At 29.0% G+C, this 72089-nt stretch overlaps 3 protein-coding genes and 1 long non-coding RNA gene across 4 annotated transcripts in view; 1 reads left to right on the top strand and 3 right to left on the bottom strand.

The window, feature by feature from the left end:
- Nucleotides 1–10299: 10299 nt before the first annotated feature.
- Nucleotides 10300–10767, bottom strand: LOC136081361 (uncharacterized). The gene has a single exon (XM_065798672.1). It carries the CDS (start codon nucleotides 10765–10767, stop codon nucleotides 10300–10302), a length of 468 nt encoding a protein of 155 aa, XP_065654744.1.
- Nucleotides 10768–26505: 15738 nt separating this feature from the next.
- On the bottom strand, nucleotides 26506–56474 carry LOC136081806 (uncharacterized). The gene is made up of 5 exons (XR_010639133.1): nucleotides 56335–56474; nucleotides 52792–52937; nucleotides 30704–30875; nucleotides 26742–27643; nucleotides 26506–26671 (listed from the first exon to the last, which is right to left on the bottom strand). It is a non-coding gene; the product is annotated as an uncharacterized LOC136081806 (long non-coding RNA).
- On the top strand, nucleotides 56199–63378 carry LOC136081805 (uncharacterized). Its single transcript, XM_065799996.1, has 2 exons — nucleotides 56199–56506; nucleotides 62170–63378. Exons 1-2 carry the CDS (start codon nucleotides 56326–56328, stop codon nucleotides 63330–63332), a joined length of 1344 nt encoding a protein of 447 aa, XP_065656068.1. The 5' UTR covers nucleotides 56199–56325; the 3' UTR covers nucleotides 63333–63378.
- Nucleotides 63379–69488: 6110 nt separating this feature from the next.
- The window catches only part of LOC100212672 (activin receptor type-1C), a 16612-nt gene continuing 14011 nt past the window's right edge, over nucleotides 69489–72089 (bottom strand). Inside the window, exons 7-8 of the mRNA XM_065799991.1 lie at nucleotides 70088–70218; nucleotides 69489–70004 (exon numbers count right to left, since the gene is read on the bottom strand). Coding sequence (XP_065656063.1) covers nucleotides 69870–70004; nucleotides 70088–70218 — 266 coding nt within the window. The 3' untranslated portion in view covers nucleotides 69489–69869. The remainder of the gene's footprint in view (nucleotides 70005–70087; nucleotides 70219–72089) is intronic.

Raw genomic sequence — 72089 nt, 5'->3', positions numbered from 1 at the left:
TCTAAATCGTTTTCACTAAAACTTAAGCTTTTATAATTTAAAAATCCTGGTTTAAATGTTTTAGCAATATCATCTACAATGACTATATCATTATTTATATGAACTCTCTCTGGAGTTAAAAAACTTTTGGGTAAATTTTTGATCATTTTATTATAAAAAAGGGTTCATTTAAAATTTCTTCAATTTCCAATATGGGCATGTTATATTTTTCTTTTAAACTATGCCAATTGGCTAATAGCTGAGCATAGAGTTGTGGAAGTTGTTTAATCTGTGTAGGATTAGGTTTAAAAATGTGGATGTTTTGGTTAGCGTTTCTATGCGAGAATAATATATATATATCATCGCATCTTTCCATGGTCCATTAGTATTTTCATTGCGAATTTTGCTTATCCATTGCAATTGGATAGCTCTAAGTTTGTTCGTTAGGTTACTTAAACCTGCGCCGCCGTGTTTTACTTTTTGTTGCGTTTTTATTTTGTTTAGTCTGCATATATTACTACCCTCAAAAAAATTATTAATCTTTCTTTCCATTTTATTTAAAAATACTTTGCTTGGAATGGGAACAACAAAAGCTAAATGTAATATTTGCGGGATAATCAATGAGTTTATTATGGTTTTTTTACCTTCTAAGGATAGTTTAAATTTTTCCCACTTTCGAAGAGTGCTTTCCATTTTATCAAAGCGCTCTTTCCAGTGGGTTTCATAAGAAAATTTGCCGTTATTTGAGAAAACAATTTCCAAGCTTTTAAAGCTATTTTCTTGCCAATTAAAATTTAAATGTTTGTCTTTGTCTTCAAAAACGTTTTTTCCTAACCATATGCCTTGGCACTTGGCTGGATTTATTTTAGCTCCTGTTGCTTTTTTATTTAATTTTAAAGCTTCTCCTACTTCTCTAATTGAATCGTCTCCAGTTAGTAAAAAATTAGTGTCATCAGCGTATTGCTGTATTTTTGTTTCATTTCCTTCAACAGTTATACCTTTAATTTTTTCGCTTTGTCTAACAAAAGTTGAAAAGATTTCTGCCTGAATTATGTATAATATCATTGACAAAGGACAACCTTGTCTAATACCTCTTAAAATATTGAACTTTTCTGATAATAAACCGTTTATTTTAATTTTTGCGAAAACTTTGTTATAGATTGTTTTAATAAAAAATATAAAACTTTTTCTGAATCCAAAGTGTTTCAAACTTTGAAACAAAAAATCTCTATCTACCCTACCAAAAGCTTTTACCTGATCTATAGAAACTATGCAAGCATCTAATTGGCGCGTTTTAGCAATGCTTATAATATCCCTTGTGTAACTAAGATTATAATTTATCGTTCTGTTTTTAATACATGCTGTTTGGTTAGTATGTATTATATTCGGTAATATACTTCTCAGTCTATTTGCTAAAAATTTTGTTAGAATTTTGTAATCTACATTTATGAGTGATATAGGTCTCCAATTTCCTATATCATTGTTGTTACCTTTTTTAAAAATGCATGTTATTAAGGCTTCTTTTTGGGAATCTGTCATTTCTTCGGTAAACAAAACACTATTTAAAGTATCAGTTAAATCTTTTTTAATTATTTCGAAAAAGTTTTTATAGAACTCTATGGTCAACCCGTCGGAGCCAGGAGACTTGTTATTTTTCATTTGTCTCAAAGCTTGTTTCATTTCGCATTCAGAAATTTCTTTTTCTAGAATTTTATTTTCTTCTTCAGTCGCTTTCGGAACTTTAGCATTTAAAAACAAAAAATGTGGAGAAGGTTTTTTCATTTTGTTTTTTTGTGTAATTTTCTATAAAACTTTTCAAATTCAGCCAAAATTTCTTTTTGCTCTGTTTTCACCTCCCCGTCACTACCATTTATTTGTGTGGCGTATTGTTTTGCAAGTTTTTGTTTTTCTAGTCCGAAAAAAAATTTTGAACATTTTTCACCTTCTAATCGCCATTGAATTCTCGCTTTTATCGCCGCCCCTTCTGCTTTTTCTTTTTCAATGTGCTCAATTTTTATTTTTACATCATCATACAATTTTTTCATGATATTATTTAGATGCATTTTTTAATATTTTTAAAAGCTTAAATTCTCTTTTATTCCTTTTTTGTTTTATTTTCTTACTAAACTTTTTCGAAATTTCTTTTATTTTTTCTTTACCGGCTTCCCACCAGTCTTTAATATTTTTGTATTTATTTTTTTGCTGTGTCCATTCGTTCCAGCTTGCTTCTATGAGATTTCGATATTTTTCATTTTCTAAATGTTTGTTGTTTAAAATCCATATTTATGATCTTATATTAATTTTTGTTGTATTTAAAATCATTACTTGAGCGTTATAGTGATCAGTTAAAATAGTTGGTTCAAAATTTGTTTTAATATATTGCCTAGCTTTTTTGCTAACATAGAAGCGGTCTAGTCTCGAATGAGACACACCGTTAGTGGTTGCGAAAGTACCCTGTAAACACACGACGTCTTAAAGACGTCTAAAAAACGTCTTTTAGACGTCTAGACGTTTAAAAGACGTTTTTTAGACGTCTTTAAGACGTCGTGTGTTTACTGGGTATATTCATTTTTATAGGGATTAAAAATTCTCAAAATTCTCTATTTCTAAAAGATTTAATGAAGTTTTTAAAGTTTTGTTTGACGAACATTCTCTTCTAAACATCGCGGGGTATCTATCTTTTTCTGACAAGGTTACGTTAAAATCACCCCCATAATAATTTGAAAGTTGTTAAAACCTTTTTTACTAAATTCATTAATTAAATCATTATAAAACGTTATTCTTAATTTTTGAAAATTTCCACCACCGCAAGGTCCGTAAACGTTAATTACCAAATAATTTATGCCATTAATATTTAAAGTAGGGAGTTTAGGCAATATTTATAGCAAATGTAAATACTTTTTATATTAAATGCATTATATTCCTTAATATATTTCCTTTTCAAAATGGTTTCAACCACCTCTGTAGCTTATTTAGTTCCAAAGATATACGTGTTTTAATATTTTCAATTCATAGACTTTTTATGAAATATTTTCTTAAAGTATCTCGTTCAATTTTTGGCACCGAAAAAAAAAACTTTTTTATCTTTTTTTTTTTTTTGCGTAAAAAGTTGCGTAAACTAACTTATAATAAAATTTTATTAGAAAATAAATTGTAAATCTAAATTATTTGAACAATTCATAAGTAGAATTTTTTGGGGGGTTAACGCAGACGTACCATGAAGTAGTCAAATAACTGTATAATATGTTTGAATATGTTTTAAACCTTTTTGACACAAAATAAATTTTCAAATGTTTTAATTTATAATACGTTGAGCGTAACAAAACTTTGATGATAAATATTAACTTAAATTAATTTTTTTTTTTTTAATAAATTATCAATTTATATAAATTATCAATTTCTTTTATATAAATTTCTTATATATAAATCAATTTCTTATATATAAATTATCAATTTCTTAAGGGGTAAACAGATTCTATCTGTTGACCAGCCTTGCACCCCTTCTTCATCTATTAGGCTGGCGCAGATGTATTTTTAATACATTGTTTCCAGTTTAGGATGTTGAATGCTGGATCTTCTTGACTCAATGCATGGGTTTGCTTGTGTCACTGTTTTTACGACTAGGCAACTCATTCTATTATCTCCTTATGAGGGTACAGCTCTAAAACTCAGTTTTATGGTTCTGAGGCCGGCTGGTAGTCAGGTTTCCCGAACTCTGTGGTAGCTCTCAGAGAGGCTGATTCCATCAACAGCTGAAAAATATCAAAGTATTAACAGTGCCATGTTGCACATGGATGGTGTCCCTGTTTGTACTTTTGGTGTGCATTGCGGAGGCCACATTTGGAGCCCTTTGTTACGGCTTAGGGTTTATTAGTAGTAATGAGGCAATTGCTTGGGCTATTAAACGGTGTTCTGAGTACTATCTATGCTTTGAGTCAAGTTCTTCAAACTAATTTAAAAATGAATAAAGTACCAAAAACTATAAAACACAAAAAACCATCATCATCACCAAGTTCTCTAAACCTATCATTCACTAATATTCGTGGTCTTCGAAGTAACTTTTCTTCTGTTGAGTCTTATCTCTTGCAAAGTTCACCAGACCTACTTGCTCTTTGTGAGACTAATTTGAGTTCAGCTGTCTCATCTTGTGATCTTAGTGTTGATGGTTATCTTCCTCTGATTCGTAAAGACTCCAATAGTCACATGCTTGGCCTGGGCATTTACATTCGTAAGAATTCACCTGTTTGTCGTGAAACTAGGTTTGAATCCACAGACTATTCTTTCATGTACTTTCGTTTAGCACCACTTCACTCTATTGCCTTTCTCTTTGTTCTATATCGCTCTCCTTCATCTCAAGACTGCACTCTTTTTGATGTTATTTCTGATCATATTGACCAAGCCCTCTCTCTTTATCCATCAGCTAATATAGTTGTTGTCGGTGACTTTAATGCTCACCACTCTGAATGGCTTGGCTCTAGTGTCAGTGACTCTGCAGGCATTAAAGCCCACAACTTTTGCCTTTCTCAATCCCTAACTCAAATAGTCAACTTTCCAACTCGCTTGCCGGACAACCCTAATCATTTACCTTCTCTACTTGACTTATGTCTTGTTTCTGATCCTAGTCAGTGCTCAGTTTCTCCACATTCACCCTTAGGTGCTTCTGATCACAGTTTGATCTCTTTAAAACTAATATCTCATTCTTCTTCATCACCTGAATCCCCCTATTATCGAACCTCTTACAACTACAGTAAAGCTGACTGGGATTCTTTCCGTGATTTTCTTCGTGATGGCCCTTGGGTAGAAATCTTTCAACTTCCTGTCGACAAATGTGCTTCTTACATAACTTCGTGGATTCAGGCTGGCATGGAATCTTTTATTCCCTCTCGACGATTCCAGGTCAAGCCTCACTCTCCTCCATAGTTTTCCTCACACTGTGCTGCTGCGATTGCCAATCGAAACCGTTACTTCCATATTTATCAGCAAAACAATTCTCCAGAAAACAGACGTCTGTTTATTACTGCTAGAAACAACTGTAAAAAGGTTTTGTCTAACACCAAAACCCGCTATTCTCAGGTCATGAAATCTCGTATCTCATCTCAAAAATTAGGCTCTCGTGACTTCTGGAGAATCTTTAATAATATCAATAATAAGGGCAAATCTATAATTCCACCTCTCTTGTATGGTTGAGACTTTGTCACCTCACCTAAAGACAAAGCCGAATTGTTTGCTAAAATCTTTTCATCAATATCATCTCTTGATTCCACTAATTGCGTTCTACCTGATATTGCCAACAAACAGGTTGATCCATTGCTTGACATTCATATCACTCCAGCATCTGTATCTAAAGTGATCTCCTGCCTAGACTCTTCTACAGCTTGTGGCCCAGACAACATACCTGTTATTGTCTTGCAGAAGTGTTCTCCAGAGCTGTCGTCTATACTCTCAAAACTATTCAACAAGTGCTTATCAGAGTCTTGTTTTCCAGCCTGCTGGAAAGCCGCATCTATTATCCCTATCTTCAAAAATTCTGGGGAGCGATCTGATTCGTCTAACTACCGTCCCATAAGTCTTCTTCCTATCATAAGCAAGGTTTTTGAATCTTTAATTAACAAACACTTAATTTCTCATCTTGAATCTAATAACTTACTTTCTGACCATCAATATGGATTTCGATCTTCTTGTTCTACAGCTGATTTGCTAACAGTAATAACTGACAGGTTTTATCGTGCATTAGATAAAGGTGGAGAGGTTAAGGCCATTGCTCTTGACATTTCAAAAGCTTTTGATAAAGTTTGGCATGCTGGTCTTCTCCATAAGCTTTCTTCTTATGGTGTATCCGGCAACATCTTTAAGATCATTGAATCCTTCCTTTCCAATCGTAGCATAAAAGTTGTCCTCGATGGACAACACTCTTCTTCTTATTCTGTAACTTCAGGGGTTCCTCAAGGTTCTATCCTTGGCCCTATACTCTTTTTAATTTACATTAACGATCTTCCAGATATTCTCACATCTAAGGTGGCATTGTTTGCTGATGATACTACCATTTATTCTTGTCGTGATAAGAAACCAACACCCTCTGATTGCCTGGAGGGGGCATTTGAGCTTGAAAAGGATCTCACTTCTGCTATAGCATGGGGCTCACAGTGGCTGGTGAACTTTAATTCAGATAAAACTCAATTTTTTTCAGCCAATCGTTATCGCAATAATTTAGATCTTCCTATATTTATGAACGGTGATGTACTCGATGAATCACCTACTCTTCATCTTCTAGGATTAACTCTTACTTCCAATATTTCTTGGAAACCATATATCAAATCGGTTGCAAAATTAGCATCTGCTAAGGTTGCATCTCTTGATCGAGCTCGCCACTTTCTTAATCTGGATTCTATTCTCTATCTCTATAAATCTCAAATTCGGCCTTGTATGGAATACTGTTGCCATATCTGGGGCGGATCTTCTAATGATGTCCTTTCTCTTTTAGACAAGGTGCAAAAACGGATTGTAAACATAGTTGGACCTGCTCTTGCAGCCAACCTCCAACCATTATCACATCGTCGTAATGTTGCTTCTCTTTCTCTTTTCTACAAATACTATAATGGGCACTGCTCTAAAGAGCTAGCGTCTCTTGTGCCATCTACTAAAATTCATTCTCGTGTTACTCGTCATTCAATTAAGTGTCATCCTTTTTCTGTGACTGTTCATAAGTGCTCCAAAAACGCTTATTCGTCTAGTTTTTTTCCTCGAACATCAGCTCTTTGGAATTCGCTTCCTTTATCTTGCTTTCCTGATTCATATAATTTGCAATCTTTTAAATTGTCCGTCAATCGTTATCTTGCTCTACAACCTTCATCTTTTCTCTTACAGTAACTTCCAACTTTATTTAGTGGCTGCTTGCAGCCTTGTTGGAAGCGAAGATGTTTAAAAAAAAAAAAAAAAAAAAAAAAAAATTGAACAACGTGGACCCAAATAAAACACGCCGAAAACGTCAAAATACGTACAAAATAAAAATAAATCTAAAATTTATTTTTACACAAACAAATAAAGAAATTAGTCAAAGACTTGTTAATAATTTCAGTATTGTTATAGATTCAAAAAAAGATTTAACCACTTATAGTCTACTGATTCGAATAATTTATTGTTTTCAGCACCTATCATAATATAAAAAATGTTATATTTTTTAATGGGGTTAGGGTTTTTAACTTTTTAAAAATTTTGAAAACAATGAATGAAAAACTCGTTGAATTGTTCTATTTCATTGCGTTTGGCTTTATTTGATTGTGTACTCTCGAGTCCTTAACTCAAGGGGGGGGGGGGCGTTGTTTATTGTTGGGAAACTTTGCCACCCACACTAAGCTTATTAAGACCCCTCCGGTTATTAATTTTTACTTGTTTTAACAAAAAAATTATATCTAAAAACTAAAAAAAAATCAGTGAAAATCAGCTTTAAAAATCAAAAAATACATACTAGTTACTGATAAGTAATAAAACTTTCAGTGTAAATTCTGACTCTCCCCTCCCCCGGTTCATTAAATCTTGACTAAACCCCCCATCCACTTTTATTACCCCCCTCTTGTATTAAGAAATTGAGATTACATAGATTAACAGACACATGGAAATACTTATACGGATTATCTTATCTATCTATTTGTCTTAAACTTTTTAATAGATGTTTTAAATCGTTTTGTCTTTGAAATAAATTATCGCACTATTAATGTACCCAAATTTGACTACATGTTGCAAATTATTTGAACTCAGAAAAATATTATAATTATCGAATTTCAATTTAAACTTCAGAGTAGGCTGTGTGTGTATTGTTAGCAAACAATTTTATACTTAATTTGCCTTGGCTATTCCGTTCATAAATTAGACAAAATTGTCTAACTGACTTAACGAAGTGCACCAACGAGAAGGTAAGCCATTGGACTTTGCACTCCATCCGTGAGCTGTCATGTTGCCTAAGGTTAGCCTTCCATTTCTGGATTCTTTCCTTTACTTGATAGGCAGTTCATGTAAAAGTAATAGTAAATTAGCCTAAGGTTAGCCCTCCATTTCTGGATTCTTTCCTTTACTTGATAGGCAGTTAATGTAAAAGTAATAGTATTTTTGCATAAGCTTTTTTTTTTTTTTTTAATAATAAAAATGTGCAGTTAAGCTGCAAATAAACAACAACAACTAAACAAAATTGGTACAGATAAACATATCAGATATGATTCATACTATTTGTAAAGATAAAAACCACTGAACTCAAATGCAGTAAAAACAAACTATTGGAACATAACAATAAAAGAAATAAGATTAATATATACTGTAACATAATTCTAAATTTATATTAAATAAAATTACCTCGCAACCCTAGCTACAAAGAATAAGATCACCTTTTTCAAAATCAATCAATAAAGGAAATGACCATACTTCATCAGGTTCGTTATCATACTTAACAAGGTATGTAGTTCTTCTACCGTTTAATTGATCAATTTGAACCACTTGCGCACGTTCTCAAGATACTTTAAGAGCATCTTCTTCTCTAACACGATGTTGTATAGAAAAACCTACAAAATCAGATGGATTGTTAATAAATTTTGATAAGGAGTGCTTTTTTTGTTGCTCTATTAGTTTGTTTAGTCTTGCATCCTGAATTTTTGCCATTAATTCTTTTTTTTTGTTTTCAACAGCTGCATCACGTATTGTACGAGGCTTTAAATTATTACTTATATTATTACTTAAAGATTGTTTGTTTGGTGTTAAATTTGCTTGAATAACAATAAGAAGATTTTGATATAATTCCTCTGAAGACAAGTTTATTCTTTTGCTTCCTTCTACTTTTGTTTTACAAAAATGTTTTTTGTCACACTCAACACATAAGATTATGCGATAAAAATTAAGTTGAGCAAGGAGTACTTTTGATTTCAATGGCTCTTCTATATTAGAAACTGTTTTCTCTGCTTCCTCTAATGATATCCATGTTCTTACATTTAAATTTATCAAATCATTACAAGCTGCAACCTTTTTATGTTGTAGTTTAATTTCTTCTCGATTTTTTTCTTCTTGCTTTGCTAGAAGGTGCATAGCTTTATCTTTTTTAAGAGCTTCTTTTCTTTCATCATATTTGCTTTTCATTAATGTTACTTTAGTTCTTGAATATTCAAGCAATTGTTTTCTTTCTTCATCTGATTTACTATTAAGCCATTCTAATCTTTGGTTCTAAGACCACATTGTCAAAGCCTGGATAGTTTGAACATTTGCATTGGGTTTTGTGCGAACCATTAAATCCAAAATGGCAAAGTCGCTTTCTGATGCTTTATTAGTGACAGGGACATTAGAAGCAGCTTCACTACGTGGCTTTAAATTAAAGCCACGGAGTTAAATATTCCTTTAGAGTCATTACCTAAGAAAATTGGTTTTTCATATTTTTGTTTAAATAAAGTTGCTAATCCACGTGTATAAATTGCTCCAGGTGAGAAAAAAACATCTCCTTCCCACTCCTTTTATAATAAACTAATATTATCATTATTCAAATGTATTTCCTGAATTTAAAAAATATCATGTGGCTTATTTTTTAAATAATTGATAACTGTTCTTCGCTTACTTCCGTTGCTCAAACCATTTACGTTTGAGGTGTGAAACTTTAAATGCTCCATTTAATTTTTTATTTTTTTACCTTATTTTTATTATTATTACTTTTTTTTTTTTTAAATAAAACTTTGCATCTTTCCCAGATCAGGAAAAAGCTTTTGAACGATACCTCAATAACATATTAGTAAAAGCAAAGATAAAAAACCAAATAAACCATAACAAAAATATAAAAATAATGCAATAATCATACCCATACCGAAAACTGTTTTTCTTTCCAAAAAAGTCTTTATTTACGTTTGCCATTTCTGTTTTTCGCCTCTTCGCTCTTTTGTTATCGGTTTTTCTTTAGCAGGCGTCTCCGGGTGTTCTCTTTTTCTATCGTTTTCGACCACAGCCATATCTACAACCAAATCATCATCAAAATTGCTCTCGCTTGAAATTTCTCCGTCTTCTTTCTTACCGATCTTCATTTGCTCTTTTTTTTTCTGTGATTTCGTTTTTCACTACTGTAAAGCGATCTTAATCAATGACTAGATTTTCAACCAGATGATGCTTTTTTTTTATTCGTTCCATGTTTCTTGCTTCATCAAAAGCTGATTGATACTCTTTTTATGTTTTTTTTATTTTAACGGGTGATGCGGAAGTTATCGGACAAAATAAAAACGTCAATAACTTATTTATAAATAAAAAAACAAACTACTATTATATTTTTTTTAAATAAAGCATTTATCTTTTAATAAAAATATATTATTTTTTATATGAAAAAACATCACCATCTGCAATTGATCTCAATTTTGCTCTGACGCCTTTCATATGCCACTGTAAAAAGTTTAAATCAATTTCTTGTAGTTTTAGTTTAATGCGATCAATCAAAACTTGCTCTGTTGAAACTTGCCAATCTCCCTCGTAAACCTTCTGTGCCAAATGTCCCCAAAAATTTTCAATTGGTCGTGCTTGAGGCACATTTGGGGGATTGGATTCTTTATCAACATAATAGACATATTGGTCCATCCAATTTAGAGAATCTTTAGAATAATGAGAACTTGCTAAATCTGGCCAAAATAAATAGTTAAAGTCTCCATGATACTTGTGAATAAATGGAAGAAGTCGTTTTTCGAAACATTCATTAATATAGATTGATGAATTGATTGCTACAGCCTTGGAAGTGCGAACTAATGGCTCGGACATACCACGGTCAGATATGGCTATCCACATTAATAATTTTTTTGGAAATTTCTCTTTTCCTATAAAATAAACACTTTCTGGGCATTTCTTTTTGTTGTTTGTGTAGTATCCAGAATTTCAAGGCATCTTGTCCCCTGCGAAAAAAAAGTATTTTTCGTCATCGATGACTAGAAGCGATTTTGTGTTATAGAGTTGGTTAACTAGTTTCCTGCATCTTTTCTTTGCCTTTATTTGTTGTTCTATAGTGAATTTTGGAGTCTTTTCACGTTTTCTATATTTAATATTCATTTTTTTTAACTGACCAATTGTCGATTGATTTACACCGAATTTAATACCTATTTTTCTCTGACTGATCCCTTTTTGATTGTTGACAAGTCTCGTTAATTCGGCTTTCTTTTCTCTAGCCCAGGATGTCGGACGACCAGGGTGCTTTCTATCAGAAAACGATTGAACAGTTTCAAGTCTTTTTAGGTTATCATATATTGTACTTCGAGCAAATCCTTCCTTTTCAAAATGATTTACGATTTTTTTTTTTTTAATATTAGGTTTATTTACAAAAAACATTTTTAGTCGCTTTTGAAAAGATTCTCGTTCAGCTGCATTTAACCTCATTTTACCACAAAAACTGATTATTAAGCTCAAATAATAACCAGATTTTGTGATAAAATCAAAGATAAGCCACAAAAACTAATTATTATGCTCAAATAATTAAATTAGGATTTGTCCGATAAATTCCGCATCACCCGTTATTCTTTACATCTTCTGGTAAAGCCAGATTACTTTTCTCTAAAAAATCAAAAGTAGTTTTATTTTTTGAATAAACAAAATTAGTTACCTTTCCCCTTGATAACATTGTATTTGAGGACAGAGGTGCTGGTGCAGTAAATTGAAACGTTGGTTGCTTGTTGTCTTCGATTTTTTGCTTTCCTACTATTGGAGTATTTACTAATGATTTTATTTCTTTTTTTTCGTTAAGTGTAGGTAATGAAGAAAGACATCTTTCTCTAGGTACGTGCATGATACCACATTGTCTGCATAAAAACTCTTTACCTGCAAAGTGCAGTAATATTTTTGCTCCTTTAATTTCGATGTGATGCGAAAGCTCCTTTTCTAACACTTTTAATTTCAAACGAAAAAGTCTCGTATCGTCTTTTACTGTTTGATCAAAACTGTGTGTTGTGTGTGTGATCGATGATACACTTTCAACATATGGGTTTAACATTTCAACTGTTTCATAATCATTTATAGTCGGATCACATCAGTGCAATCAAAAAACCATGCTGTTTTCTTCTTTTAAAAGCACAGGTGAATTACAGTCAGTGACCAATATTTCAGACCGTGTCATTGTTATAGCATCATCAACTGAGTTAAAAATAGCTACCCATCGACCATCTCGATGGTAGGTTAGGTTTTCAAGTTTATTCCTTCCAACTTTCTTGTTAATTTTTTCAATAATTTCTTTGGCTCGTTGGTTTACATACATTTGATTGCCAGTTTGTTAACCATCCATAAAAACTTTAAACTCAACAATACGTTCTGCAAGGAGAGTCTCTTTCGCTGCGACATTTGCGTAAGACGTCATTTTGAATTTATTAACCTTGAAGAAAAAGCACGTCCGCACTCGTTTAAAAAGTTTCAGTATGCGTTTTTTTCCTTCTATACAAGCATGTTTGTATGCTCTTTGTATACCGTACTTTTTGTATTTTTTTTTTTCTTTTTTTTTTTCTTTTATTACAAAATAATAAATATTTACAATTTTTTCTTCAAAATTACATTAACTAAGGTTTTCTATTAAGGTAGTTTTACAATATAAAGTTTTTACAAATGTTCGTAAATATATACTTTTTTCAATTTTTATTTATTTTACTATATATTTTATGTATTTTTGATTTTTGATTTTTTTGTGTTTTTTGGTTTTATAATTTTTGTTATTTTTTGTTTTTTATTTTTTTGTCGTTGTGCGGAAAGAAACCGAGTGTTTAGGTTAAAAAAAAAGGAGAAATTTTAAAAAAGGTTAAAGAAAGATTCATAAGGTAAAAGAAGGACTTATATCCATAACAATTTAAAAAGAATTACAGGACTTTTACATAAAGATTACGTTACGAACACAAAAGATAAAAACTTATGTGATAAAATAATATTTCATAAACAAAGGCTGGAAGTGATTTGCTAGTCATATATGATAATAATTTTGTTGTATTACATAGAAAAAATTGCAAGAGGGAAAGAAATCTTTACTAAACATACAACGAGCCGTTGTTTTATTTTAGCTCATATGTTTAGTTTCAGATTTCCATTCTCTACTTGACAGAAAACATTTTTAATACAAAAATACTCACAAAAAATGTCCGCGCTGTTTCTACGGACATGATAATTATATTTTAAGGTAATAATAGTCCTGATGTTCCTGATTGTTACCCTGATCACTGCCATTGGGTCAATTTTTCTGTTACTAAAGATGTGGTGACATCTACTGTTCCATATTGCACTCATGATGGTTTGAGTGAGTGTCAACAGCAGCTGCGAAGTGGGGTTTTTCTCCGATAAATTCGCTGTTTCAATCGAGAAAATCAAAATTATCGGAGAAAAATTGTTTCGGGATGTCAAGGAGTTATATATGTTTAAAATACTCCCGAATTTCAACTAAAGAAGGACAGTTGGCAAAGATATGGATGTTGTCCTCAATTTTACCATAAGTTTTGCATTTGTTATTTTTGACGATCTGCTGCCTAGGGCTTTTGGCTAGCAAGGCCGCAGAAGGTAAACTGTTGTGTAAAAAACGAAAGAGGATGTTTTGAGTCGGTCCGCATGCGTGGGAGGTGAAGTTTTTTTTTCCAAACTTGGGTCCAAGGCATTGTTGTTTTTGTTGAACCGTTCCAGAAAAGTTCTGCTGGCACGACTGTTTTTTGTTTTTTGCTGCTTCTAAGTAAAAAAAATTTTTTGTTTTTAAGGGGATGTTAAAAAGGGACCCGTTTTTGCCTAATATTTCGATTGTTGTTTTGTAGTATTGAGACGTTTTGTTGTCCCAGTGTTTTGGAAAATTGTTCTGCTTTAAAAGTTCCAGCTTTGGTTTTGGTTCGTAAATTTTATAAGTGAACTCGCCAACAGTTGAAAAGTAGAAATAATAGTGAGCTTTGTCCTCTTCGCATTCTTTCAGTTGAAAGAGTGTTTTTAGGCGAAGTGCAAGACTTTGCTCCTTCGGTGATAAAATTCCGAGACCCCCGCTTTTGACGGGTAAAAAAAGTGTTTCTCTTTTGACCGGATTGTAATTAGTCTTTTGCCACAGATTTTTGAAAGTGGCTCTGTGCAGACGTTCTATTGCTCATTCGGGAACGGGCAGCACGTTTGCCAGAAACCACACTTTTGACATTGCTAACGTATTTATCAACATAGTCTTTCCCCTAAGTGACAAAGTACGTAGTCCCAGAAACTTGATGTACGTAGTCCCAGAAACTCTTTGTATACCGTACTCTTTGTATACTCCGTTACTCCTAGTCCAATACTCTGTAACTCCTATTCTCTTTGTATACTTGTATACTAATTGTATACTTGTAACTCCTATACTCTTCGTAATTTTTTTTTTTTTTTTCTTTTACTACAAAATAATAAATATTACAATTTTTTCTTTATAATTACATTATCTCAGGTATTATAGTTTTATAATATATAGTTATTACAAAGGTTCGTAAATATATATATTTTTCAATTTTCATTTATTTTATTATATATTTGTTGTATTTTTTGTTTTTTATTTTTTTGTGTTTTTTTATTTTATATTTTTTTGTGTTTTTTGGTTTTATATTTTTTTGTATTTTTTGTTTTTTATTGTTTTGCCGTTGTGCGGAGAGAAATCGAGAGTTTTGATTAGATTAAAAAAAAGAAGAAATTCTTAAATAGGTTAAAGAAAGATTCATACGGAAAAAAGATTTATATCAAAACAAATTAAGAGGAATTACAGGACTTTTACACAGAACATTACGTTACGAACACTTATGTGTTTTAATAATATTTCATAAAATAAGGGCTGGCAGTGATTAATCTAATCATATATAATCATAATTTTGTTGTATAACATAGAAAAAAGATGCAGAGGGAAGGAAATCTTTACTAAACATACAACTAGCCGTTGTTTTGTTTTAGCTCATATGTTTAGTTGCAGATTTCCATTCTCTACTTGACAGAAAACATTTTTAATACAAAAATACTCACAGAAAATGTCCGCGGTTTTTCTACGGACATAATAATTATATTTTAAGGTAATAATATTCCTGATGTTTCTGATTATTACCCTGATCACTGCCATTGGGTCAATTTTTTTGTTACTATACATGATGGTTTGAGTGAGTGTCAACAGCAGCTGCTCTTTGTATACTTCGTGTTTTTTATACTTCGTGTTTTGTATACATGCATGTTGGTATACTTATGTACATTAAGACCTAGTTAATTTGAAAACATTACATAGATGTATAGTAATGCCACAAGATTACTTGCCGTGCAATAATTTTTTTAACAAATAATGTGGTTTTTGTAATTAAAATTTTTTATAATTTTTTATAATTATAAACTTACGTCTAAAAAGAAGGGGTCATTCATAAATAACGTCACGTGTTGGGGAAGGGGGTGTAGTGGTTTTGTGACGACTCATACGGATTTTGTTACAATGAATTGACGAGGGGAGAGGGAGGGTAACAAAAAGTTAAAAATTGCGTCACGTATATGTAGACAACTCCTTATGTGCTTAACATTGAAATAAAATCTTTTACTATTTTCAATTTCTTTTGTTTTAGTTTTCGAGAAATATTTAAAATAACATTTGAATAGGTATCATACAAAAAACATCAATTGTAGAAGTTGCTCAGGTAAAATATCTGTTGTGAGTAATGGGATATCAAAAAAAATCCGTTTTAAAAAAGAGATATGAATGTATGTTAATAGCTTTACTAATTATTGTTTGCGCAACTGTCTTCTTTTATATAAAAATACTTATCAAAACACCGTTAGTACCAATTGCATACAACTACTCCAATCCATTTAAATATTCACAGTACAACGCAACACAGGAAGTTAGAAAGTTAAAAGTAGTAATTCCATTTCATATTAAACAAATCGAAAAGGTACTTGATAACATAAGTAAATGGAAAAAGTTTAAACTATGTGATCATATTAAATCAACCAATGAAAACATAGAGCTAATATTTTACATGAGCTATTTCAATGCAGACCAAGACAAAATGAAAAATTTAAATCTAACTTTTAACGAAAGTTTGGAATGCTTTGCCGATAAACAGACGGTTTTTTATAAATACAATAGCATAGGCGAGGATCAGCATGTAACAGGCTCAAGGTTAATGTTTGAATCAATGCTTAACAAAAGTAATGAACATTTTAATCATACAGATTTTGTGTTTTACATGGAACCAGACGTGCGACCAATCAAATCCAATTGGCTAAATGCTCTTATCAGTGAAATAGGCAACGAAAATTTTTGGGTCAAGGGCTCTTGCTTCCGAGGTGATTTAAAACATTTTAGAAAAAATGATCCATATATTCCTAACTACCTTCACATAAATGGCAACGCTCTTTATAACATAGGAAGTGATGATTTTAGGCATTTCTATTTTAAAGTATTGCGTCCCTATGTGGTTAAAAAGAATGGCGACAGTAAAAATGCATACGACACCGATTTTTTTGAGTTTTTTTTTGACAGTAACAACTACCATACAATGCGTGACGTCATCCACCAGTTTCATCTATCCGATTTTGTCCAAAACTACTGGAAAACTGAATTTAAAGTAGATGAATTTACGAAAAAATATGCAAACACTTATTTTGTACACGGTGGCTTTCCGAGCTACTAGGAGCATTTTCCGTTTGTTTTGCTTTTTTGATTTATAAAAACTATTTGCTACTTTGTAATTTTTTTTTTATTATTTCTTTTTGAATACATATTAAGGTTAACCTGAATAGAACCATTTAATTTATAAGCTTTAATAAACTCTACGGTGTTGAGATAAATTGAAAACATTGTAACTTAAAATAATTAAAATTAGTTATCTAAAAGTAATTAAACATAGAACTTAAGATACTATTAAACGAAACGTTCTATAAACTTATGAACATTTTAGAAACGTTTTAAACGTTTTTTACGTCCCTTAACGGTAGGATAACCCATATTAACCTTATAGAGTTTGATACAATAAAAGTGATATGTTTCATAACAATTAAAACTAGAAGCATTTTAAGTTTGTGGTTTTGGTTTTTTATTTTCAAACAAGTTTACTAGTCAAATCTAGGTCGTTTAGATTGAAAGTTCCATTACTTCCAAAATTATAACAACAAATTGTTTAGGACTAACATAAAAACAAAACTAAAAAAAAAACAAATATTTTGATGTACGTCCCAATGAGAAAATCAATTTCCTTTAAGAGATCATTTCTTCTTAACAAAGCGCTTGTTGTGGCAATAAAAACCTCAACTATAAGCCAATATTTACTATAATTGCAAACTTTTTTCTAACCCTATTGAGTTATGTTCAATCTGCAGGACAGGAGAAAAAAGTCCTGTTATATATATATATATATATATATATATATATATATATATATATATATATATATATATATATATATATATATATATATATAGGCCTTTCTAGATCTATAACATGAAATACAAAAGGTACTATGTCCATTTTTGTAAAAACTTAGTTATGCCCCTTATCCAATCCCAATCAGCTTTTTTTCAATGTTTTCTGCAGACTAATCAGACGAAAGTTTACATTTTATATTTAATTCTGAACAAGATGTCCAACATTGATGCTAGCTTTATTGGAATAGGTCTCCGCCTTAAATTTCTATTGTCAGTTGTGAATGACATGTCTTGAATGTTTTTATTAAAAAAATACAAATCTCTTTGCTAGTCTATTATTTATTTAACTATTTTTACACATTTCTTGTTTTGATTATTTTTATGTACATGATAATGGATCCAATATGAAAGGTAAAAAAGTTAGTGTACAGAAGCGTATAACTGATATAAACTCATGAGCTTTTTATATTCCTTGTTTCCGTCACTCCTTGAATTTGGTTGTTGCGTATGCAGTCCAAGGAAGTTTAGAATTTAAGAAATTTTTTTACAAATTCAAGCTGTGTATAATTTTTTCTCTGCAACAACAAAGTGTTGGCAAATCTTTGAATCAAAATGTTGCAAATTAACAGTATAGTCATTAAGTACTAGCAGATTGGAAAGTCATGTGAATGCTGTTCGTGCTCTAAAATTGGGATTAAAAGAAATTTATTGTGCATTGAAAGAAGTTGTTAACATTGAAAAAGATTCTATTACTAGATTAACTGCTGAATCACTTGCATTAAAATTAGACAGTTTTGAATTCATATGCGGTGTTGTGGTTTAGCACAATGTATTAACTGAAATTAAATGTACTAGCAAACTAATACAATCTTAAACTGTTGACATGAAGACTGCTGCAAACGCATTAAAGAAAACTATCGATTTTTTTGTTACACACTGAAGATTCTTACAAAATATTTCAAAAGCCAAAGTTCTAGCTAATCATGCAAATTTGACGAATTCAGTTCTATTTCACATGAAGGAGCAAGAAAAAGAAGAAAATTTGACGAATTCAGTTCTATTTCACATGAAGGAGCAAGAAAAAGAAGAAAATTTGACGAATTCAGTTCTATTTCACATGAAGGAGCAAGAAAAAGAAGAAAATTTGACGAATTCAGTTCTATTTCACATGAAGGAGCAAGAAAAAGAAGAAAATTTGACGAATTCAGTTCTATTTCACATGAAGGAGCAAGAAAAAGAAGAAAATTTGACGAATTCAGTTCTATTTCACATGAAGGAGCAAGAAAAAGAAGAAAATTTGACTCACGAATACAGTTCTATTTCACATGAAGGAGCAAGAAAAAGAAGAAAATTTGACTCACGGATACAGTTCTATTTCACATGAAGGAGCAAGAAAAAGAAGAAAATTTTTTGATGATGAACCTTTTGAAGAAGATGGTGATATACAACCAAACCAAAAATTCAAAATGCAGATTTTGATATTCTCTTTAAAATAGCTAAAGAATCGATAAATAAACGATTTGAAAGCTTTTTAAGTACAATATAACCCATCGAGTTTTTGTATAATATCAAAAGTATTGATGAAATAGGAGAAGAAGACATAATTAATAAATGAAGATTACTGTAAAAAGTATTTACTTATGGTGAATCAAAAGATGTGTAATCTGAGGACTTTTTTCTGGAACTTAATTTGTTATGATGGGAAAAAATCGCCGGAATCTCTGCTTAAATGGATCTATGATGGTCAGCATGAAGAACTGTTTCCTTATGTTTGTATTTCCCTACGAATATTAATAACACTACCGGTAACAGTGAGTTCAGGGGAACGTATTTTTTCCAAATTAATATTAATAAAAAACTATTTACGATCAACAATGGGCCAGGAACGTTTAAATGGTTTATCAATAATTTCCATTGAAAACAAAATTGCTGAATCTGGGGATATTGATACGTTGAAATTAAATTTTGCACAATCTAAAGTTAGACGTGTTCCGTTTTCTAACTAAAGATATGTTTAAAATCAATCAAATTGTTAAGAAAATCATTTTATTTGTAATATGTATTGTTTTATCATTAAAAAAAAATACATTTTTTGCGAGCAAGCTAACGCTTGCGAGCTTGCTTGAAATTTAAATCTAAAAGGCGCCTAATTAATTCTTGCACACATAAAATATGTTTCACAAGCCGGCTCTATATATATAAATATATATATAAATATATATATATATATATATATATATATATATATATATATATATATATATATATATATATATATATATATATATACATATATATATATAAATATATATATAAATATATATAAATATATATATAAATATATATAAATATATATATATATAAATATATATATATATATATAAATATATATATATATATATAAATATATATATATATATATATATATTTATATTTAAATTTATATATAAATATATATATATATAAATATATATATATATATATAAATATATATATATATATATATATTTATATTATAATTAAATATATATATATATATATATATAAATATATATATATATATATATATTTATATTTATATATATATATATATATATATATATATATATATATATATATATGTATATATATATATATATATATATATATATATATATATATATATATATATATATATATATATATATATATATATATATATATTAGTTGTTTAATATTTTAATAAAGATATATATCACGTAAATAAAGCTATATTGATAAAATTAACAAAACATCAAAATGTTTAAAAAACTATATTGATAAAACTGCATTAACTAAAAAGGTTTGCATTTGCTTTAATTGTGATTTGTTAATAAATATTCTAAATACAAAGTTTCTCCAGATTTGTAAAGACTTTTGATATCTTCTAAAACATTTACTGCTTGTTCGACACAAATGTTAGATCTTTGCCTATTTATAGGCGAAGGAATATCACACCAAAACTTCGTGATCTACTGATAGCCTTTGGATGATCTTTAATGGCTTCTTCCAATTCTTTACCATTTTCTGGGTTAAACATTTGGTTTGAAAACCAAATACCTGCCTATTTTCCAGCTAAAATCTTCGTTGTTATCTCAAGTCGTTTTCAGTCTGACGGAATTAGTATGTAAGCAAGTAGTAAATAAATTGCCCGGGAGTTCCATCTAGGTTGGCTAATATTTGGTAAACTTTTAAAATTAACCTTAAGAAATTTCTTTTTATTCCAAAAGTATTTCACTACGTTAATCAGATGCTTTCAGAGCTAAATGCAATCTCTCCGTTTCAGTTCATTCTCCTTCAATTGTACACCACTATTGTCAAAGTTCAATGTTAAATAGTTATATGCACTACGTATTGCTTTAACAAAATAGTATGACAGTTTCGGTGAATTGACACTACCTCCAAAAAAGTTATTCAAGCATAACTTTATTAATTGAACTAATACATGGTGTTGAAAACCAACATAGAGAGGTTTCTGAAAGCCAACACTTTCAAAATGTGTCATAATTTTTTTATCACGCCACTTGTTTTCCTAGTGTTAACAATTGTAGTGTCTGTCATGCTTATTTTTATAGATCCCTATAAATCATATTCATTCAAAAGTTTTCGAAGTCCTTCAAAAATTGTCTGCTTAATGTACCCCACCCCAGCTATCTTTTTTTCATCAAAATACAAACACCAATTCTCAACCTTTAGCTCTTTTCTTAATTTATCTTGAGTTATCTTGTTTTACCTTCTCCGATGACTGCCATATAGATTGCTGGTTGAGTTGGTGCAGGAAGATCGACACCAGCCATCTGAAGTTATTGAAATATAATGACAGCTTATCGCGTACTTTACTTGACTAACCAATTTAACAGCCTCGACTTTCCTCTGTTTATTTTTTTGTTTATCAATATTTAATGAATGCTCATAATCACTGCCACTGTCACTTACTGAATCATTATTACTTTCTGAATTTATTAGTATTGAAATTGATGGCATTGATGGAGCGTTTATAATTTTAAATTTCTTTGAAGGATGTATTTTTTTAAGATAATTAGGCTTCTTTGTAGTATATACACTCTACAAGATGTCTCTAATTGCTTTAAATAAGGATTTTTATTACCCAAAGTCCATTCTCTTTCGTTATATCTATTATACCATAAAAAAATTCAGTACCTGGTTTTTTGAAAATAATTTTTCTATTACTCTTGGCACTGATCTTTTGACTATTGTTGAAAAATTCAAACTAAGCCATAGCTCTAAACATTCATCTGAAATTTTCTTTATTCCTACATACACATTTTTAAAGTCTGATGCCAAACTGGTGTATCGGTTAATTATTTGCTTCATATTTTTAAAAATTGATCTGTCCCTATTCTTAAAACTTTCTATTGGTTTTCACAAGATACTCTGTTAAATTTTTTCAAAATTGAATGAGATTTAGGGGGGCCACCTAAACTTTGTAAAAATTTCAAAAATAATTGTCATTATTTGTTAAAAATTTCTTGGAAAAAAATTTGACAAAAACCATGAAGAAATGGGTTTATTCAATTTTTTGTTAGAAAATAATAACTTTTACGCCAAAGAACGTTAAAACTTTTATTTATTCTGTTTAGGGTCTCGTTGCAAATAACACACTCGAGCCGCCCCCCCTAAATCTCATTCAATTTTGAAAAAATTTAACATAGTGTCTTGTAAGAACAAATAGAAAGTTTTAAGAATAGGGACAGATCCATTTTTAAAAGTATGGGGCGTTTTATGCGCCCTAATATATATATATATATATATATATATACATATATATATATATATATATATATATATATATATATATATATATATATATATATATATATATATATATATATATATATATATATATATATATATATATATATATATATAGATAGATATATATATATATATACATATATATATATGTGTGTGTATATATATATATATATATATATATATATATATATATATATATATATATATATTATATATATATATATATATATATATATATATATATATATATATATATATATATATATATATATATAAATACATACACACAAAAATATATATATACACAAAAAAAGTTTTATTGTCATTTTTCATGTAAAGCATCTCATCTTTTGCAGGCAACAACATTAAACGCTGAAGAATGTGAAAGCTATAGTAACTTTGGGGATGCATTTTCATTTTGCGGTTTTGTTAGATTATTAAGTTTAAATTTCGTTCAATGTATTTTTTCAAGTTATTTTTAAAGGAGTTTGTGTTTTGCTGCATGACAATATAATCTTGTAGTGAATTCCAGCTCTATTGTTTAAAAAATGATGCCGTTGAGCACAGATCTTTATGATTTTTATGCGGTATTGTAAACGTTGTTCAGCTCGTGGAGAAACCTTTTAAATTCTCTAGTTTATTATGAACTAGATCTCCCTGTTGGCGTCTATTTTCTAATAATGAGCATTTAAATGCAGAACAGCGAATAGAGTAATTAAGGTCATGACGATTGTGTGCTACCTTTGAAGCACGTTTTTGAATTTTCTCTAAAATTTTGAAATCTTTTTTAAAATAAGGTGACCACATTGACACTGTATACTCTAAGTGTGGGCGCACATAAATTTTATAAAGTTCACTCAATATAGTAACATTTCTAGATATAAATGTATATTTTAGGATTCCAAGCATTCAATTTGCTTTATATGTTGCTACTGTGACTTGATCATGAAATTTAAGATCAGATGACAATATTATACCTAAATTCAGTTGATATTAATTCAAGCTTAATTCTCTGGTGTGTGCTAAAGCAATTTATAAAGTAATCCAATTTTAGTAAATTAGAACTCCCTAGAATATGGATTACTTTACACTTGCTTTCTTTGAGTTACATTTATCACATTCTGTTATCCAAATAATATCAATATGCAGTCGTTAACAGACTTTTTTACTTTCAATTGTTGCAAGTATCTTTTGTCTTCAGCGCACATTTTACAAACGCTGTTTACTAGGCAGGTTATTAACTTATATTGTAAACAAAGTAGGTCCCAAAACAGGTCCTGAGGAACACTTTAGTGACAGGAACCCAACCAGATATTGTTTCTCCTACAACAACACGTTTTCAATTATTTGAAATGAAAGAGTTTATCCAAGAAGAAAGTTTACCAATGATTCCATATTTTTCCAGTTTAAATAATAACTGTTGCACCTTATCGAAAGCTTAGGCACAATCAAGGAATATAATATCTGACAATTTTTCATATGATTTTGCAAAAGTTATAAAACCCATAGTTTCCAAATGATTTATGACACTTGATTTATTTGTAACAAATCCGTGTCGACAAGTAGATATAAGATTGTTATGAGATAATTGTTCTGCGATTTTATCTCTAATTATTTTCTAAAGAATTTTACAAGTAATAGAAATGAGGGAAACTGGACGATAATTTTCTGGACCTCTTTATCACCCTTTCTTATATAACTGAGTAAAATTGACTTCTAACAAAGATTCTGGTAATTCAGATTGATCAATTGAATGTTGAAATATGAGTAATAATGGTTTGGCTAATGACTTTGTGCACTTTTGTTGAACTAATGAACTTACACAGTCAGTGCCAAACAATTTTTTTGTATCTAACTTGAGTAAATGTGATTTTACTAGAGATTGGTCTATTTTTAATAAACTGATTGCGTTTGATGTTCTGTAAGGGAAATGCGGTAGTGTATGTATATTTCCGGTTGTGAAATCGGATTGAAATTGCAAGTTTATTATATTTGATATATATACTTTCATTATACTAATATCTGATTTAATTTTTAATGCATTAATAGGGCTTGACGATGAACGTCTAGATTTAATATAATTGAAAAGCCTTTTTGGGTTGCATTTATCGTTTGCTAAATCTTTTTCAAAGATTCTAATTGATGTTAAATACTTTTTGATTTGATTACGAACTGTATTATATAGATTAACTAGATATAGAACTTTCCACTTTGTATTTCTATTTTTGTACCATAGCTGTTTTTTTGTTTTATTTAACTTAATAATGTTAATTGTGATCCAAGGTTGATGTTTTTTTAAGAGTGTGTTTTGATATATTATGAGTTTGGCAGTTTATGATATATATCTGTCCACTTATTGTAGGAATTATTGATACTAAAATTTTAAACATAGCAACCCAATCATAACTATTAAAAGCTTCATTTAGTTTTGCATAGTTAACTTTTTTATAACATAACAGTGACGGATCCAGGAGGAGGAAGGGGGGGTAGGGGGGAATTGACGGGTATGCATTTCCCCTACTTCCCCATCAAAATCAAAAAGTCCTAAAATATTTTGAGAAATTAGGAACATTATTTTTTTTTTTAGGAGACGCAAATATGGTACAAAATATATACATACAAAAAAATTTCAATTTCCTTTTTTAGCAGTTTTTTCCATCATTTTTAGTGGAAAGTATTTACACTCGATCAGCAACTTGTTACTTTTACTGATTGGGAATGAAAGCCATTGTTGTTCAGAATGATTAAAAGTAAAGCAAGAATGAAATAAAAAAAACTTAATTCGATTAAGTTTAGGCAAGTTCTTGAATAAATAGTAACTCTTCCTCCATTACCATTTCTATCATCTCTGAAAAGATCTAGATAATATTTCATTAGACCATGTTTCGGTAATAAAGAGCCTATTTTAGTTAGATTAAATAAGTCTTAACAAACATAAATATAAAAAACAATCAAAAAATTTTAATGTCAAGACTTCCTACAAACAGTTTTAAAAACTGTTACAAAACGTCCTTAAAATTGCCCTTTTTATCCCCTAAAGCAAAAAGTGTTTTTCTTTATCCCACTCAATCTCCTCATTGCAACTTACTATGTGCAAAGCTAATGTAGACTGGTTCAACTTGCCTTCAGTCATAAATTTGGGTGTTGTTAAACCCTTGTTCACAATTGATTCACCAATACTGACTTTAGAGATTAAAAAGGTTCCTGTTTGGATGTTGCGTGGTAATTTTAATTTATTTTTAAAGTGGAGGCTAAAAAGTTTGATAAAAAAAATCTGCGAAGCCTTGGAGTTATAAAAACATCAATGTTCTTTAATATACGGTGATATAAATTTAGAAAATGAACAATGTGTTAAAACAAGTTTTTGGATTTCATTTTTTTTATATACACGTTAAAGAAACCATTATAAAGGTGACGCCAAGTTTAAAGAAAATTTTTTTGTTAATATAAGGTAACAATTTTTGTAAATATATACTTTTAAAATCATATTCTTGTTATACAATATTATATTTGTTGAATTTGATTAAGAAGGCTGTTATAATGATGATTATGATGAAGATGATGATGACAAATTGATTTATTGTATTGATGATGTAATGTGGGAAAGATCTAATTTGATAATGAATTCATACAATTTAGTGATTGTTATTATCTGGATTATTCTGCTTTAAAAGTTTTAAAATAAAATTTTGAAAAAAAGAATGATAAATTACTCTGTTTTATATACATTTTTTTGAAAATGTTTACACTATACGGCTTGACTTCATTTTCTACTTTTACCGGATAAATATTGTAAATATTTAATTATATCAAAAATATATTTAAAACAAAAAGTTTATACGCAGCCTTCTCAATCAAATTCAACAAATGTAATCATATTGTATTATATGGTACTAGCAAAAAGCAACCCGTAATACGGGTTATGGTCGGTCTGTTACGTAATTAATTTATAGTGACTGTTTTCCAAAATTCAAATTTGCGAAACATTAACTAGTACCCTTTTAGAAAAACGCCTTCAAATTGAAAAAACTAAACCGTGTCAAATTAACAAAAAAGTATGAGGTAAAATAATTTATTAATTACTTAACATTATTTGAGTAATTTACAACTGACATAGGTCATATCAGTGTGTAAGGCAGAGCCATTTTCCTCGATATTACTAAGTTCAACACAATACGTTTTTAGTTACTGACACAAAATAATAACACTTCATATTGCAAAAAGTGACGAAAAACTAAAGCTAAATTCTTGTTATATTTTTTATAACATGAACTTTAATTAATTATTAAGATTAATATGAAGTGAACCTATATAATACAGGAGTTATTAATTTTTTTGTATCCCCTTGATTCATTTTTCTTTAAATAGAAAATTGTCTTAAAAACGTTAAATGCACACAACTGAATAAATTTATTAAAAATAACTAAGCATTTGAGTACAAATACGTTTCAAACAAAAAAAATTAATTTACAATCAAACATGCGTATAACTAATTTAAAAAAATATGTAAACTTTGATCTTTTATATTGCATTAAAGCGTCTTAGGACAAACCTAAAATAAAAATTGTAACAGATGAGCAGGCATAAAAAAAATAAAAAACAAAAACTGGAAAAAAATTTACCTGCTTTTCGGTAACCCATTGTCATTCTTCAGTTGCTGTTATGATGCAGCTTGTCGGTGTTGTTTTGTGACGTTATTTCATGTTGGCTCTTAGTAAACTTTAGTTTAATTTAAAAGACATCACATTTGATTTAAAATATTTTAATTAAAAAGCAAAATATAAAATGCCTCAAGGAGCGAAACCATAAATATTAAGGATAAAAAATCAAATTGAGACATAAATAATTGCATTTATATAGCTAAATATAATGTCTTGGCTTAAAGTGAATTTTAAAAGCAGAGAGTTCAATAAATTAAACCATCAATTAATTATTTTAACAATAGAAAGAAGCATCATTATATAATGATAATAGGGTAATGAATCAATTTAACTATATTTAAGTTTAATTGGTGAAAACAAATAAAATTTTAATTAAAAAAGACCAATGCAAATCAAATATATAACATAATATATTATTACAATATATTATTACATTATATATTATTACAAAAAATACATAATAACATAATACATAATAACATAATAACATAATAATAACTAAATAACATAAATACAAAATAACAATATATTATTACAAAAACTTACAAATTAAAAAAAAATTACAAAATTAAAAAAAGTAAAAATAAATCAACGAAGAAAAAGCAGCAACAAAAAAGTTATAAATATCTTCACTGATAGAAGACATTTACAACCTTTTGGTTACTGTTTTTTCTTCGGTGTCTCCCAACACCCTGGTATGGATGAGCTCTCCGTTTAAAGGAGGGCTCATCCATACCGCCATTACTGTACCACTTATTGAAGAACCTCTCCGAGAGAGGCCCTGGGTGTTGGGAGTAATAATTTCTGTAGTGCTCAAATGTTAACGAATCTGAAATCACAAAAGCTCTCAAATGTTACCGACTCTAAAAGTACACATAGTATCATATAATAAAAATTATTACTATTTGTAATTATATTTAATCAAAATATTAGGCATAACCTCTATAAAGCAACATTTTCTAAACTAATATCTGCTTCTAGCCTAATATCATCCATTTAAACTTTACTTTTAATTAAAAACAGTAACAAAAAATCTTAAACGAATCTCTAAGATTGTGATTATTCCTATATAATTTTTTTTCTACCCTAAATAGCACACACAAATAATTTTTCTATATAACAAACTGTCATTTAAAATAAATTATACAATAATCTTATGACTTTAAAATTTAAATCAGCTAAGAGATGTTTGACAAAAAATAACTTAGAAAATAATAAACAAAATTATTAAAAACATGCAATTCTAACAATATACTGCTAACACAGAAAAATAAAAAAATAAAAACGTTGTAAACCCTTTTTTGCAAACTTCAATATTATTTCTTTAAAAAGATAAGTAAATATTTTTAAAAAATTCACAAAACTTTACAATATTTTGTTCTTCTATACCACATAAATACATCATACATAAAAACGCAATATATGAGTATATTTTACTTTTCATAATACATATTTTTTATAACACCTAATAGTAGTTTTATTTTTATGCATTTATATGCTCCTATAAGCTTTTTTTTAAAAATACTTTTATATGAAATATATATATATATATATATATATATATATATATATATATATATATATATATATATATATATATATATATATATATATATATATATTTATCATATAAAAGTATTTAAAATATATATATATATACTCAAATTTTCAAAATAAATAGGCGCAGTAAAATTTTGGTGCTTAAAGCATATTTAAACTACCATAAAATAAAAACTTAAGAAGGTATTGAATAAATTTTATTTTATTTGAGAGAAAAATCTTTTTTAAACAAATCTTCCATATTGGATGGCATACTAACAGGTGATGCGGAAGTTTTGGACAAAATAAAAACGTCAATAACTTATTTATAAATAAAAAAACAAACTACTATTATATTTTTTTTAAATAAAGCATTTATCTTTTAATAAAAATATATTATTTTTTATATGAAAAAACACCACCATCTGCAATTGATCTCAATTTTGCTCTGACGCCTTTCATATGCGACTGTAAAAAGTTTAAATCAATTTCTTGTAGTTTTAGTTTAATGCGATCAATCAAAACTTGCTCTGTTGAACCTTGCCAATCTCCCTAGTAAACCTTCTGTGCCAATACAACGTTTATCCAACATTGGCCCAATGTTGTATACAACATTGGTCCAATATCGTATGTAACATTGGGTCAATATTGTAAAAAACATTAGGCAAATGTTATTATAAATTAGCTATATACTAAATTTATTGAGGAGTTATTGCTTTGAATAAATATATTGGCCGTTTTTGCTTTGCTTTTTATATTTCCGTTATTTTTTGTTTTTTATTGTTTCCGTTATTTATGGAAACCATTTATGCTTTTATCGCCTTTTGTACAATATAGACGGTTTCCATTTGCATAAGGTATTGATTTTTAGCACAAGCAACAGGTCTAATAATTTATTTCCTTAACTTGGCAGTAAAAACGGCTTAATTGAATTGGGAACTTTTTTACAGAAAAGCTTTTATAAAAAAAATATTACAGATAAAGCTAACTTATTTGAAATAACTAGGTCTCTTTGGCCCGTTTTTCAATATCTAAATTTACTTTCTAAATAAATCTTAATGAGAAGGTTAAAATATTATTATAGCCTAAGTTTCCAAAAACACCTGAGGAAATGTTACACCACTGTCTTATATGTAAGAGATAAATTATATTTTAGATTCTAAAGTACTGTAAATTAATTGTTAATTCAAAAGGTAAGAACTTTAAATCGATTAATTTCTTGTCTATTACTAAAATAAAGTATAGAGACCAAATTAAGAACAAGTTTAGAAATAGTCGGGTATTGAACAGACTTACCGCGACCCATACTGTACAGGTCATGAAAGCTAGTAATACATTTATATTTATATATAATGTATATATATATAATATAAATAATGTATATCTACATTATCAAAAGTATTTTTCGAAACCTGAAAGCATTGGACAACTTGTCTAAAATTGATTTCCCCCATTACCTTTGTTCACAACAATATACTTACAAAGTAAAAATTCATGTGGTTTTTGGTCAATCAGTGCGACATCAAAAATGCACTTTAGAACTATTTATTTTTAAACTGATTATGTATTTTAAAACCATAAACAATTGAAATTAAAAATTTTTACTTTCGAGAACAATACAAAAACAAATTTAATTAAGTTTTTCATGCCTTAAATTAGTTTTTGTTAGTTTTAATAATGAATGAAAAAAGAAATTGTTTTAATTTGAAGAAATTTTTATTTGCTTAAAAAAACATTTTTAAGGAAATAAAATTTTTTCAAAATTATTTAACACTTAAGACCATGGATGATCGCAGCCACACTTCTCAGAGTAGTTTGTAGACACTATAGACTAAAAAATATCAAAATATGGAAACGGTACATTTTGGAACAGTTTTTTAATTCTTCAACAAAGTTGAAATTTAGTACTTTTGTGATGATCTTTTTACTTTCAATGCATAAAAATCATAGAACCAACTTTTTCAGGAAATTTTTTATTTTTAATAGCCTATATTATAACCTTTCCAATCATGTATATATTTTAAATTTTTCAATGACCTATACATAAAAATAATAATAATTAAATATTTTTTATCAAAAATACATTAAAAACCTAACTTCAAGAAACCACTACCATTGAGCTTGTCACATTTAGAATTTTATAAGTTAGAAAATTCATAGTGAGAGTGTTAGTAACAAAACCCATTAATAGACATGTTTGAAGTAAGTCACTTTTTTGATTTTTGGACATGTGATTTCAAACTGTGCTCTGCACTCAAATGCAGTAAAAATAAATTATTGGAAAATAATAATAAAAGAAATAAGATAAATACATATACAACATAATTCTAAATTTTTATTGAATGAAATTACCTTACAATGCTAGCTACAAAGAATAAAATCACCTTTTTCAAAATCAATTAATAAAGGAGATGACCATACTTCATCAGGTTGGTTATCATAATTAACAAGGTATGTGGTTCCTTTAGTGTTTAATTAATCAATTTGTACCACTTGCACACAATCCCAAAATACTTCAAGAGAATCTTCTTCTCCAACATGATGTTGTATAGAAACCTACAAAATCAGATGAATTTTTAATAAATTTTGATAAGTAATTTTTTTTTGTTCTTCTATTAATTTGTTTATTCTTGCATTCTGATTTTTTTCTATTAATTCATTTTTTTTGCTTTTAACAGCTGCATCACGTATTATATGAGGCTTTAAATTATTACTTATATTACTTAAAGATTGTTTGTTTGGTGTTAAATTTTCTTGAATGACAATTAGAAGATTTTTATATAATTCCTCCCAAGACAAATTTATTCTTTTGCTTCCTTCCTATATTACAAAAAAGTTTTTTGTCACATTCTACACCTAAGAATATGCAATAAAAACTTAGTTGAGAAGGAAGCACTTTTCCCTTTAATGACTCTTCTATATTGCAAACTGTTTCCTCTGCTTCCTCTAATAATATCCATGCCCTTACATTTAAATTTATTAAATTATTACAAGCTGCAACTTTTTTTTCTCTGTGGTTTAATTTCTTCTCTAGTTTTTTTTTCTTGCTTTGCTAGAAGGTGCATAGCTCTATCTTTTTTCAGAACTTCTTTTCTTTCATTGTATTTGTTTTTCATTACTATTACTTTAGTTCTTGAATATTCAAGTAATTGTTTTCTTTCTTTGTCCGTTGCATGGAAAACAGTTTCAAGTGATTGCACAAGTTAAAGAACCTAACTCATCATTTGGAGTGCATTCAAACAGTTTGGTGTAAAACCACATCTTAATGAAGAAGATTGGTATCCTCAAAATTTTTTCCAATAGCAAGCAATAAAAAAGATGCATCCACACAAAGAGATAATTTTTAAGTGAAGTAGGTAGGGGTTTAAAAACAAAATACTATAAGTGATTTGATAGTTTGCCACATTAGACCAGAAAGTAGTTTGTCATTATTACCTAATTCACGAACTTCAGCAATGAATACAAGATTTGTGATAGCTTCCTTAATTGCTTTTAATAATTTATTAGGGTAAGGGCTGAGGTGCTAACAACGTCATAAACGTCATCTACTATATTAGTAAAGTTTTGCAAGACATGCGCTGCATCTTTGCTAACCACTTCTGACAAACCAAAAGATAAAGTTTTCACACTAGCTGTAGTAACTTGAAAGTTTTGATAATGCCTATGGTATTTCTGAGTACCATCACCATGCAAACAATTACCTATATTATTGTTTTTATTTGTCTAATAATTTTCAAGCATTGCTTCTGCAACTTGAAATTGACCTAAAATTGAAGCTTCCTGCGTTAATCTACATTTTACAGTGGCTGATGACAGTCTAGATATTATCTAGATATTTTTTTTGCAGCTTTATTATCTCAATTTTTAATTCAGAAATGTTTATATCGGAATTTTCAAGAATTGAAGTAATATCTGGGGCATTTCACGTCAAGAGGAACCATCCATCTGACATCACCGACTCGGATTTTGATGAAAATTGGCTCACATGTTGGGCATATGGACAGAAGAAAAACATGTAAATTTTTTTGACTTAGGTCAATTATTTTTTGAGATATGACCTTTTAAAGTTTTGACCTTTTCACTTGACCTTGGTTATTTAAAACATCATAACTTTTTTGCTATTATACTTAGGAAGTTGGTTTTGGTGGCAAACAGAAGCTCTTGTATAGACGAACAACTTTGTGTCTATACAAAAAAGTGATAAGTTCAATAAAAAAAAAGTTATTGGTCATTTGGTCATTTGACCTTTGACCCTGGTCGATGGCAAAGGTCAAAAGTCATAATTTATTTTTTTACAGATTGCTTTTTTTATTGTGGATGTCCCATGAAAAAATCTTTTTGGGATTCCTATAAACAGCTTTGGAAATAATATTAAAGTATAAGTAGGTTCTAAAAATTTAATATTTAAATACCTTAAAATTATACAGTATTTTAAGGTAATTTATTGAATGTAGGCCCTAGGTTATATAATAGCTACCATATACCAATATACTATGATTTGGTGATACTTGGCCCATATATATATATATATATATATATATATATATATATATATATATATATATATATATATATATATATATATATATATATATAATATATATATATATATATATATATATATATATATATATATATGTATATATATATATATATATATATATATATATATATATATATATATATATATATATATATATATATATATATATATATATATATATATATACATATATATATATATATATAGTTGAAAAGTAACAAAAATGCTTTATTTAGCAGTTTTAGCTACGTAGCAGTACAGCACTGAATGCAGTTTAATATTTACACCATTACCATTGCAATACATATTTGCTAATAATAAATTAAAAAAGCTATAATAGTTAACGATGATGCAAGCTATGCAAAAGATTATTCAAATCAACGGTAAAAATATCTGGAGTATCTCTGAAGGAGAAAAGTTGACTTGGACCATGAGGGTGAAGAAAGTTCATGGTTACTACTCATTTTTCTGGATTGCTTTCCAACACACAACCTATCCACCAATGTTCATCATACTCTACAACCATGTAACCAGTAATTGAACTGAAGTTGAGCTGGCAAACATTCTGTGATGTAATTTTTTCAATTCTAGACACAGAACTGGAACTATAATCTTGTACTTGAAGTTCATTCGTGGATAATGGTTTAAAGCAATGAAGTTTTTGGGTACCAGGAATCGTTTTAGCATTTGAAAATCTTTCCTTTAATATTGTGGATTCGATTTGCCAATCATTTGCAGTGAGATATTCAAAGGAAATTCCATGGATATTTTCTTTAGCAGAAGTATATAATTGATTAGTGGTCATTATTTGGTCATGGTATGGACGTTGTAAGTTTGCTTTTGCTGCTTCACGTTTAACAGTTCCTCCAACTCCATCACAAGGGCCCTTACCATGACTTGTGGGAAAGAAATGCCATTCGGCTGGAATACCAAAATCCTCTTTGTGATAGCACAGATTTATGAAGCAGTTTTAGTATTGTGCTGCACAGCCATCACTAAAATATGTTATTTTTAATACCTCAAATTTCACTTTTAAAAAATTAATTAGTTTACGCTGAAAAACTGCAATTGTGTCATGAGTATTACATTCCAAAAGCAACACATAACTTCCATGACATAAATTTCCTTCATATTTATAATAAAAAACAAAAGGATGTAAAGTTGCTTGATTATTTGTCCAATGATATCCCTGTGCTGCATCTTGTATAATAAATGCATAATTTTCTGAAAAATCACCGATAACCAGAAATTCTCCATCTGATATATTGTTTTTCTTCCAGACTATATATTTTGTCTGTTCTTGAGCATCAAAATCATGCCTAGTAAGTGTTTTCAAACTCCCTAAAAATCTTTCAATAAATTCATAATTGGACTGTATAAAGGTTTGAAGCTGGGACCTATTTGTTGTAGTCCACTGTTTATACTCAATTTCTTCAACTCCTTTAATTTCAAAACATTGCAACAGCCGTTCCTTTAGCATAGCAACTCCAGGGCAATTTTTACACTCGCCTAGAGGACATGCTGGCAAGGAAGGATTGCATTGGATTTTTGCCAAAGCATGTTTGTAGTTCTTAATAGGGGTTTCTAGTTCATCTTCTAGTTGTAAATCATCCATATGTGATCCGACTATCATGAGTTTAACATTTTGATGAATGGTACATACACACACACAGTGAGTACCACTTCCAAAAGAATGTGTCTTTGCTCCTGCAAAGACACATTCTTTTGGACGTAGCTCTGGAAACTTCGAAAACCCAATTCTGATATTTGGATACTTTTCTGAAAATAATTGATAAATTTCCTTCAAATTACTTAAAACTAATCTTTTCTGAATATTTTTTCTTTCCCCATAACAGATAGAAAATCTTTTTTTCCAGGCATTACACGGCTAACAGTGTCAGAGTAATAAAACTCTTTAACCATATCTTTCACATGTACAGGTAGTGATTTCCCTTTTTTTGAGTTAGGGGTTGATAAAACACCTTTGGTTATTAAAACTTCTTTTGCTTGAGATACAAGTCGATGCGAACAATGAAATTCTCTCATCACTTTTCGATTACTCCATTGACCAACAAATATTGTCAAAATCATGATTTTTCACTCTTACTTTGTGTTGATTTATACTTATCCTGAAGCACTTTAACAATGTCATCAGCACATGTGTTGGAAACTTTTTTTTAGTTGCTTCGTATTCATCATCCTCTAAAGTATCAATTGCATCTGAGTTAGTGAATAAAAGGTCTAACTTCCTTTTTACAAGTTTTTTAAGCTTTTTCTTTTTCTCCGGGATATAACTTTTAACAGTTTGTAACTTGCGTTTATCCAAGGGTGACTCACCCAATAACGACAAGGATTTATTAAAAATAGAAATTTCTACTTCCTAGCACTGATAATTTTCATCTCCCTTGTCACTACAAATATCTTGAGATCTGGAACTGCCTTAAGAATCTGACTCTGTTTTACAATTTGCAGAATTTTTATCATCACATAATCCTATTTCGAAAGGTAAGCCAGTGATCCACTTTCGGCAAGTATCACATAATTTTGCTCCAGCCATAAGTTTTGAGGGATACATAGCTACTTGCTGACTAGTAGCTACCCTCAAGGTTTAATATTGTTTTTTCTTATGGTGTTGGAAAGGATCATAACAATAGTGTTGTCTCTTCTTTAACTCTTTTACTTGTGCTTGAAATGCCATTTTTAATCTAAATTTAATTTGAAAGTTGCTAAAAACTAGGGCTTTTCATTACTGCTTAACAGTAACAGTAAAACAGCTGTTTTTTGGTCAAAAATGAAAAACAATAAACAGCTGTTTTTACTGTTTTTAACGACTTTTTCATGTTTAAAAAATATTACGTATTGGTGATAAGTTAGTGTTTTTCCTTGTGTTTTTCAAAGAGAAGAAAGTAAAATCTTGGGTGTTTTTAAAAGTAACACATTTAACAGTACGTATTAAATCATTTTAATTAGATTTAAGAATACAATAACAATGCTTATATATTTCAGCAATGTCATCAGTATGGGATTTTGCTACAAAACGAAAATATCCAAAAACAAAATCTCTCAAAGGACAATGCTCCCGATGCAACAAATCATTGTCTGTTCTGGAAATTCTACAACTACATTGAAAGCACATCTTAAGACACATGGAATTGATTTTGAAAGGTCAGCAGCTGGCACATCCAACGAAGAACCAACAGCAGAGAAAAGAACAAAATCAATTTTTGAATTTTTCAATCGAAAATCCCTCAAAGAAATAGTTACAGACATGGCAACTGATGGTATTTCAATTAGAGCAATAACTAGAAACAATTATATTCGTCAATCTATATCACGAGATGGTTACAAACTTCCAGCTAATGAACGTGATGTCATGAAATTAATTATTGAAGATTTTAACAAGAAGAAAGCAAAAGTTGTTGAAATACTTAAGGAAAAACTTGCTAATGGAGCAAAATTCAGTATGTGCGTAGACAAATATACAACAATAAGAGGAAGACGATTCTTTGGAATTAATATACACAGCAGCGATGATAAAGTCACTACTAAAACTGGTCTTGTTCGCATTGTTAGATCTTGTTCTGCTGAAGACATGGTTGTCGCTATGAAACAACATTTAACTGAATTTGGAATTGACATGAACAAAGATATTGTTGGCTCAACTCAGGATGGAGCAGCAGTGAATAAAAAATTCATTAGACTTGTGGATATAATTGGCCAGTTTAGCCTAAACCATGCTCTACATTTGGGTGTCTGCGATACTTTATATAAGAAAGAGAATGAAATTGAGGAACACTATTTTGATAGCAATGAATGACAAAAGCAACATTGATATTTGCCGGTCGTCTTGCTTCTCGATTGTTTGGATTTGATGAAGAAACTGAAATAGATGAGTCGATACAATCCGAATCTGAAAATATTAGTCTATCTCTAAACGACGAATTAAACTTGCTTCTTCGTAAAGAACATACAACAACAACAACTGGATCAGATTTCAAATGGTTAAATTCGGAATTCACTCTTTATAAGAACACTGGACAATGTACAGAAAACCTTCAAAAATTATTCAATGCACTTTTAAGTATTAAACCAACATCAACTGACGTTGAGCGTGTTTTTTCAGTTTGCACAAATTTTTGCACAAAAATTAGATTGCGTTTGTCCGACGAGTCACTTAATGCTCTTGTCTTTTTAAAATTTTATTATAAAAAATGAAGAAAAAATTGTAGTTTGTATTCGAATAGCTGAATAAATAGTTAAAGTTTTTCATCCTTTAATAAAATTCAAAAATTGCGTTTTTTAATAGCTTTATTTATTTAGTCTTCTTCAAGTAAAGCTTCTAAATTTATTTTTGTAAACGATATTGACAAATATAAGGACATTGACGTTTTTTGCTCCTTAACTTGTGTCATTATTTTAATTTCTTGTAAAATTTTAAAAAACAGTAAAAACAGCTGTTAACAGCTGTTTTCTTTGAAATTGAAAAACAGTAACAGCTGTTTTTTCAAAACCACTGTTTTTGAAAAACCCTACTAAAAACTAATTCCTAATTTGTCTTTTGATGACTAATTCAATGAAAATGAATTGATTATTTTAATATAAATATATATAGCTTTGAGCCTCATATAATTTAATACTGACTTAGTATGTATTTATAGTACTAGTAATTAAATTACAACTTAGAAAATAAAAGAAAAAAAAGAAAATAATTAATAATATATATTTCCAATAGGCTATTTACAGAAAATGACCTTAAATTATCGCATTTGTAAGGCCGATTAATATTAAATTTTTAGAACCTACTTATACTTTAATATTATTTCCAAAGCTGTTTATAGGAATCCCAAAAAGATTTTTTCATTGGACATCCACAATAAAAAAAGCAATCTGTAAAAAAATAAATTATGACTTTTGAACTTTGCCATCAACCAGGGTCAAAGGTCAAATGACCAAATGACCAATAACTTTTTTTTTATTGAACTTATCACATTTTTGTATAGACACAAAGTTGTTTGTCTATGCAAGAGCTTCTGTATGCCACCAAAATCAACTTCCTAAGTATAATAGCAAAAAAGTTATGATGTTTTAAATAACCAAGGTCAAGTGAAAAGGTCAAAACTTTGAAAGGTCATATCTCAAAAAATAATTGACCTAAGTCAAAAAAATTTACATGTTTTTTTTCTGTCCATATGCCCAACATGTGAGCCAATTTTCATCAAAATCCGAGTCGGTGATGTTGAATTTGACCAAAAAGTGGTTCCACTTGACGTGGAATGCCCCATCTGTTATTTTATTTTTTTATTGAGATATTTTATATTTTGTTTTATTTTTTAATGAATTTATTTCATTCTTTTTTATTTCTAGCTGAGTATTACAATATTTTATTCAGATGGTCCAGTAAATGTATGGCAAAGAGTGAATGAACAGATGAAACCTCAACATTTAAGACTAACCGTAAAACATGGTGGTGGTCATGTAATGGTTTGGGGTTGTTGCTCAGCTAATGGGGTGAACAATTTACATTTTATTGACAGCAATATGAACAAAATAATGTACTTAAACATTATAAAAGAAAACTTAAATAGTGTCAAAAAATTGAACATGAAAGATAATTTTTTGTTTTACCAGGACAACAATTCCAAACATACATCACACATAGTGCAAGAGTGGTTATTGTACAATTTTACTAAAGTGATGAAAACTCTGCAACAATCTCCTGATATTATTATTATTGAAAATTTATGGCATAAACTAAACATAGAAATTCATAATAACCCCAGAATATACAAACAAATTAGTGAAATCAATTCCTAATAGACTAGAATTGGTAATTAAGTTCAAAGGAAATCCTACCCATTATTAATTTTATTTATTTATGATTTTCTTTTGTATTTTTTTGATTGCATCATTTTCACTGTGATGTAGTTTTTGTTTAGTTTATATTTGTTTAATAAAAAATAATATAATTGTTTGTAAATTTATTTCATTTTTTCACAATAACAATATTAAAAGATATGCTCTTCAATATAATGTAGTTTATTTTCAGAAAGATTATGTTAAAGTAATGTTTAATCACGAAAACACGTTATATACTACCCTGCATCATTTTCACTGTGATTCACTGTATACATATATATATATATATATATATATATATATATATATATATATATATATATATATATATATATATATATATATATATATATATATATATATATATTTATTTATTTATTTATACAGATTTTGCATGATGTCGAATATATTATAAGCAACATTTTTTCCACAAAAAATATAACTGATTGATGTTGCCTAAAGCTTGATGCCTATCAGTAACTGTCATTTATATATATATTTTTTATTAATCAGCTGTATTTTATTTAAATTATATAGTTGAAGGTAGGTGCAGAAATTTAGAAATTTTAAGCACCGTGCTTTAAACAAATACCTTCCAGACATACATTTTCAACTTTATACTATGGAGGTGGAGCATCAGCATATTTTCTAAATTTAATTTATACTCAATAAACAGTTAGTGTTCCAATTTTTTCTGAAACCTTAATTGACTGTACATTTTTCTTTCTTATTTTAAAGTACAAATGAACTATCTGTTCATTTGTACTTTAAAATAATTTTCATTTGTATTTCATTTGTAAAATAATTTTCATTCAACTGTACTTTAAAATAATTTTTAATCCTATCAATTACACTTTTAAAATAGTTTTTAAAGTCTAGAGTATTGAATTATTTTGCATTTTTTTCAAACTTCTTCACAAAATTTTGCTTTTTATTTTTAATTCTACTTTTAATTTTTAATTACATTTCGCAGTTCCCACTAGAGCTATTTTTCACAATGCATTGTGGTAAATTTATGCAACAGCAAAACATTAATTTGATTTTATATAAATTTTAACTTGGATAAAATTGATTTAAATGTAACATCAAAGAATGGAAATCATAGTTGACTCTATGGAAATCATAGTTGACGTCAAAGAATGGAAATCATGGTTGACAAAAATAATTAATATAATATATAAATAATGAATATAATAAATAAATATTGATTATTAATCTTTCACTTTAGATTTCCATCTACTCTGTGCATGTAAAATGATTGTCAGTACAAGCCAAAGAAATAGATCTATCCTTTTTACTAAGAGAGCACTTTACCTTAACTAGTTTGAAGACTCTATCATTAAAAATTAAAACATCAGGACAACAAGCAAGCCAAGGCCATTTAGGATTAACAAATTAACCACATGTAGTAATTTGACATTGGAAGCAGTCTTCATATTTTGTCAAGGCCACAATTTGATTTGTCAATACCCCATTTACATGCAGGAGATTTCAAATTGTCTCCAACACATAGTTTTTTAATTAGTGATGCCGGGTAAACATTTTATTTTTTTCTCATGACATTACAAAAGAAAGATGCAGTTAAACGTTTGCTTTAAGTTAAATTAGAGTTATAGCATCTACAACAGATGATCAGTTACAAATTTTTAATTAACCTCATTTATGTCCATTAGGGTGTCCCAAAAATATATCATACATTGAATTTCAATATGCAGAGTACTGCATATTTTGTCCATAAATACCAACAACAAAAAAACTCTAGCTAAAGCAAAAGGTTATTTAGGTGAATTTACTTTTATTTTATTAAGCCAAAATTTGACTTTAAAATGATTTTATTCATATTTTTCAGATTGCAATTGTTACCTAAACAAACAAAAAAATTAATGGTGCGTGTCAAGCAAATAAATATGCTCGTCATAAAATCTTTAAGTTAATTTTTTTACAAAATAAATCATCAATTTTATGGAGAATTTGTTTTAAATGCAACAAAATGAACATTTTAGCTAATAATTTTAAGGATGCAAGTGCATACGTGGATGCATCATTTTTTAGCGTTTGAGATTCCAGACATGGAGCAAACTCCAAACATTTATATATTTATACTTATGTAAAATAAGGATGCTTTGCAAAAATTGCACTGATTGGAGCCTGGGAACAAAAAAGTCCTAAAATTTTAGCTACACCTGTCCCAAACGTGAGAGCAACAAGTTGATACATTATTTTTTTTACTATTCTCAACTAAATCTATATTCATTGGTAAATTTTAAAATTCACCCAATGATCTTTTAGCGTTCAAAAGCTATGACCATAAAAAAGTTTGAACTCCCTCAATTTGAGGGGGCTACTCATTTATCTCAAACATCAAAAAATGATGTATCTGCTCCTGGAATGCCAAGGTTTCAACCTCAAATCAATCATTTAACTTTATTGTAATAAAATAAGTTTAGAGAGTTAATTTATCATTTACTTTAAACCAAAATAGTATTATACTCTAATAATTTATCTTTTTATAATATTGTAATAACATAAACCAATATTATTAATTCAAATAATATTTAACTAAATAATTTTAAGATCTTTCTTTGTAGCATTCTTTGAAATCATTTGCCAGTTCCTCAGAACTACCTAAATACATAAATTTATAAAAAGTACTACTTATACATCAACAACCATTATTATTAATAACAACAAAAAAATCCCATTTATATTTCATGTTGTTGAACAAAATACCTGGAGAGTATCCTGAAACTTGTCTTCATTGTGTGTACTCTTAATAAAATCTTGAATTAACTTAATGCGGCATTCTGCGCATTAAAAAGTAATACACACATTAAAAAGTAAGCAAAAGATTGGGAAACATCCTTATTTTCACATGTTTTGATGCCTTTTTGCTTTCTATAGCAGAAGTTCCCTCTCGGAGATTTCCAATAGAAAGAACAAAAGGTAGGACTGCTCATTGACAAAGTCTTCTAATTTTGATGTAGGAATAATTTCAACCTTAGTTTTTAAATCAAATTTTTTAACTTCGGAATATCATAAGAGAGCAGCATGTTTAACATGTTGGTCTTCACTTCGCCATTAAATCATTTAAAAGTGCTTGAGAAGCATTTGGGCTTTTTAGAAAGAAGAGTCCATGGAAAAATACAATCTAGTTGGTTGCAAGATATTTTGATGTATTTTTTCTGTCTCAGAATTAGCAGGGTGGTACATTTGAGTCAAATGAATAACCAGTAAATATATACACAGTCAGCCATAAATCTTGCTTCATGATGAGCTCCAGGCTGTTTATACGAAAAGTTGGAAAACTCAGCTCCTAGAAAAAATACCCGAAGTTTACTAAGATACTTGTAACACCTCTCTGGAAAGTATTCTTATGAAGAGCTGTGATATAGAACTCTATAGTACCTAAGTTTGAACAGTAATGATACAGGCCTAAAAGTATCTTTAGACCAGTCAAAATTTACAATTCTCTCAATTTTGTTGACAATTCGTAAATCTGCGGCCATAGTTTTTGGAGAATTACATAAAATTTCTTGCTGGGACCACTTGTTGGATCAAAAATTTCTTTCATCACATAAGCCACATGCTTTTCATAGATGTGATGTCTGCACATCAACCAGAGAACCGGTCTTTTAAGGGCATAGAAAATAATAATGCTTACTGCACCTTTATTTTAGCCAGTGTTACAGGATGTTGTGTCAGAACACAATCCGATAATCTGATCAGACATCAAATAGTATTTATCACAGGGCTGGACAAAGTGAGTTTTTTGGGATTTTGGGGTTTTTTTAAAAAACCCAATGAAATAGAATTTCTGGGTTTTTTTATTTTTACAATTTAAGTTTTGAAAACTATTATTATTACATTGTCATTTTTTGCTAAAATTTTAATATCTTGAACAATTTCATTATGATATTCATTGAATTTTCTGGAAATCTCCATATTATGATTGTCATGCAGTCATTAATATTTGATTTTTTCATTTTGATAATGATATCTAGCATTTAAAAATAAAACCCAAAAAACCACTTTCTGAGATAATAAAAAGTGGGTTTTTTCCAGCTCTGATATATCTGTGCCTCAGACTCCACAACATTATGAGTTTACCTGTTTAGAGTTGATCTTAATATCAACATATTATCAATATTAACTCTACCAGCTTTGTAAAGAGAAGACAAAAGACACATACCTGGCCTGACTCTAATACTAAATCTGGTCATAATTGGAATCAAATTGTGAAGAATGTCTTCCATATTTAACTGAAGACAAACTTTGATGTCACTCTGAAATCTTTTCTGTTTTTTCTGGACTTTAGCTAAAGGTAAATATAGTTTAGTTTTATTGTCGCTATCTGTGCTTGAAAAGTCACTGTCTGAATAGTTATTCTTCTTTTTCTAATTTTTATTTTTATGACTTTGCATTTTCTCAGACATTTTAATTTTTTTGTTTGTTTGTGCCCTGTGAGCATTTTCACAAAATATATTCTCCATGTTCCCGAATTTGACCATACCCCCTCTTAGACAATGCCTCGGGAATTTTATGTCTTCCCTCTTAGCCTCACCATCCCTATTTTTATCAATTTATATTAAATCAAATATGTTTGTTTTATGATTAGAGAAGAGAACACTGCTCCCTTTTAAAAAAGTGTTTCCTTCTTTTTGTAGCTACCTTGTTATAGTTCTAGTGTTTTCAGCATTTTTAAAGTGTGGTATTCCTTGACTTCCTTGGTGATTCTGGTCTTGATAGTTTGCTCCATCACAATAAAAACATCGTTAAACTCAGTCTGCTCCCATAAACTGACAAGCTCCCTCAGAATACAGACATCAGTAATTGTCTGCTTGGTGTTCTTTCTGCACACCCCATCAGCAAACAAAGAATCTTTAATACATCTTCCCGGAAGCAACTGGACAAGCAATTTTGATGTTGATCTGCATGGTGATAAAATATAAAAAATAAAAAAACATTAAAATTAACATTGAACATCTACAAAATGTAATGCTTTTGTTAATTAATTACAGATTTACCTAATGCTTTTTTTTGAGATTAAGCCAGTAATACCTTCTGAGCATTTCTCCATTTGTAGGAAGTCTACTAGGGGTCTGTAAAGGGAACCCTAGCAAATAAAATTGTTGCCTCTTCCTTCTAGCTTTTGATGCATCACCAATATCTGTTCTCAATGAATTAGTGTAATAACTTATGTCTAGAGACATTATCTAAAATCAATTTATTTCATTTAAAAATCCGCATTAGACCCATTCAACTGTAGTTGATTTAATCAGGATTATAGTCTACAACTAATAATGAAAAAATAGTGAAACTAGTAAATAAGTTTTATATACAAGTTCAAACCTGTATTTTAGAAGAATTTCTTGGTTGAAAACAACTTTAAACTTTGATTTCTACTTATATATCGGCTATAGTTAAATTTACAGATCATTTTTATTGTTTAATGACTTGAGTTAAATTTACGCATTATTAATTTTTATTGTTTATCAAACACACATCATTAATTTTTATTGTTAGCCATGCTATTGTCGAAACATGAATAAAAGTTAACTCGGATAAAAATCAATTTTAAATCAAAATTTATTTATTGAAATAAAAGTAAATTCACCTAAATAACCTTCCCCTTGAGCTAGAAACTTAATTTTTTTTCTCTTGTTTTTCTCTACGGACAATATTATGCCAAATGTAGTATTCTGCACATTAAAATTCATCTTATGATATATTTTTGGGACACCCTAATGTCCATCTCTATGTCTGGAACAAAAATTTTAAAAAAGGTTTTTAATTATATCTCTTAACACTGAAGATGTACTACTAACTAGGTTAATAGGAGTACAATAAAAATCTTCAGGTTCAAACTTATTTTCTTCTAATAATGCTGTCATTGTCATTCCCTGGTTTTTTTAATTTATATATTTAGAAATCCTGCATGCAACTTTTTATTTTTTTACTAGTTGAGCAATGTTTGTCATGACCAAATATTAGTGTAGCAAAAAAATTTCGCTGACCAAAGACCAGTGGTCGTTTAAGAGACTTATTTAAATCCTTTGAAGCATCTGCTTTTTCAAATATAAAGGTTTTAAAAAGTATAGCTTCAGAATTTTTTACAGACTCACCAGGGACATGCCATTGCTGTAATAAGTCTGTACAAACCTTGCCATCTGGAACACTTTTTATTTAAAGTTCCTTGAAATCCACAAGTTTATACAAGGTTGCTGCTACAACATCCTCCGTCTCCAGCTTTACAACTAAGCATAATTTACCTATCCAATATTTTTGCATAGGTTTTGCAGACATTTACATCATATGTGTTTTTTTCATGGATGCTGATACTGAACACCTAACTAAATGTAAAGATTTGTTTCCAGCTTGAACATCAGCTTTAATATGAACCCTTTCAACATAAAACTCTTTAAAAAGTTGGTATCCTTGAATTTTGGGTTTAATAGCACCCTTCTGCATTTTAACTTTTGAAATAGTTTCGGCCACCATATACTATTGTAAGATTTTGTATGATATTGGAGGTAAAGTCAAAATATCCCTTATCCACTTTGAGAGCCTTATCTACTTTGAGATCCACTTATACTTTGAGAGCAATACTTTCTTTTTCATCAATGTTAAACTCTTTGTTTGATATTTCATGATATACTCTTTTTGGCAGCAAAGAATTAAATGCTTGATACATTTTAAATTTATAGTAAACCACAACAACTCTTGATAGACTTACTAAAGTTAAGTAGCATTTTGCATACATTTACCACAATGCATTTCAAAATATATCTATAGTGGGAACGACAAATTGATTTATATAAGTGTGAGTGTGTAGATAAAAAAGGGACTTGGTGATAAGACTAAAGCCTCTTCTTTTTGTCCTTGCCATCTTTATATATTTTAATACACAAAACTTGTAAGTATTATGTTAACGGCTGAATAAGTTAGCCATTAACAAAAACCTTTTTTTCTTCTAATATTCTCAATAAGCTGACCAGACCCACCCTTTGGCATAATATATTTTTCAATAAAACTATTCTTCTAGCTACATCATTACTAGTAATTTATAGAATGTTGGCATATAAATTTTTATTTTTTCAGGAAACTTTCATTCCTATGAATTGACATATTTTGATGCATATACTGGTGCGAATATAAGTAGTTGTCAAAAAAAAAAAAATACATTAACAATACAATAGGGAAGAGTGAGGCACCATGATACACTTTTGGTTTTTGCTTTGTAACAATTTTTTAATACCCCTTGTTTTTAAGTGATTGGTTTAACTTCTAGAATAAATTTTTACCCACAAAATTAAATTTATAAATTACCAAAATATAACAGGTTAAACTTGTGAGACTATTTAAAGTAAAATTAGAAAATTGTTTCAAGGTACCACCCATGGGGTAGCTTGATACATACTATGAGCATCATTAAAAAAGTAAATAAATAATAAAAAACAGAGAAGAGGCTTTTTACTTGAAAGAAAAACAAATTAATAATTTTAACCCAAACGCATCCAATGGTCCTAATCACATTTCAGAAGACCAAAGAGTATATTGTTTTAAATGTGTTTTTAAACATCAATAAATAATGGCTTTGTATCAAAATTAGATTTCTTAGTATTAAATTTACATAAACCTCTTTAATATTGACTGTAAATATTAAAAGAAATAGTTTTTAAAATTGTTTATGACACAATGGAGTACTATTCTACAGTTTTAGGACCCTCCACAGGTGCAGTATCGCGTTACTCCATACTTGCTAATAGAAAACAATAGCTTTATTTTTAATATTAACTTGCTTTTTCAATAATTTTGTTTAATGAAGTAAAGAGCCCATGGATTGTAGTTAACAAAATAATGCTACTTAGCAAAAGACAAATTGAATAAGATACCTTAAAACTTATGAACTTTAAAAACTAATAAATTACTGTCATAAAAAAAAACATAAATTTTGACCCCTTGCAAGTCAAATGATGTCAAAATTTGAAATTATATTTTTTTCCAAAACACAGCTCTTGTAAAAACTGTTTTAACATACAAAAGTGGTTGTCACAACTCTTAAGATGCCTCCACAATTATAATGCTTCACAGTGCCCCACTCTCCCCTACCTTAGAGATATTATGAGACACTCAATAAACTAACATTTGTTCATGAGGGTCAGAATGGGATAATCTAAACCGCATGCATATTGTAAAATATAATAATTTCAACAATAAGCAGTATATATTGTCATCAATAAAGGGGTAAACAAATTTTATCTGCCGACCAGCCTCGCACCCCTTTTTTATCTATTAGGCTGACTTAGATAAATTTAGAATACATTGTTTCCAGTTTAGAATGTTGAATGCTGGATCTTCTTTACTCAATGCATGGCCTTTGCTTGTGTCTTTGTTTTTATAACTAGGCAACTCATTCTATTATCTCTTAAATGAGGGTACAGCTCTAAAATTCAGTTTTATGGTTCTGAGGCCAGCTGGTAGTCAGGTTTGCCAAACTCTATCGTAGCTCTTAGAGAGGCTGATTCCATCATCAGCTGTTAAGTACCAGAGTACTAACAGTGCCATGTTGCGCATGGATGGTACCCCTGTTTGTACTTTTGGTGTGCATTACCAAGGCCACATTTGGAGACCTTTGTTACGACTAAGGGTTTATTAATGGTAATGAGGCGATTGCTTGGACTATTAAATAGTGTACTGAGTACTTTCTGTGCTTTGAGTCAAGTTCTTTAAATTTAAAAATGACTAAAGTATTAAAAACTATAAAACTCAAAAAACCATCATCATCACCAAGTTCTCTAAACCTATCATTCAATAATATTTGTGGTCTTCGAAGTAACTTTTCTTCTGTTGAGTCTTATCTCTTGCAAAGTTCACCAGACCTACTTGCTCTTTGTGAGACTAATTTGAGTTCCGCTGTCTCATCTTGTGAACTTAGTGTTAATGGTTATCTTCCTTTAATTCGTAAAAACTCCAATAGCCATATGCTTGGCTTGGGCATTTACATTTGTAAGAGTTCACCCATTTGTCGGGAAACTAGGTTTGAATCCACAGACTATTCTTTTATGTGCTTTCATTTAGCACCACTTCACTCCATTGCCTATCTCTTTGTTCTATATTGCTCTCGTTCATTTCAAGACTGCTCTCTTTTCGATGTTATTTCTGATCAAATTGACCAAGCTCTTTCTCTTTATCTTTCAGCCAATATCGTTGTTGTTAGTGACTTTAATGTTCATCACACAAAATGGCTTGGCTCTAGTGTCAGTGACTCTGCAGGCATTAAGGCCGCTCAATCTCGAGGCGTGGTGGCCCCAGAGGTTATGCGGGATTCCCACATGGGCTTTTCACTTTTTCCTCTAAATATGGGCCTTTTGGCCCATATTTAGTAGAAAAATTTTAAATTTTCTACATTTTAAAGAAATTCCACAAACATTTACAATATTTATGTTTGCACAAATTAAATTTTATTAATACTTCGATTTTAAGTCTTCAACTTTAAGCGCAATTATTTTGCATAATAATAATATTGCTCTGAAAACAAAGTAGATATTTGAAGACGTGTTATGATTTTTTTTTCATAAAAAATTTTATGAACTTAAAAACGGTTTTTAACGATCGTAATGTTGAAGAAATAAATTTAAAAATGTCTGCAGACCCATGTTATTGTTGGACTTAAATTAACCTAATTTAAAATTTAACCCCAAAATATTTTTTTAAATGAATTAAAACGCAATACAATTACTATATAGTAATTGTATTGCGTTTTAATTCATTTTAAAAAAATGTTTTAGTGTTAAATTTTAAATTAAGTTTTATATAAATAAGTATAGAACTCATGTTTTGCATTTTTGTAACGTTTCGAAACAGATATAAACTTGTTTTATAATAAATGAAGTTATTTATTTTTATGCAGTTTATATTATTATATGTTAATAAACAAATCACCTCGTAATATCCTGTCCTCAGACAGATTTAAAAAAGGATGATGGCTGTGCAAAAAGTACATTTAAAGAAGATATGTTTTATGCAAACTTTGAATTATGAACTATAAATACACAAATAAAACCTTTTAAAAATAGCGTAAAATATTATTACCATATTATTTAACGAATTTATTTTAATTGAGGAGTGGGAGTACCGCAAATATTTTCAAATACAATTCGATATTACACCTTAACAATTTACTTACTTACGATACATTTTTATTACTATTAATTTTAGGTAAGTTTAAAATAAATTATAAAGATTCCATAGCTTTTAATTTTTTTATTTTCATTTTTTTAATTTTGCTTTATTTTTGAAATGAAAAAACAATAAAATAGTATTTTCGGAAAAAATATGAAATACTTTCAATTTAGTAACTGCTAAATGAAACTACGTTTAAACAATCTTTAACTCAAATAGTCACTATTTCAACTTGTTTTTAGACAATCCTAATTATTTACCTTCTCTACTCTTTTTATGTCTTGTTTCTTATTCTAGTCAGTGCTCAGTAGTTACAACTACCTTAAAACTGAATGGGACTTTTTCTATGATTTTTGTTGTAGAAATCTTGGGTAGAAATCTTTCGTCTTCCTGGTGACAAATGTGCTTCTTACATAACTTCTTGGATTCAGGCTGGCATGAAATCTTTTATTCCCTCTTGACAATTTAAAGTCAAACCTCACTATTATCTACGGTTTTCCTTACATTTTGCTGCTGCAATTTCCAATCGAAACCATTACTTCCAAATCTATTAGCAAAACAATTCTAAAAAGGTTTTGTCTAATGCCAAAGCCCATTATTCTCAGGTAAAAAATTCTTGTATTTCATCTCAAAAATTAGGCTCTCATGACTTCTGGAGAATCAGCATCTATAACAAGGGTAAATCTGTTATTCCACCTCTCTTGTATGGTTTAGATTTTGTCGCCTCACCTAAAGACAAAGTTGAATTGTTTGCTAAGAACTTCTCATCGATATCTCTTGATTCCACTAGTCACATTCTACCTGATGTAGCCGAAAAACAGGTTAATCCATTGCCTGACCTTTGTATCACTCTAGCTTCTGTATCTAAGTGATTTCTCGCTTAGATTCTTCTACAGCTTGTGGTCCGGACAACATACCTGTTATATTGTTGCAGAAGTGTTCTCCAAAGCTGTTGTCTATATTTTTAAAATTATTTAACAAGTGCGTATCAGATTCTTATTTTCCAGCCTGCTGGAAAGCGGCATATGTTATCCCTATTTTCAAATATTCTGGACAGTGATCTGACTTGCCTAACTACTGTTCTAATAGTCTTCTTACTATCATAAACAAGGTATGAGTCTTTAATTAACAAACACTTAATATCTCATCATCATCTAATAACTTAGTTTCTAATCATCAATATGAATTTATGATCTTTCGTTCTACTGCTGATTTGTTAACGGTAATAACTGATAGGTTTTATCATGCATTAAATAAATGTGGAGAGGCTAAGGCTATTTCTCTTGACATTTCTAAAGCCTTTGGTAAAGTTTGGCATGCTGGTCTTCTCCATAAGCTTTCTTCTTATGGTGTACGTCTTTAACATTATTGAATCCTTCCTTTCCAGTCATAGTATAAAAATTGTCTTCTTTAGGGGTTATTAAAGGTACTATCCTTGGCCCTATACTTTTTTTAACTTACATTAACGATCTTACAGAAATTCTCACAGGGCTCTAGTGGCTGGTAAACTTTGACTCAAATAAAACTCAATTTTTTTCAGCTAATCATTATCACAATATATCTTCCTATATTTATGAATGGTAATGTACTCGATAAATTATCTACTCTTCATCTTCTAGGATTAACTCTTACTTCCGACTTTTCTTGGAAACCACATATCAAATCAATTGCAAAATTAGCATCTACTAAGGTTGCATCTCTTTATTGTGCTCGCCACTTTCTTATTCAGGATTCTATTCTTTATCTTTATAAATATCTGGGGCGGATCTTCAAATGATGCCCTATCTCTTTTAGGCAAGGTGCATAAAATGCATTGTAAACATAGTTGGACCTGCTCTTGTAGCCAACCTCCAACCATTATTACAAAGTCATAATGTTGCTTCACTTTCTCTTTTCTATTAATACTGGGTACTAATAACGGGTACTGCTCTAAAGAGTAAGCTCCTCTTGTGCCATCCACAAAAATTCATTCTTTTCTATTAGCCTAGTTTTTTTCCTCAACCATCATTCCTTTGGAATTCGCTTCCTTTATTTTATTTTCCTGATTCATATAATTTGAAATCTTTTAAGTTATCTGTCAATTGTTATCTCGCTCTATAAACTCCATCTTTTATCTTCCAGTAACTTTCAACTCTAAAAGTGGTTGCTTGCAGCCTTGTTGGAAGTGAAGATGTCAAAAAAAAAAAAAAAAATTATATTGATTTATTAAACTTGTGAAGTTCAACATTTATTTAAAAAAAAATCAATAAAAATAGGTTTTAATACAGATGGATAACAAGAGATAGTCACACTGTGTACATATTCACTGTCTTTAAAACCCCCCTCTAAATGTATGTATTCGTACTTATTTGGGTATCTCCACCTCTCCCATACCTGCGTACTTAATGGAAGACTCCTTACATATATGCTATCTTACAAAATATGAGATACAGATTTCAAGTGGCAATTTTATTTTAGAAAAAGTTCTAAATTGACATTTTTCTAGCTTGACTAGAAAGCAACAAAAAGGTATTAAGAACTGTTATAATATTTAGTTGCTCTGCAGATATTTCTTTGTGACTCTCTTCAACATTTGCTGTCTGTTTTTTTTAGATAAACTAGGAAACAAAGAAAATTAAAATTAAAAGAGATAAAAGTGTAAGAGAGTTGAAGAATCCGAACTCTAAATATCCAAATTTTTATATCCAAAAATCCAAAATTTATATACCCAAAAAGTTTAGTTTTTGAAAATTTATGATATGAAAAATACTAAACAGTTTTACTGACATTTTATTGTATAGTAATGAACCCAAAAGAAAGGCCTGAAGTCATTCCTTGACATGTGTTCTTACAATAAAATCAACTTGATGTGGCATTGAGACCAATCTTTTATGACTGCTTTTGCACAAGTAGAGAACTTGACAAATGACTTAGGCTCACTCAGTCTCGCAAGCCACTATCCCTTTCTCATTCCACAGAAAAAGCTCTTTCCTAGTGAGCAGTTCCAGGAGAAGAAAAAGAAGATAACTCTTGCTCAGTAACAAAACCATGAAGATAGTATTGAAAAAATGACTATTTGGATTCCAAGCTATTCATTCACAATGTCTTTCTTGTATGGAATGGCAATGACAGGAATTTGTTGATGATGTTGATTTTGATACCAACATCCAGATCCCTGTCAGCAACAGAAACAACCACAAATTAGGGAGATTAATACCAAGTGTAACATAGAAGGATTTTGGTGAAAGAAAAGTTTGTAAAAAACACTTTTTAAATTGTAGTAGTGTTTATTCTCTTGAGAGTAACAGACTCTGCATTTGAATCCTTTTAGTGACAGTGCCAGTAGATAGAGGCTTGAAGGCTGCTTTAAATTAAGTATGTGTGCTCCCAGAAAACAAGCCCATAACTGACAAAGATACTTGTCATCTCCTCGTTTAAAAGTGTCTCTCTGAAGTGCTGTGGCGCTTAAAAATACTATTAGCAATCCTTTTTTTAACTATAGAAACTCCTTCTTCACTAGTAAAGTTTCATCAGAGTCTAGCAGGTAACTTCTGTCAGTGTACAAAGAAACTTTAAAAAATCTCTGTCATCTAGTTCATCTACCTTACTCTTACTTTTTTCCTCCCAATTCTGTGGGTATGAAATGTGTTGTCAAATCTAGCCTTATCCTATCCAAATATACCAGTTTCCTAAAAATGCAAATACCAGTGATTGTCTATCAGCGATTCTCCTCTCACATTCATGCTACAAACTTGATGCATTTTGGATAACTTTTCCGTAAAACAAGGGGACCCTCCTGCTCGTCTCGGTGGTGTTAAAACAATTGCAAATAGTTGCTATATGCAAACAATCAGTCAAAAACAATTTTTCAACAAATTTTAGCTAATTTAAATTAAATTTTTCCTAAATTACCTATTTGTTTGCTAATGTTGAGCCAGTAATATCTTCTGAGCAATTCTCGAGTGAAACCCAATTTTGAGCAAAGCCTAAAGTGTGAAGTCTTACAGACAAAACTGTCTTCTTCTCTTTGCAGTTTGCCTTGAATCTCCAGTCTGAAACTGAAATGTATAATAGTTAATTTTATAACACTGAGCAATGTTAAAATGCACTGCAAAGTATAATCATTATAGATTATACTTTTTATTACCCATCTACTCCATTCTGAAATGTATTAGTTTGGGTGTGTGTATATATATATATATATATATATATATATATATATATATATATATATATATATATATATATATATATATATATATATATATATATATATATATATATATATATATATATATATATATATATATATATATATATATATATATATATATATATATATATATATATATATATATAGGGGAAAATTGGGTAGTCCCAAACAGTGAGTAACTCTGGACACTTAATATACAGCTTAAACTAAAGAAGCTATGTGATTTTAAATACTACAAAAACATTTGAGTGAAAATATGGCATGTATCATCACATTTGATTTACATATTAATATACCTAATTTTTAGGTAACCTAATAATTTTTTACTTATTAAACATTTTTATTTACAATATTTATTTTATATATAAATATAAATATATATATATATATATATATATATATATATATATATATATATATATATATATATATATATATATATATATATATATATATATATATATATATATATACATTTATACATATTTTCACTCCCATCAGATGGCATTTTAAAAGGTGACTTTTTGTTTTAAATATGTTGAGAACAGTCCAATGCTATTAATTGTATATTAAGTTTGTGTGTGTGTGTGTTTATATAAGTATTTGGTCACTTTTTTTGCTAATCTCAATTAATACGGCTTTTTCAGAAAAAGAAGAAAAAAACGAAAAATAATGAATGAAAAGATTGCTGCTCCATACCAAGCCCTCAGTCGATAAAGCAGCACTTGGCTGTGAGTCAGGCTATTTGCTAGTGTTGGACTGTTCTCAACATATTTAAAATTTTATGTATTATATTAAATGTATCATTATTTATATAAAAAAGTTGCTTATTTTTAATATGTAAATGAATTGAGTTGTCCTGAACCACCCTCTAAACATGTGTCCAATACCACTCGATCATAGCTCATTCACAAATACTAATTTCAAAACCAGTGAATTTATGTATTGAACAAATTTTTTTTAATAAATATTGTGAATAAAAATGTATCTTTAATAAAAAATTATTAGTTTACATAAAAAATAGGTATATTAATATGCGAATTAAATATGATACATGCCATACTTTCACTCAAATAATGTTTTTATAGTATTTAAAATCATATAGCTTCTTTAGTTTAAGCAGTACATCAAGTGTCCGGAGTTACCCACTGTCTGAGACTAACCGACTTTTCCTTTTATATATATATATATATATATATATATATATATATATATATATATATATATATATATATATATATATATATATATATATATATATATATACATATTTATAAAGAAAGTTGGTAAGTCTCAGACAGTGGGTATAAATATATATATATATAAATATATATATATATATATATATATATATATATATATATATATATATATATATATATATATATATATATATATATATATATATGTACCAGGGCAGGATTTGCCTATAGGCCATCTAGGCTGCAGCCTAGGGCTCCCCAATATTGGGGGCCCTGAAACAAGTTCAAAAAATGTTTGCTAGGGTTTTTAGGGAGTTGTTAAAAATATTACATTCATGATTGTAATGATTGCTACATAACAACTCCCTCTCAACAATTATTGACATTTTATAAAGTCTTATTAGCACAATCATGATTAATATACTTAATCCCTTAGAAAATAATTCTGTACAAAACATTCTTATAACAAATCTATGTAAGAGCTGGAGTGTTTTACTAAAGAATTGAAAATACAAAAGAAAACAAAGAACAGTTTAATTGTATATATACAATATAATGGTTTTTCATTCATATAATTTTTAAAGGCCCTAAAAATTGATTCAGCCTAAGGCTCCAAAGGGTGTAAATCTAGCCCTGATATGTACATGTAACATGTACATATAACATGTACATATAAATAGGCACAAGGTCCATTTACAGTTACATAAAATTCAAAAAAGAAAGAAAAGAAAGAAAAAATAAAGTTATTTATAACAATTTATTATTCAGACAATTCTAATACTCTGTTAATCAAATCAATAGTGATATATACAACCAAATAGAACTTGAAAACCACCACATTTGATGGGACTAACTTTACTTTAACTAGGCTTCAACACCTGTAAAAGTGCCTATTTACAGTGTCAACATATTTGTTCAAGTATATAGATTCTTTATCTTTATTTATATCCATATCATCTGATAAATAATGTTTTACATTACGGCATAGGTACCTAAATCTATCAACAAATTCTAGTTTGCAACCTAATAAACTCAGTTTTGAAAATTAAATACAAATTTAGAATTTTTTGGAGGTTAAAGACCATACCAACTGTTTTCTTGGTGTTAAAATACATATTAATTAATAAGGCCTCAGCATTAATAGCATTCAAAAATTTTTGCAGGAAGAACCATGATGGAGCTATAAGTACTATACCACAATGAAAAAGTTTATTTAGAAAAATGCCACCAATAATGCATCCAATCGCATAACTGAAATTCTAGATACCAAATTACTTATGCAAAACCTAAACAGGAACTAAAAACTAGTAATCAATGTTATCAAATGCTTTATTTAAACTTATAAAAGATGTGGACACGACTACCTATAGATGTGTAGTAACTAAAAGCTTCCCTTAAATAACTTGCATATAAAGTTGTAGAATTCTTCTGCTTAAAATCCGATAATCTATATTTTCTGGTTTATTTATTTTAGGTAACAAAACTTAAATATTTTTGATAGACACAGATCCTGGATTTGCTCTGTAAATGTTCACATTAGTTTGGTCAGACACTTTGTACTTAACCAAATGAATAATGGAGGATTCAACGAACTTAGATGGTATATACTCAAGCCTTAAAACAGAGATTAAAAGAAATTACTCAATAAAACTCTAGTGATTTCTCCATTAATTGGATCTTTTAAAGAAGGAAAGTCTACATTTTAAAAATAGAGTACTAGCATTCTTGTTGAACTAGAACGCTGGTACACTATTTTGGAAATGATACAAAATCTGGTTCTTAATCAACAATATCAAGTTTATAAAAGTTTTTTTTATAGATATATTTTATATGTGCATTTATGAAATCTAACAGGACCGAGCGCCATCAACTGTGCTTGTAGGGAAAAAGAAGGAGTGCGGAGTGGGTGGGGGCCTTTTTTTTATACTACGCAACATTTGAGGATGTCATTCATGACACACAAAAATTGCTAGCTCTGATATACATATTTCAAGATAAAACACTTAATTTCTGTAAAAATATTGCTCTTAAATGTCTTACATAAAGCAACCGTCGGAATTAAACACAACAGCAGCCACTAAAATATTGCAGGAATATTTCAACGACACTTCCATTGATGTTGTGAGTCTTTTAGAGGAGAAGAAACAAGACAACACCAATGACAGTTTTAACTCTGATTTAAGCCGGTGGACAATTTGTTTTAAACAGCAAGGTAAGAATTCATTTATACATTAGCCACGTAAGACTAGCTCTAAGCTTTATAGCTAGTCATATGCTGGCTACTCAATGCACTTAAGGACGTTTTTTATCTTTGTCATCGTCCATAAATTTCGCAACGCAGGAATTTTCTAATAAACAAAACAAAAAAGATTAAAAGTTTTTCCCCGCAGAGCCTCAAGTCATATAAAAAATCAAAACAGCCCATTAATATTTATCGCCGCGTAAAAGTGCGTATGATCTCCTACTCCTTTTTTAAAATAAACATGGCGTTGCGTTATTTAATGACGATTCCTTTTCTTGTAGATTTGAACATTTTACTCGTTATCACCGTAAAATATAAAATTTTTTGATAAGTTATAAAACATCAAAAACAGCATCGTACTAACAAATTTTTCTTTTATCCCTGTTAAGCAGTACCGGGGATTGTTTAACCTCCTGAGGTGTTTGCACATAGTTAATTTCAAGCGACTCCCTTATTTTTCTTTCATGATAGTTGTTATAACCCATGACATTCTTTGCAATGCTAAGTTGCTCCAGAAGCATGCCAACTGCCATTCATGCTCTTAGTTTGGTGTTCTATGCTTCTTTGCAAAATTCTCTTTTTTGTTTCCTCAATATAAAATTTTTTAATAAAATAAATAAATTTTTAATAAAAAGAAATTTTTTTGACTTATGTAGTCCATTATCACGGTCATTTCGATATTATGAAAAAGCGCTGTTTAGGTACGCATGCGTCAATTGATTTTAAAAAGTTTTAAGAACTTTTTAAATGACTGCGGTCCTTAACAACAGTGAAGAAATTTATATGACTATCTTTTTGTTGTTGGTTTGTTAATGAAAACTAACTATTTTTATCTTATAATTGATGGATAACTTAGTTTCATAATTAAAAAAGTTAAATAAGCTGAAAATGATCTTGGCGTATTAAACCTTCAGTTTCCTCTAATGCTATTTTAGTATGAGTCAGTGGTTTGTTAATTTTTTTCAAAATCGATTTTCTCAACTTCTAATCGCAGAAACTCAAAAAAAAAATTTAATTTTACAACGATATTCCTTCTATATATAGTGATTTTTTGGTTGCTGCTTCAACTTTTTTTTCTATTTAAAAATATACTTCTGCTCTCATGCATTAAAAGAAATAAAACACATTAAATTATATCATGGAAAACGTCATATATCAATATACCCTGATAGAATAAAGTGTGTTTCTTTCTTTTTATAATCATATTATATAATTTCAATGAAAAAAAAACTTTAGTATTTAGGGCATAGTCGTAAGAGCAGAAATATATTTTTTTTATCGAAAAAAGGTTAAAGCAACAACCAAGATTGCCATGAATAGAGGAAATGTTGTAGTATCTAATGTATACTACTACGTGTCAATCAATATTGGAATAAAATAGTTATAATAGATATATTTATAGTTCAAAACAATGCCCACGCATGTTGCGTATCACTGTATAATAAAATACAGTATAATAAATATGTCGATACTTAATATATTACTCAACTGTATTACTTACTGTATAATAAGGTACTTAACGCATATGCGTAAGTATGTAGTATTGCTAGACACAGGCTAAAATAGACCAATAGACACTAGCAATAGTTTTTCACAAATATTTTGATGCTGGGTTTGGTTTGTAGGGTGAACAAGGAATTGAATCGATTCATCATGAGTTTAACAAACTAAGTTTGATATATCAATCCATTCCTTGTTGGACAAAACGATTAAAATGTATCTTTAAATCTCACCATCAAAAAACAAGTTGTCAAAATAAAATTTTGAGACCAAAAAAAAAAGAAAAAAGAAATAAACTTTATTTAGCTTTTTACTTTATTTATTATGAAACTTTTTCTACAAAAATATTTAAATGGTAATTTTGTAAAAAATAAAAAGAAAATGTAAATAATTGTAAAAAAAAATATTTATCTTATATCAAGAACTTACTGGGAAAAAATGCCAGATATATATATATATATATATATATATATATATATATATATATATATATATATATATATATATATATATATATATATATATATATATATATATATATATAATATATATATATATATATATATATATATATATATATATATATATATATATATATATATATATATATATTTAGATCCATAATAATATCAAAAAACAAGTTCTTTTAAAATATAATAATATCAAAAAACAAGTATATAAATATCAAAAAAACATATCTTTAAAAATATATTATGTTGGGTCTTAAAAGAAGCAAAGGTTTATAAAAATTTTAAAAATATTCATTATTTTATAAAAAAAAAATTATTTTTGATTTCACTACCAAGAAAATGATATTTTTTAACTAAAAATTAAAAATATGCTTTTTATTAAAAACTATTATAAAACTTTTTTTTCCATCTTTTTTATTCCAGTATTATTATATTATATAGAGTACATTTACAGGGTGATATATATATATATATATATATATATATATATATATATATATATACATATATGAATATATTATATATAATATAATATATGTATATATGAATATAATATACATGGCCTACTTAAATTACACGGCCTGATTTGTTGCATTTTCCATAACATATGTATATATGAATATAATATACATGGCCTACTTAAATTACACGGCCTGATTTGTTGCATTTTCCATAAAAAATTAGGAGGCCAGTTTTGTTACGGCTTATGGATTATCATTTAGCTCCAATAAAAAGACCTTAGATTCGAAAAAAGTGTTTTTAAAGTGTTTATTTTCGTTAGTAAAAAGCTAATGTTGCTTAACGATAATATTTTGCTTCTCTTTCCTTATATATCACAGGCAATTTTTAAAGGCGATTTTTTTAAATGTGTTGAGAACAGTCCAATGCTAAATAATTATATATTTTATTTGTGTCACACTGGTAAAAAAAAAAAAAAGAGGTAAAATCATGTCTAAACTATGGGTCTACCCTCCAATTTTGAAACATGCCTTTTTCTAACATTTTTTCTTTTATGTTTTGTATATTATTAAGGTAATCAATAATTTTTTTTTTTGTTTCTAATTCGATAGATAAATGTTTATATTTTAAAAAGAGTCTTTTGACACTTTGTTTTCTGTTAGTACATGTGTACAATCTATTTTTACCGGGGCTACCCGACTTTATCCTAACCATTAATTTGAATTGTGTGTTTTGTAGTTGAACTATTACCTGAGATAATAAACTCGGATGTTTCAGCGTTTAGTTTGATATAAAGGTTTTTGCATTGTGCGTGAATGTTATTAAATAATTCTTGTTGCCCAGAAAGAGTTGGACTTTCTAGGATTCTGCATTCTTAGGAGTCTGTATAAGCAAGTGTATATGCTACTTACTGTTGTTCTAACTTTGCAATCTGAAACAATTTGACTTCATATGCTTTCAGTGTAGATATTGTACAAATGTAGCGATTAAATGAATCCTTGAGACAAACGGAAGTGATTTAGTTTATGTCCAAGGTATGATTCACTCACAGTACCTTAGCGGTATAATGATTGGAGTGCGCAAACAGCGGCTAGCGGTAAATTTTCGTTGTAATAAAGTTTTTCAAGCAACAAGTCAAACAATACTGTACTTGCCGTATATTTTTGACACGCGTTGTCCGGGGGACATCCGTTAGATGTCTCACGGACGTCCCCCGGATGACGCAGGCCCACTGGGTGATTTATATTAAAACATGTTGTTTTTTTCATTAAATGGTAGAATAAGAAGTTTTTTTACTTTCAGTTTACAATGAGTGTCATTCATTAGTTTTTTAAATAAACTGTTTAAAAAACTTATGAAATTAGTTAGGAAACTATTAACTAAGCTGAATTATAACCAAATTATTCATATAAAACAGCAAAATTCAATTAAAAACGCTAAAATATTTTTATAATAAATAATTTTTGATATATAGTGTTTAACATATGTTACAAACATGATCATAGGAAAGTATGGCAGGGTAAAACTTTTACCTCGTCGAGCGAAAAAAACAAATATGAATGTTTTTAACAATAATCTTGTAAAACTTGAAATATTTGAAATTTCAATTTTATTCTTTTTATTTTTTATTTTTTGTTCTTTATTACAATATTTATGATACAGATACAAATAAAAAAAAAAAAAAAAAAAAAAGTTAACAATTCAAGATATCGTTAAGAAATAAATAATAAATATAAATATAAAGAACGCGGATACTCAAAGAAGACCATCAGGTCTTGTCACAGAGAAACCGCTATTGAAAAAATCAGAACGTTTTTATTTTATTTTTTAATGGTTATTTCCTTTTGTTATGGTGTTTTTATAAATTTTATTTAAATTTTTTCTAACACAATATAATTTAATTGGAGCTATTTTAATCGGATTCATTGTAAAATTTAAAGTATTATTTAGAACCTGGCAATCATAAGTTTTACTTATGGAGTTTTTAAGACCCTATTTATTTATTTTACATATGTTACGGAACTGTCCTTATATACATCGAGTGAGGGGTATCCATAAAGTACGTACGCAGTAAAACTACTGACTTAGGATTGCCACCCCCCCCCTTCTCTCCCTCTTGTATGCACTGTTCTGCAGTGGTTTTTCAAAACGCTTTAAGATCTTTTTATGTATTTCGAGAAAAACGCAATTAAAAAAGAAAAGAAACTCTTTGTAAAATGTTTTTTGAAACTAATAATTTTTACGAAATTTTTCATAATTCTTAAAAAATACTTATTTGATAACGTTTGTATACATCTAAATTTGTTTATTTTGTAAAAAAACTTAGCCGTTTTGAAAAACGACTGCAGTATTATGCTTTTAATGCCCCCCCCCCCTTTCCTTCTTCTGCGTTTGTGCGCGCTATTTATTACAAAAATCCCCCTTCCCTGCCTTTTAACTTTGACCACACATATTCCCAAACGCATACGTTTTTCAAAAAATTAAAAACAAAAAACTTTTAGTGAACTCAACATTTCTCTGCTATTTAACGTAATATTAGTTTTTTAAACTTGTGAAAATCATTGTAAAGTCATATTTTCGGGGAGATAGAGAATGAGAGATGGTCAAACCGTGTACGTACTCGCTGACTTTAATACCCCGCGTTCTTGTACGCATTCGTACGTTTTTGGGTAACTCCCCCTTCCCCCATACCTGCAGATGTACTAATATTTTTAACACTCTTTATAATATAGAACTAAAATAACCATTAAAAGAGAAAATCTATAAATAATAAAGATGCTGTTACTGATTCAAGAAAAAAGTGAACTAGTGGGTAAAACTGCCAAAACAAGAAAACATGATATTTAATTTAACCATTTACCTCTTTTCATTTTAATTTAAATTTAATGAAAAGTTTAATGTGATAGAGAACAAAATTCGAACCCATACTTTACTCAAACCTTTATTGTAAACTTATTTTGTTTTTTCTTTGAAAATCGTTTCATTAAGCTTTATTACATAATAGTCAGTATTATACTTATGACTTATATGTAGGGTTAGATATAAAAGTATCTTAGGTTACAGATTTACAATTTTTTTTTTTACAAAAAACACACAAAAGACTTTAAGTCTCTCAAGTTATTATTAAAATAATAACTTGGACAACAGTATATGTAAAGCATAGGACTTTTTGGTTAATTAAATGTGAACTATTTTTAATCTTAGGTAAACCAGATCAAACAATTAGTGTGGTTATCAAGATGTCAAAAAAAGATTTTATCCATCGTAATTTATCAGTCATCGCCAAACCATTTTCTAAAGAAGCTTTTTGGTTTCATTTAGCCTATCCAGAGCTAGTTAAAACATTTCCAGAAATTGTGACTATTTCCCCTATTTGTTACTACTCCTACACAAACTATTTGGATTACATGATTGGCAGAAAAAGATTTTTTGAAAATTGTTGTTGTTTGCTCTGCTGGCCTTGTGTTCTTCCTGAAGAAAAAGGAATATTAATCTTGAAGAATCTTACTCAGGGGGACAAGCCAATGAAACTATTGGATAAAACACGTCTTTTTAGCTACAATCAAGCCAAAGTGGCTCTTGAGACTTTAGCCAGATTTCATGGAGTTTGGCTTAAATGGCTACACTTGGCCAAAACACACAAAGACTTTGCCAAAACCCTTAAACCAGAGCATGCTGAAAAATGCTGCATCATGATGAAAGATGTTATGTTTAGCGGTATTCTAAAGACTTGCACCAAAATTGTCACATCTTTACTCAGGAACGAAAATATCTCCGAGGTCATTATTCAAAAATGGATCACCTATGGAGATACACAAATGCTTCAGAATCTGATAGATGGTATAGATTCAAAAAGTGAAAAGTACCGTTCCAAGATCTTAACCATGTGTCATGGAGATGCCTGGAGCAACAACATGTTCTTCAATGAGGATGAGAGCTATGTAACTTTGATTGATTACCAAATGATGTCATTTTACCATCCAGCTCTAGATATTTGGTACATGCTCTCTGTTTCAACCGATCGGGAGTTCAGAAAAGTTCATTTGCGAAATCTTCTTCAAGACTATTTCAAAGTCTTCGTATCCTATGCTAAAGACGCAGGAGTTGAAATGATATTTGAAGAGTTTGAAGAGGAAATCAACATCCGAAGAGATGTCATGCTATCCTTGGGATTGACAATCATGCCAAATGTGCTCAGTCCTTTTCAGATTGACTTTGGAGGTTGGAGATCAATCTCTGAATTAAATAAAAAACGAGAAAGAGAGATTGGAGGAGCTCCAAAGCCGGACGATCATCCAATGGTTCGTGAAATCAGACGAAGAGTGTTAGGAATAGTTTTGGAAGCAGAAGAAATTGGATTCATTTAAAGTTCTTTTTTTTTGGTTAATAACAGAAGACGACGCTATTACTTGATCCTTGTAATCCTTTTTACCAACAATCGATACCCTTAACTTAGATGTTATCTACAGCTTTTCGATTTTATAATTTATGGCAGTACAAAATCAATATTTAAACAATAATAAAGAATTAAAAATAATAATAATAATTTAAAACAATAACAAAAAAATTTAAAACAATAATAAAGAATAAAAATCATGCAAATGATATAAAATCTACATATCAGCTGTATAAGTTACATGTTTCATAATTAGCTGTATAAATTACATGTTTCATAAATGGTAAATATTGTTTTCTGACCCGAAAGTCATTTTAACTTGAACTAAAAAACAAAAAATTACCTACGACAAAAATAATTTTTTTAACCAGGCATTTTTAAGCTAGAAAGTCCCAATTAAATTGCAATTTTTATAGGATTAATTCAGACTATCCAGAAGTCAATCTACAAAAGCTTAATCAACAAGTCAGTTCGCAGGATGAACAAGACTGAAGCTTTCGCTTGTGATAATTTTTATAAGGTATTTCTTTTATTATCAAATTTAATCAGTATCAGTTTATACATAACCACTGATTGATAATGACAGAATATAAAATTTGTTTAGGTACCGTAAAAAAATTCTTCTATCACTTATAACAATAATATTACATATTCAACAATCTTTATTTTGTATCGGCTGGTAAGATTGTTGCATTAAATAAAGCTCCAACATTGACTTCTGTTAGTAAAAATGTTTTGGCTTAAATGCCAGATTTTTCCGTAAATGCTATAAAAAGATCATACAAAAATCATAGCCAACAATAGGGTTGATTGACTCATTAGTCACTTCGGACTAACGTAAACAAACCTTTGGTGTCTCTAAATAAGTTTGTTGTGAAATTAAATTTGAAACTTTCTAAACTAGGTCTTCCAAACGTTTTGTTTTAAACCATCTTTAAAAAAAAGTTGTGCTACCAGTCATTATGTTTAAGAACAGTGAGACTACTTTTTAAAGGTAATACAAGTCTGTTTTTATCAACCCTGCGCCTTCATTGTAGTTATTGTTAAAAGGTTTGAAGATCTCTTAACTTGGTGAAGCTTTGATGGTTGTCTTTAGAATTAGGCTCAAAGTTAGATGCAGACAAAAAAAGTTAAAGCTAAAAGAACATAGTAGAATCTAGGTTCAGAAATGAAGTTAGGCTGGTGATTAATGTCCCTAGATCTGGTGGTTCTGGATCATCAAATAATTGCAATACTGTCCGACATTTTTTCAGAAATGCTGAACAAACAGCAGCAATTATTGATATTGATGCGCATTTAATTAAATAGATATATCTTGTGCTGCGTACTTTGTTATCTAGTTTCATAATTGATGGTGATAAATTTAAAGACTATTGCTTAGAAACAGCACAGCTATTTAAACGACTTTATTCCTGGTACTACATCTACTACATGCACCACATGTACTACATGTACCACATGTAGTACATGTCAGATCAGGTCAGAGAATTCTGATACATGGATGGCAGGTTGTTGATCAGACGGTGTTGCCAATTGGGATGATGAGAAAAATTTCGCGAACTGTTTTCAAAGACAAACAAAGACTTTTTACGGCGTTTTATGTGCTTATTCGACCAGTAATCAGTGCTTTACGATCATCACCCTAAAAAAGAAAACTTTCCAGATGGTGTTGTGCAAATCTAAAAAGAAAGCCATTCTTTTATTTTGTAATTTCGACTGAATTATATTGTTCATAAGTATCTTGTATTTTTAAGGTGGTACAACACCAAAAAAACTAGGAAACTAAAATTTTTTTTGAGTTATGCATAAAATATTTGTCAAATTAATCAAAGAAAATTTAGCCAAAGTTTCAGAGCTAAATAGTTTATCTTTCTTTAGATATGAGCATTTTATTAGAACACTATGCATCTTTTTTTCCTTAGCAACGGAGATACTAAATATTTAACATGGTTGTTAGGGCATTTTCTCCCTTAAAATAAGCTCAACTTTACTGGAGTCTTCAAGCTTTGTAAGCTTGATGTTACTTCGATGTTTTCCGAATTGAAATTCAATTAAAAGTCATTGTTCTTAACCACTAAACACATTTTGTAACAATTAACAGATTTGAAAGATTTGGAGTGTTATTGTTTGTTTACCCTTTGGATTTATATATATATATATATATATATATACATATATACACAAATATATTATATATATATATATATATATATATATATATATATATATATATATATATATATATATATATATATATATATATAATATATATATATATATATATTTATATATATATATTTGAATTAAATAAAAGAAATACCAAATAAACAAAATAGTACTAGAAAGAAGAGCAGAAAATGGAATGGGTTTAAACCATCTGATATTCTCAAATCAAAACCTGCAGATCAGGAGATTTCTTGTGTTAGCTCAAGACAGTTAGATATATCGTTCAGCTCGGATAAATGTGAATCTGACGACTATTTTATACTTATTAACTTTTTATTGTTAAAGAAATTAATTGCACACACTGTTTGCCCCAATTGCTTTATTGGAAATTTGTTAATCAAAGATAATGTCGGTTCTCGCATGGGCTTTTGTCATTTACTTGAGATGAAGTGTACAAAGAGTAACTTTTCTAAAAATTTTAGAACTTCACGTTCTATTCTCTTCAATTTTCATCTCTAGAATCACCATATGAGATCAACCTGCGAGCTGTCATCGGATTGAGAGAAATAGGTGCTGGTCATGAGTCAATGAAAACTTTTTCCTTCTGTATGAATCTTTATTGTTTGTCGCCTAATGGCTTTAATAATTTAAATAAAACTGCTATGTTAGTATACAAATTTGCTGCTGAAGAAAGTATGCAAAAAGCTGCTTTTGAAACCAAACTCTCTTGAAATGAAAGAAGTTAGAATTTCTATTGATGGTTCATGGCAAAAGCAAGGTCATAATTTGTTGAATGGTGTTGTGACTGCTGTTTGTAGTGATAAATGTATTGATGCAGAGAGATTTACCAAACATTGCGATGGATGTAAAATGTGGACATCTAAAAGAGGAACTCCAGAGTATCAGTGTTGGTAGGTTGATTACCAGTGTGAATCAAATCACAAGGGTTCATCGGGTAGTATGGAATCTGTAGGAGCTGTGGCTATGTTTAAGAGATCTTTACAAAAAAGTAGGTTGATATATAAAGAATATCTAAGAAAATAGGGTTACATCTTCTTTTAATGATGTAATAGTAGCAGATCCTAACAAAGAGTGTGGTATTATGCCTGTAAAACTGGAATGTGTTGGACATATTTAAAACGGTTAGGAACACGTCTACGAAACCTTGTCAAAGCCCAAAATGGTACTAAAAAACCAATATCAGGCAGAGGTAAACTCACTGAAAACTGCATTATTTCAATGCAAAATTTCCATGGTCTTGCAATCAGATCTAATGTGGGAAACTTGTATTCAATGAAGAAAGCAATTTATGCCATACTTTTCCACTTCACCGATTTTCCTTATTCTTACACACGCCACCAGTTTTGTCCTCGTGGAAAATATAGTTGGTGCAAATACTGGGCTCTAAATCAAAAGAATTATAAACCCAAATATACCATACCTCTGTGGATAAAAGATTTAATTCTACCAATAATTATAAATTTACAATCAGATGAATTGTTATCAAAATGTTTACATGGAAACACACAAAATGCTAACGAGGCACTAAATGGACTTATTTGGGCTTGTGTACCAAAAAGAGTTTTTATTTCTAAATCAACACTGGAAATGGGAACGTATTCAGCTATTTTAGAATACAATGATGGTGCAAAGGGTGTTATTAGTGTTTTTAGACATTTTGGTTTACACGGTAAGGTATCCAATATTTCAGTGACTTTTAAAAATAAAAAAAGGATTAGTCAAATGAGGTGCAAGTCATCAGAGAAGGGAAAAAAAAAGAAGAAAAGCTCTTAGAGCAATCAAAAAAGGTCACCTAGTTAAGGAGAAAGCAAAAGAATGTATTGACAGTTATGTTTCAGGAGGATTTTAAATTGATATTGTAAATAATATATCAAGAATTTTTCAAAGCTGTTTATCTCAGTTCGCGTTTTTTTGTTTTTGCATTAACTTCAAAACACAGTTTCTTGAGTTAGCATGGTTCATTTGATCTGAAATTTTCAGTACTTGCTCGAAATACCTATAAAATTCATTTAACAGATGGATTTTTTTTTATGATTAGTAATTTTTTTTTTTAAGTCAGATCTCTCTAAAACGTCAAAAAATAAATAAAATATGATAATACATAATTCATCATTTACTTTGATATTTAAAAAATCTATCTGTTAAATGGAATAAAATAGTGTTTAGAGTAGATGTACAAAATTTCAGGTCATATGATGATGGCTAGCCTTAGATATTATGTTTTGAAATTTAGTCCAAAAACGCATTTTTTGATAGTTTTTTCGCCATTATGGTCCTAATGCTAATTAAAAATTTTTTTGTTTTTGTTTTTTTTTATTTAAATCATTTGAGTAAACTGTATTTAAAAGCATTTTTATTTTGGAGGTTTATTTCATTTTTTTATTTATTTGGTGTTGTACCACCTTAAATATATTGAGCTACCACTTACTAAGCTTGTACAACTTGTAGCATACATTGTTAAAGACTTTCGGTGATTGTGAATACATGCAAACATTTATTCCCATACAAATTTGAAAAATTCTGTAGACACGGAAAATCTGCTGATTAGAAAAACTAAAGCTATAATTTTTTTTTTACGGGAAAACAAGTTTATAACTAGCAAATCTAAACTTAAATAAGTTTTGTATTCCGCGAGCGAGGATCAAAGCGAGGACCTCATAATACAACACGTGGCAAATAGTGTACATAGCACAAACAAAAAGTATGTAACTAATAAAAGTTTTGTTGCTAAGCAAATTTAGGTATCCATAGCAACTATATAAAAAATATGTTTACTTTTTTAAAAAGTGCGACCTCGTATTGGTACTTATGTAAAACTTGATGAACATAGCACTCGTAACAAATCTACAAATACCAAAACTAGGTTTTTGCTATTCAAAATTAAAAAAACAACACCTTCACAAGAAGCGCAAACATCAAATAACTATTCATCCTAATAGCCCTAATATTAAATTAGTTATGAGTTTTGTCCAGTAAAAGTGAATTATAGACCACTGTGCATTGGTTTTAAAAGAAATTTTAAAACCAATCAATCTAAAGCTTTTAATTATTTTTTTTATTGATTATATGTTATTATACTATGAAAAAACACGAGGGAAAGAAATATGCAGCAATACAAACAAAAAATGTTTAATTTCATTACACGTTTTTCTAGGCCTAGAGGCCAGTGCCGGATAATTTGATTTTGGGGTCTGAGGCTATTTTAAAACAAGGCCCTATATATACATATTACTATGAGAGGAAATAAGAAAAATAGATCTGAAAAAATTGAAGCCCCTAAATTTGCGATACATTAAAATATAGACCCCCAAAGTCAACACTGCTAAAAGCCAATTTTAAAGAAATTGCAGCTGGGACAAAGACGTCCCTGGTGCTGAAAGGCATAAAACTGTGAGTTTTATGCCTTTACAAGACTTGACACATGTGTCAGGGTACAATCAGAAAACAAAGTAATGCTTCAGGCTTCTTCAAGCCACAGGCAAAAGTTTTTATGTGGTTGTTACAATGTTTAGGTGATTTGATAAAAGTTCGAACATTTTGTCACAAATTTAAGTTAAGTTTGTTAATTTTTGAAACACGTTATTGTAATTTTTATTTATAAACGGGCTAAAAAACTTTCGAAGTATACGTACTTATATTATACATACATAACAGGAGAAGTATTCATAGTTCATATTCTTTCTGCTGTTGACAGCTAACTATTAAGTTTAATATGAAAATGTATTAAATATATGTGGAGTTAAATAATATATTGTGAAGAACTGATCTTGTAGAGCGGGGCCTAAAAGTTATGCTTCTGCATTTTTGTTTCTATTGATCACAAAAAATACCCGCAGCGCATGGAAACAGTGATAATTGAACATGAAGGGTGTTATCTATATTATAAATTATAAAATTTTTTTATTTAATTCGATTTATTGAAAAGAAACAACAACCAAAATCGGAATTGGCAACACTATTCTGATTTATCGCAAACTTTGCAGCACAAAATACACTTTGTAAAATATAAAAATTACACCATGCAATTTTGTCGTCTATAAATAATTTCCAATAATTTTTATAAAAGTCTATGGCTTAAACTATTTACTTAAAAAAATATTAAATAGCAATGCTAACAAGGAATATTATTAAAAAATTTCGTTGTTATTCCATGTTATTATTTGTTATTCCATGTTATTATTTGTTGTTATTCCATGTTATTATTTGTGTTTTCGTTGTTAATCTATGTTAATATTTGTCCATTCATAATGGCCCCATTACTTAACTGAATAAGATCCCAACTGTCCATTAATTATAACGTTTCAAAATGTCCACCATTATTCTACTTTTGTTTTATATTTGTACAAATATCCTTTGATAATGTCAACAAAGTTTTTTTAATGCGTAATGCACTTAAGCGAGCAGCAGAATCGTTATACCAGCATTCACTGAGAAGTTTTACCATTGCTTTTAACTTCTATAATATGAAATCTCACAATAGGTAATTTAGATTGAAAAAAAAAAAAAAAAAATTGGCAACAAATATTCAGAAATCAGTACCTCATCTTGATGCCAGCTTTCATCTAACAGAGGTCTTTTATTTTGGCGACAAACAACATCGTTCATTTCTTCAAAAGAAGGATCAGAACTTACTGCATCAAAATATGGTAATTCATAAGAATGAATTTGTCCTAAAACATTAAAAATTTAAATGTTTCCACTCTTTAAATACTAGAAATGGCGGAGTGAGAATTTATAGCTTTATTTAAATAAAAAAGGTTATAAGCAAAGAGCTTAAGTAACTATAATATAAACAAGAGAAAGATTTATAGCAAAACAAGACGCGTACTGCTATTTATTTTAAATAAAAAATAATATTCATTAATTGCAGGACGAATCAAGTAGTTAACCTTTATTCGACTCAAGTCAATAATATAGTTCATTATATTTTTGTTCATTTTCTTATTCATATTTTTTTTAAATTAGAATAACCTTTTGTTGATTTAATTGCAAGCAGCAAACCACGATATTGTTCGTAGCAGAAAAACAAATTCCTTTTCGAGTTTTTGTAACCTTTACTTTTTGAAACTTAATAAGTGCCCACCGTTTCGATACTTTTTCAAGATGTAATCGAAAACATGACTTAATTAAAAATAATTGAAAAACGTAAGATGTAATAGTAAAGACGTTATATGTAATTGGAAACTCATAAGATGTAATTGTAAAGATGTAATTGGAAAGTTATAAGGCGTAATAGAAAAATACATAGTTTAAACTGCATCTTATTTATACACATATACACCAGCTCTTATAACCTTATAAACTCTTATAATCTCACTTATACACATATACACCAACTATAATAATCTCACTTATACACATATACACCAAATCTTATATAATTAAAAAAAGCTGAAAAAAGTATTTAACGTTTGGAAATGTGGCGGTCATCAGATGAATCTGTTCAGTGTCAATCGAAACAGTCATATTTTATAAATTCGTTAGAGAGTTCATAAAACGAATTGGGTAGTATCTTTTAAACAAACGACTCGAAAAAGTTTATAAGATCTGACTCATGAGGGTATTAGATTTGTCATGGTTGATAACACTGTTAAAGATATAAACAATTAATCTCTGAAGCATAACTTTATCTCATAAGTTAGGCACCAGATACAAGATTTTTTGAGAATAACTTTTAGAAAAAAAGCTTTAGCACTAGACAATACATTTTAACACCAACTTTTTTTAACATTAAAACATTTGTTCTTAAGAAAACTATTTTGATGAAAAAAATAAAACTAATGATTAAAATCAGAAATAAAAAAATAAAACTAATTACAATCAGAAAAAACTCAGAAATTACAATCAGAGAAAACTCAGAAATTACAATCAGAAAAAACTCAGAAATTACAATCAGAAAAAACTCAGAAATTACAATCAGAAAAAACAGCTGCATAAGGAAAAAACCAAGAAATAAAAACAAAAAAAAGCTTCAAAAATTTCCTGAATTCAAAATATTAAATAAGTAACATTTGTCAGTTTAAGATAATTGTAAAAAGTACAATAATAAGCGGAAAAATAATAAAGTAGAAGAGTGAGATAAAACCTGTAAAATCTAAAAAAAGCATGGTTGTGAAAAAATTCTGAGTAAAAATAGAAAACAAGCTTAAGCTTACAAGGTTACAAAGAAAAAAGGAGAAAGAGGAAGTTTCAAAGTCAAGAAAACTTATGTAATTCATGTACAAAAAAGCAATATTACTCTTATAATTTAACAAACTGGTGAAACTGATGAAACCAGCCTCTAAGAGATACTGCAGAGCTTAGAACACCTAATTATCAGCGTACCTCAAAAAGTGAATTTTCAGCCTGTATCTTAATTATTAGTTGTTAAATAGATCCAGCCTTCATCATCTAAGAAATGCAAATCAAGTTTACATCAATTGTAAAATTAATTGTGCATCTAAGCTATGCAAAACAAAGTTAAAGCTATGCAAAAATATCATTTATAAAAGTAACTATGTATTTAAGTTGTAAAACAAGTTTACATCTTCATCAAATCAAA

This window comes from Hydra vulgaris, chromosome 06 (assembly GCF_038396675.1).
Source record: "Hydra vulgaris chromosome 06, alternate assembly HydraT2T_AEP".
NCBI classification, from domain to species: domain Eukaryota; kingdom Metazoa; phylum Cnidaria; class Hydrozoa; order Anthoathecata; family Hydridae; genus Hydra; species Hydra vulgaris.
This window is presented reverse-complemented; position numbering and strand designations above follow the sequence as displayed.

What these genes read in the sequence shown, in the direction of transcription:
- LOC136081361 (XM_065798672.1), bottom strand. Translation starts at nt 10,767, where the DNA reads ATGTGGATAGCCATATCTGACCGTGGTATGTCCGAGCCATTAGTTCGC.
- LOC136081805 (XM_065799996.1), top strand. Translation starts at nt 56,326, where the DNA reads ATGTCTTACATAAAGCAACCGTCGGAATTAAACACAACAGCAGCCACT. An exon ending in AATTTGTTTTAAACAGCAAG is followed by an intron (nt 56,507 to 62,169) that starts GTAAGAATTCAT and finishes TTTTAATCTTAG; the next exon opens with GTAAACCAGATCAAACAATT.